This window comes from Apis florea, unplaced genomic scaffold (genome assembly GCF_048593485.1).
Source record: "Apis florea isolate Af1SG1 unplaced genomic scaffold, ASM4859348v1 contig_3081_pilon, whole genome shotgun sequence".
NCBI classification, from domain to species: Eukaryota; Metazoa; Arthropoda; class Insecta; order Hymenoptera; family Apidae; genus Apis; species Apis florea.
Window position 1 is genome coordinate 2,250,416 of NW_028256703.1, and position 69,844 is coordinate 2,320,259.

General features: G+C 38.1%; 8 protein-coding genes and 1 long non-coding RNA gene across 12 annotated transcripts in view; 5 read left to right on the top strand and 4 right to left on the bottom strand.

Annotated features, from left to right (window-relative positions):
• Positions 1–1,020: 1,020 nt before the first annotated feature.
• Vps11 (vacuolar protein sorting 11) lies at positions 1,021–6,378 on the top strand. 3 transcript variants are annotated; one of them, XM_003694322.4, is made up of 16 exons: positions 1,021–1,182; positions 1,288–1,356; positions 1,445–1,618; positions 1,690–1,886; positions 1,972–2,230; positions 2,314–2,468; positions 2,562–2,795; positions 2,964–3,264; positions 3,340–3,528; positions 3,587–3,709; positions 3,808–3,935; positions 4,013–4,225; positions 4,304–4,476; positions 4,564–4,861; positions 4,932–5,242; positions 5,401–6,378. In XM_003694322.4, the coding sequence occupies exons 1-16, from the start codon at positions 1,168–1,170 to the stop codon at positions 5,820–5,822; spliced, it is 3,261 nt and encodes a 1,086-aa protein (XP_003694370.1). In that variant the 5' UTR covers positions 1,021–1,167; the 3' UTR covers positions 5,823–6,378. The 3 variants fall into 3 exon arrangements, with proteins under 3 accessions (XP_003694370.1, XP_012342931.1, XP_086765070.1); XM_012487477.3 differs by having other exon boundaries at positions 4,932–5,224; XM_086908944.1 differs by having other exon boundaries at positions 1,042–1,182; positions 1,259–1,356.
• LOC100865704 (uncharacterized) lies at positions 6,148–8,058 on the bottom strand. Its single transcript, XM_031916986.2, has 2 exons — positions 6,880–8,058; positions 6,148–6,815 (listed from the first exon to the last, which is right to left on the bottom strand). The coding sequence occupies exons 1-2, from the start codon at positions 7,750–7,752 to the stop codon at positions 6,525–6,527; spliced, it is 1,164 nt and encodes a 387-aa protein (XP_031772846.1). The 5' UTR covers positions 7,753–8,058; the 3' UTR covers positions 6,148–6,524.
• LOC100865828 (activating signal cointegrator 1 complex subunit 2-like) lies at positions 8,032–12,839 on the top strand. The gene is made up of 14 exons (XM_086908945.1): positions 8,032–8,168; positions 8,306–8,383; positions 8,590–8,750; positions 8,853–9,231; positions 9,318–9,520; positions 9,629–9,814; positions 9,969–10,124; positions 10,233–10,323; positions 10,406–10,573; positions 10,635–10,766; positions 10,852–10,991; positions 11,139–11,259; positions 11,387–11,576; positions 11,682–12,839. Exons 1-14 carry the CDS (start codon positions 8,127–8,129, stop codon positions 11,819–11,821), a joined length of 2,187 nt encoding a protein of 728 aa, XP_086765071.1. The 5' UTR covers positions 8,032–8,126; the 3' UTR covers positions 11,822–12,839.
• Positions 11,020–13,216, bottom strand: LOC100869387 (bridging integrator 3 homolog). The gene is made up of 4 exons (XM_003694324.4): positions 13,009–13,216; positions 12,818–12,925; positions 12,574–12,748; positions 11,020–12,509 (listed from the first exon to the last, which is right to left on the bottom strand). The coding sequence occupies exons 1-4, from the start codon at positions 13,014–13,016 to the stop codon at positions 12,000–12,002; spliced, it is 801 nt and encodes a 266-aa protein (XP_003694372.2). The 5' UTR covers positions 13,017–13,216; the 3' UTR covers positions 11,020–11,999.
• LOC100865951 (trehalose transporter 1-like protein) lies at positions 13,155–26,175 on the top strand. 2 transcript variants are annotated; one of them, XM_031916967.2, is made up of 10 exons: positions 13,155–13,293; positions 16,937–17,168; positions 17,265–17,435; positions 17,513–19,541; positions 19,753–19,823; positions 20,174–20,320; positions 20,845–20,901; positions 23,738–23,873; positions 24,061–24,380; positions 24,534–26,175. In XM_031916967.2, the coding sequence occupies exons 6-10, from the start codon at positions 20,264–20,266 to the stop codon at positions 25,521–25,523; spliced, it is 1,560 nt and encodes a 519-aa protein (XP_031772827.1). In that variant the 5' UTR covers positions 13,155–13,293; positions 16,937–17,168; positions 17,265–17,435; positions 17,513–19,541; positions 19,753–19,823; positions 20,174–20,263; the 3' UTR covers positions 25,524–26,175. The 2 variants fall into 2 exon arrangements, with proteins under 2 accessions (XP_031772827.1, XP_086765072.1); XM_086908946.1 differs by lacking the exons at positions 13,155–13,293; positions 16,937–17,168; positions 17,265–17,435; positions 19,753–19,823 and having other exon boundaries at positions 19,134–19,541.
• On the bottom strand, positions 13,510–14,468 carry RpII18 (RNA polymerase II subunit RpII18). The gene is made up of 3 exons (XM_003694325.4): positions 14,215–14,468; positions 13,854–14,006; positions 13,510–13,788 (listed from the first exon to the last, which is right to left on the bottom strand). Exons 1-3 carry the CDS (start codon positions 14,241–14,243, stop codon positions 13,578–13,580), a joined length of 393 nt encoding a protein of 130 aa, XP_003694373.1. The 5' UTR covers positions 14,244–14,468; the 3' UTR covers positions 13,510–13,577.
• A 2,249-nt stretch (positions 26,176–28,424) lies between the features above and the next one.
• On the bottom strand, positions 28,425–32,455 carry LOC100871047 (cytochrome P450 307a1). The gene is made up of 3 exons (XM_086908947.1): positions 32,056–32,455; positions 29,123–29,914; positions 28,425–28,994 (listed from the first exon to the last, which is right to left on the bottom strand). The coding sequence occupies exons 1-3, from the start codon at positions 32,453–32,455 to the stop codon at positions 28,666–28,668; spliced, it is 1,521 nt and encodes a 506-aa protein (XP_086765073.1). The 3' UTR covers positions 28,425–28,665.
• LOC147657518 (uncharacterized) lies at positions 31,040–32,554 on the top strand. Its single transcript, XR_015292276.1, has 2 exons — positions 31,040–31,141; positions 32,058–32,554. It is a non-coding gene; the product is annotated as an uncharacterized LOC147657518 (long non-coding RNA).
• A 31,180-nt stretch (positions 32,555–63,734) lies between these two features.
• The window catches only part of LOC100866074 (defective transmitter release), an 8,497-nt gene continuing 2,387 nt past the window's right edge, over positions 63,735–69,844 (top strand). The window contains 12 exon segments of the mRNA XM_086908948.1: positions 63,735–64,037; positions 64,356–66,133; positions 66,237–66,328; positions 66,725–66,946; positions 67,009–67,151; positions 67,520–67,683; positions 67,863–67,948; positions 68,437–68,564; positions 68,700–68,903; positions 69,036–69,273; positions 69,354–69,767; positions 69,770–69,844. The exon segment at positions 69,770–69,844 is cut by the window's right edge and continues 1,113 nt beyond it. Of these exon segments, the coding sequence (XP_086765074.1) occupies positions 63,921–64,037; positions 64,356–66,133; positions 66,237–66,328; positions 66,725–66,946; positions 67,009–67,151; positions 67,520–67,683; positions 67,863–67,948; positions 68,437–68,564; positions 68,700–68,903; positions 69,036–69,273; positions 69,354–69,767; positions 69,770–69,844 (3,661 nt within the window). The 5' untranslated portion in view covers positions 63,735–63,920.

Consider the following 69,844-nt stretch of genomic DNA (forward strand, 5'->3'; position numbering starts at 1 on the left):
GAAACGGATTCTTTTCGATGACCCAAAGGTTTCCTTCGTAATCTTTGTAAAAATTGATGAACGAAACTTCTGAGAAACGATTTTTTGTACGAATTTCGTACGAATGAAGTCTCGTTGGTTGCAATGAATCCTATTCGAGGACGAAGAATGACGATCTGCGATAAAATTAATGAAATTTAAAGGGACTAAAAAGGAATGTGGGACGGTAGATGCGTCTTTCTTGGTCCTTCGATTGGTTGAAGTAAAATATCACAAAAATGGAAATGGTGTTGTATTCATAATCGATTTTCAAAACTTTTCGTGACCATTTTTTCTTGATTCCCCCTGTCTCACGCAGGCAAACCTTGTAAAACTAATCCCCGATCCTACTCCTCATCATCGACACTAATTGTTCGTCCTTTTTAACAAATATAACAAAACTTACGTCTTACTAATCGAGATTAGCGATGCGGAAAGCCCCAGTAGTTCATTCGAATTTTTGAAAGTAAGTAAAATTAGAAAGTTAAAATACTTGAAAAAGTCGAAAAACCTGCTGCGGCATTCTGTATTTGCAAAGTGTTTCATAATTCCTCACCAAATGACTTTTGCTTGAAAATGTCTTTAGATATATGTATTTTTATCCCAATTTTACAAGAGAGAACAATAATATTAATGTCAAGATAATAAAGAAAGGTAATTTCTTCAGAAATCTTTATTTTCTTTTTATTTTGTTGATAATGATAAATGATAAATCTATTCTAAATTATAGGATTAATAACTATAGTAATAAATAATAATGATAATAACAAATAATAATGAACGAATGAAAATAATAAATAAAGAAAAAATTTTAAATCACGCTATAAAAATTGAATTTAGTACTTGAAAAGTTTATATAGATGGCGTATGATTCTGAATTATATTAGAGCGACATCTCTGAGAAATTACGACCAATCAATATACGATTATCAATCGATATAGTAGAAGGTATATGGAGTTTATATTGCGCGTGCGTATAAAATATGTCATAATCAGCTGATTAAATCAGATGAAAAGATGGCTGGCATGCAGCTGACTACTCTCGGTGTCAGATAACTGTCAAAAGAAATAGCTTCTATCCATAGATTTTCGTTTACTATATCAATAAAATTTTGCTTCAGATGTGTAAATAGATAATTGTAGTACAACATGGCATTTCTCGAGGTTCATTTAATAATCTATTGAGATATTTTGTATAATATTTTTTTCTGTGATTTATACTTAACCTCACTCTCTGTAGTTCAAAACAAAAAATCAATTATTTTTCAGTGGAGACGCTTCAATTTCTTCGATCTTAAAAAAGAAGTTGACGGTGGAAAAGTAGCCACGGCACTTGGTGTGAGTTATTTTCAATTCAAATGCAATTTTTTCCGACATTACTTTCGAATATAGGTTAAGATATCGTGCTCGATGTTTTGTTAATCAGGATGCTCAAGTAACAGCAGCTACGAGCGGTAATGGAACTTTAGTGTTCGGAGATAATACAGGCAATGTGCATTTAGTCAATAGGACTTACGACGTTATCACATTTCGCGCTTATGATCTTACATTAACATTAGCTCAGCAAGTTCAACATTCCACTTTTCTATTCACCATTGGTGTTAGTATTATTTTGTTACTATTACAGATTTATTACAAAGATATTTGTTATTAAAAAGTGTACTTATATAGGAAGATGAACCAGGTTGTAATCCTACTATAAAGGTATGGAACTTAGCTAAACCAGATAAACAAGGCAATCCAACGTGTGTCCGTATAAGTAGAGCTATACCAAGTTACAGAGGAGTTCCTGCAACTGCTTTGTGTGTGCATACTAGTCTTACATTAATGGCTGTTGGTTTTGGAGATGGTTCTATTATGCTTTATAGGTAAATTTATGAAATAAATACCAATTTTTTTTTTATTTTCTTTTAATTTTCTAATAATTTTTAATATATAGTTTTTGATTCTTAGGGGTGATTTAACTAGAGAAAGAAGAAACAAGATAAAAGTTTTAAAAGTTACCAATGTTTCCATTACTGGTTTAGCAATAAGATCTAGTGGCAAACAAAATCATTTATTTGTTGCCACAACAAATAGTGTTTTTTTATATAATATTACTGTTAAGGATAAAGAATTTAAATCCCCCTTAGACACTATGGGTTGCGCTAGAAAATGTAGTGTTCTTGCAGAATCCATGCAAGATAGTCATTTCATGATTGGTCGTAATGATGTAATAATATTTAAAAAATTTCATTATAAAATATAGGATATAAAAAATATTCTCTTATTAATAATTTTATTTTATTTTATTAGGCAATTTATTGTTACACACCAGATGGTAGAGGTCCTTGTTATGCAGTAGAGGGTCAAAAAATTATGTTAGAATGGTTCAGAAGTTATCTAGTTATTATAGCAAAAGAAGCTGCTAATGTTCCAAGAACAACAACTACCATTTCTGCGAAACCAAGGCAAGAATATTTCACATGTTTATAATTTTTATATAATTTTTATATAATATTTTAAATAGGAATTAATTCTCAAACTATTGTATTTATTTGTAGTACTATAGAACCAATACCTCCAGGTGTAGATAAACATATGATCACAGTTCTCGATATACAAAATAAATTTATTGTATTTTCTGCATCAATGTTGTCTGTACAAGCTGTTCTATCAGAATGGGGTGGATTTTTTATACTCAGTGGTGACAATAAACTTTATAACTTGGATGAAAAAGATTTGCAATCGAAATTAGCATTACTTTTCAAAAAAAATTTATATGATGTATCTATAAGGTATCTATAAGGCAATGAAATGTTTAATCAAATTTATAGAAAACATTTTTTATTAAAATTATATTTATAATTAAACTTATTAAATAATTATATTTATAATTAAAATTATAAAAAATTATAAAAAATATTATTTCAATAATAATTCAAGATTACAATTTCAATATTTAGAATAGCTAAAAATCAACAATATGATGCTGAAGGACTTGTTGATATATTTCGACAATATGGCGATCACTTATATTCAAAAGGAGATCATAATGGAGCAATAGAACAATATATTAAAACTATTGGAAAATTAGAACCATCGTATGTAATTAGAAAATTTTTAGATTCTCAACATATAGATAATCTAACAACTTACTTACAAGCTTTACATAAAAATGGACAAGCAACAGAAGATCATACCACTTTATTATTAAATTGTTACACGAAACTTAATCATACAGATAAATTAAAAGAATTTATTATGGTAAATAATTATCGATTTGAATATAATATTAATCTTGAAACGATTATCTTATTATATATTGTATTATATTTCTAGACAAAAGATAGGGAGGTTGATTTTGATGTTGAAATTGCAATAAAAGTTTGTCGCCAAGCATCACCGGAAGATGCCTTATTACTTGCGCAAAAACATGGTCGTCATGAATGTTATCTACGTATTCAAATAGAAGATAAACAGGAATATAAGAAGGCATTAGAATATATAGCAACATTAGAATTTGAAGAAGTGCGTTTCATGATATAAAAAATTTAATTCGTTTTATTAATTTTAATCAATTTTTTAGGCAGAATCTAACATGAAAAAATATGGTAATATTCTCATAGAAAATGTACCAGATGAATCAACTCAATTTTTAAAAGCTTTATGTACTAATTATAGGCCTTCCAATAAACCACTTGTAGATCAGGTAAAATTAAATGATCAAGAAAATAGATCAATAATATAGACTAATAATATAAATATAATAAAGACTACTAACTATTTCTAATAATTTATTTGATTCAGGAAACATTGTATGGTAACATATGTCAAGATATTGATAAAGCTAATCCAGAAGATTTTATTCATTTGTTTTTAAATAATTCAGAACGTCTTGTAGAATTCTTAGAACATCTAGTGAAAACTCATAGCAAGTTAGTATATTAATTCAGATATTAAAAGAAAAAATCAACTTTGTCTATTCTAAATTACATATTTTTTTAATACATAGATGGAGTACTTTAGTGTACAATACATTAGTAGAGCATTATCTCCATGTATGGTCGGCTTTGAATGATGATGTGACAAAAGTACAATATGAACAAAAAATTGTTCGACTTTTACAAAATTCGGAAGCCTGTTATGATAAAGATCAAATATTAATTTTATGCTATCAACATAATTTCAAACGCGGTTTACTTTTTCTTTACGAAGAAAATAAATTGTAAGTTGAAATAATTTATATAATCTATGTTACAATTCGAAATTTTATTTTATGATTTATATATTATATTATACATAGATATCAGGAAATATTACGATTTCATTTACGTGAAGGAGATAACGAGCAAATCTTAGCTACGTGCAAACGGTTTGGACATCAAGATCCAAATTTATGGGTTCAAGCTTTGTGGAGTGTTGCAAGAAGTAAAGAAGCACCAGCTAAGCTTCTCGCAGATATATTAGCATACATAGGTATATGTAAAATTCAATTGTTTTAATCGTGTATAATATATCATATAATATATCATAATATTTTTTTTTAAAAAAAATTATATACAGCCCAAGAAAGATTATTATCACCATTGATGGTTATTGATGCAATTTCTACTTCACTTTCCTGTACCTTGGGAGATATAAGAACTTATTTAAATAGCGTATTATTAACAGAACATAAACAAACTCAAGCAGATATGGAATTGACTGAAAAATATCGAACAGATACTCAAAAAATTCGAGAACAAATAGAATCAATTAAAAGTAGTACTATAATCTTTCAAGGATCACGTTGTAGTGCTTGTCATCATCAATTAGAACTTCCCTCGGTACATTTTATGTGTCAGCATTCATATCATCAACAGTAAGTATAGAATATTAAATATAATAATATTTAAGCATTCTAATATATCTTTATTTTATTTTCATTATAGTTGTTTTCAAAGTTTTTCGGAAAACGAAAATGAATGCCCAGCTTGTTTACCAAATAATAAAAAATTGTTGGATATTATAAAAGCGCAAGAACAATCGAAAGATCTTCACGAAACATTTCATAGTCTATTAGATCGAGCAGAAGATCCATTTTCATTAGTTGCTGACTATTTCGGTCGCGGAGTCTTTAAAAAATTAATGGTGATCACTGATAATGATAAATCATTGTCTACATTTGAGGAATCAAAATTGAATTATGGACCAGGTGCAGAAGCTAGAATCAGATTAACAGAAGGTAAAACCACAACATTAGGTAAATAAAATTTTACTAAACTAAAAAATTATATTATTTTATATTTGTAAAATATATACAAAATAGTATTTATATTATTATACTATACTATTATATATATTATAAAATAGTATTTAATATAATATAATAGTTTTAATATAAATTAAATATTATTTTAGGAAAAACTGAAATTCGTCGTCCTTATGATAATTTTTCTACAGTAACGGATGATCGATTGCGATCATTTCCAAAATCAGATCTTTATTCTTCATCCTTAGAAGCAAATATCTCTGGTACGGCCAGTGACATATCTACCCCACGAGCAAATTCAAGAAAAGCTTCTCCAATACCTATACGAGAAGCTCGCATTTTAAATAGTACAACACCAAAATCATCACCAATTCAGAAATCTTACATACCACCGAAAACACCAATTGTGCCATCCAATCCATTTGGAACAGATGATTATGACGAATCAAAAAATCCGTTTTCCGAAGACAAAGATGATGACACTAATCCTTTTAAAGATAACGACGATACAAATCCATTTAATGATGACGATGATGATTATAACAAAAACTTAAATCCTTTTGGTAGATAAATTGCATTTATTATATTCATCTGTTTCAATCATTAAATTTATGAATCATTGAATAAATAAGAAAATCATGAAAAAAAATATTGTAAATGTTACTGTCACGTATGAAAGTGTAAATTCATATTAGTTTTTATCAATATAATTAAAGGACAGTAATTCTTATTAGAGAATCTACAATCTAAGTATATCATGAATTTTTTATTATTTTTTCATTTTATATATTATATATAATATTATTATACATCGTATAATAATGATATTTTTGGTGCTTCATGAAAATTGTAAAATGAAATGTTATAATCATATAAAAAGACATATGAAACATATATATGTAGGTATATTAAATAATTTATTGTATATATTCATTTGTGTATATCACATTTAAATTTTAACATATATATTCTACAAAATGTCTATTATTATCTTATTCATTGATATGAATTATGAAAAATACTTTACATTTTACAAAAAAATATATCTATTAAAATGAGTGTTTTCCAAGTAGTAATTAATAAATAAGTTATACATAAAACAAATAAAAGCATAATTAATCTAATTATACATGATTTAAAGTATGTTTCCATTCATATATTTGATCACTTATTCTAAAAGCATTCCAATAATCAATAATTTCTGAAGATCGTGATTTTACAGAAACAGGAGTACAATATTCATCAATAGATGTAGGTGTAAAAATTAATCTAATTATATATGATTTAAAGTATGTTTCCATTCATATATTTGATCACTTATTCTAAAAGCATTCCAATAATCAATAGTTTCTGAAGATCGTGGTTTTACAGAAACAGGAGTACAATATTCATCAATAGATGTAGGTGTAAAAAAATCAGAAAGTATTGGCACAATATCTTTTTGCCTTGGTTCTGGATCTTTACTACGAGTTAATCTACTTGGCAATTGATTTTCATCTATAGATAAATCCACTAAATTTTTATAAATTACTTCATCAAGGGGAAAATCTAAAGCAGTAGAAACCTAGAATAGAAAATATAAGAAAATAATTCTTATTATAATTGTAAGCTATTATTTTTTTCACTACCTTTCCACTTATAAGATTTTTATATGAAGCTGGTAAATGTTCAATATCAGGTATAACTTTTTGTTTTTTTAATTCATTTAATTTACTAATTGTAGACATAATTGAATTATATTCTGGTTTTGCTAATTCTTTTCCAGAAATAAGTGGTTTTACAATGTTTTCATCAATTTCTAAAAATTTTAAATTATCTGGTATCTTATCTATTCCTGGATTAATAGAAGGTTTTATTTTGGAACCAATTATATCTCTTATTACAGTTTTTTTAACAGGAGTCTTAATATTAGATTCAACTTTTTTATATTTATAACATGGCATAACACCAACAATAGGTTTTGAATTTTTTTTAGTTGTAACTGAAACAGATTTTTTATTCGTAGCATTTAGCTTCTTTGTATTAGTACCAGAAGAATAAAGTTTATTTTTATGTTTCAAAATATCTAAATTTGGAGATTTTATAGTTACACTCTTAACTCTTTTTTTATCAATTGTCGTTTTATTTTCTTTTTCTTTTGTACTTTTCATGCAATTTTTTTTTGAAATATTAGCTTCTTTAGTTTTCTCATATTTCTCTGATTTAAGTGTTTTGTTTTTATTTTCATTTTGTTCAATAGAAGTAGTTGAAATTATTATATTATCACTTAAAGATTTAATAGAAGTTTTGGGCATATCAACTTCCTTAAAATTTTCTTTAATATTTTGAATGTTACTAGCATCGTTCAAGGGAACGTGATTATAATCAACGTTCGTATTTTTATTTTCATTATTACCAGATTTTTCATTTAATTTCATTAATTTAATAGGTTTATCCACTTTTACAATACTTATAATTTTCGGTTTATTCGATTTTTTAATATTTTTTTCATCAGTAGACATTTTAACATATATTTTATAATATAAAATTTTAAATTATTAAATTTGTCAAAAGAGATATAAAAGAGCACTAGAGCATACAAATAGTCAAAACATAACCTCAAGACAAAGAAGTTTTAAATAGTATTAAATAATTGATAGGATAGATTTAGTAATACTAATTCATAACAAAAACATAACGTTCATTTTCTGAGATTTTCCGATATTTTAATTTTTTTGCGATATTCAACTGAAAGGTTTACTAAAGATAGGTTACTTGACGAAAAGACAATCGTACTAACCGCGTGCATTGTTACGATTGTAACTTGTTAAAAAAAATAACTTATTGTAATTGCAACTGTTTAATAATTATAGTATTTATAATATTAATAGTATTTATGACAGGAAATATATCGTACGAAAATATGGACTCTTACGAGGTAATTTATTCATTATTATTCATAATGTTCAATTGTAAAAGCAATTGTTCATTAGGTTAGGTTAGAACAATGATTTATAAATATAATATTCTTATTTACTTAACAAAATATGTATAACATTTTTATTTATTTAACAGAATCCTGAATCTTTGCCATTGGAAAATTTAAAATTAAAGGTTAAAACTAATGGTGTTATAGAAACTATAGATGCTTTGGTATGTATGTAAATAACATTGTTTGTAAATATATATGTTATCGTATATATTATATTTTTATTATAAATAATATTATTTTTAATTTGTTTTAATTTATTTTTATTTAAATTTTGTTATATATTAAAATGTTAAAAATTTTTAAATATCCTTATGTGATCAAGGAATTTACAATAAATATAAAATTTGTTTTTCTTAAAACTTTTTAGAGTAAAAAATGGAAAAATAACCACTATTTCTTGCATTATGAGGCTCCTAATATATATAATGATGATGGAATTGAAATTGAAGGAGCAAAAGAACGTTGGATAGAAATTGTTAATTATATGATTAATGATTTAAAATGGCTACTTAGTCTTCCATTCTATAGGTAAGCATAATTAAAAAAATATTGATATGTTGAAAGTTGAAATATATATATATATATATATATTTATTAGTATTATATTTTTATTATATATTCTTTATATAGGTTTTGGTCAAACATTATATTCAATCCCTCAATATTAAATACATTAGTATCTTTTCTTCAAGAAGCACCACCATTTTATGCTTTAGAAAATTTCCCTCCAGATATGTTACAACTTTTAGAAATATTAAGTCATTATGTACTTATAATTTTTACACGACTGATTACAAATAAGGAAAATTCAAAAGAATATATGGGCCGTCCTTTTTTTGGAAATTTATTATATGAGAATTATATATTTACAATTCCAATTATTTTTGATCTTTGCCAATTTTATGGTCGAGAAAATCCAAAAATAATGGAAAAAATTTTAAACTGTTTATTTATATTAGAACCACGGTATAATAATGATCTTCAAAAAACTATTCCTTGCCTTATAGAGGTGATATAATAATAATACAGTTTATAAAATAATTAATCTTTTCTTAAAATAGTATTTAAAATATTAAATTTAGATTATTGATTCAGGCACTTGAAGAAGTTGAAAGAAAGTTTGGTCATTGTTCTACTCATACTAATGCAGCAATATCAACAGATTCTACAAAATTTACATTATTTAATTTGGAAGATATGATATTATACATTTTAGATATATCTTCAACTATCGAAATATTTTTGAAAAATTATCCTTCTGCAGCAAATGTATTTCATAGAGAGGATTTTATGAAAAAGTAAGTAATTAAACTGTATAATATAAAATATTCTTATATAATTTTTTTTATCTTTTTTTAAATTATCTCTAATAATTTATTCTATTATTGTTTTTTAATATTTATTAGACTTGTTTCAACATATGAAAATACAATTCCTGAAATGTATAAATTATTAGATGACTTGGCATATAATGATGAAAATATGCCGAAATATATGGAATTAAAACATCGTTTAGATGTAATAAGAATTGAAATTTTAAATCTTTTTCATATTATTATATATGAACCAATATTAAATATCCAAGAAAATGTGTAAGTGCATAATTTTATTGGTCAAAAAATCTCTCTCTCTCTCTCTCTCTCTCTCTCTCTCTCTCTCTCTCTCTCTCTCTCTCTCTCTCTCTCTCTCTCTCTCTCTTGCTCATATTATATTTTTTATGTAATATAATTATAACATTATATCTAGAAATACTATAAAAGAAGAAGAAATTAAGAAACAAGTGGATGAATATCTTGATTTATTAAGTTCTGTAATTTCTGAAAAAGAATTCGTTACAGATTATGACCAATTTTATCCTATTAAATCAGATTTGAATATATTATCAACTCTTTGTTCCGATCCGTATCCTTTTTTTTTTAGTGTAAATATGATTATAATGATTATAAAAATAATATATTATAAAATTTTTCTGTAATATTATTATAATATTTTTCTTTAACAAATATTCAGTGACCAAATAAATTATAATTATATAGTACAATCAGTCAATGCAATTACTGGTAAATCCAATGATTTATTAAATATTTTTTCTAATATAAGTGTAAGTATACAGTATACAGTAATTTATATAAAATATATAAAATATATTTTGTTAATATTTTTATAAAATATTTTTTTTATAGGAAGCTGTAGCTGGACCTAGTGGTATTTCAAGTCAAACAGCCATATCTGAAAATATAAATTCTTCAAATAAAAAACAAAAACCTATAACAAAAAATTTTGTTGAATTAGCTTCCCTTGTTAGTGAGGTCAAAGATATATTACATGATTTGGATGAATATTTCATTGAGGTAATTGTCTTATTATAAAAAAATTATTATGAAAATATATCTAATGAGATTGATTTTATAGATAAGTTTGAAGTATTATGATTATAATACAGAAGCATTAATAAATGCAATTTTAGAAGAATCTTTACCCACAGAATTAAAAGAGTTAAAAGACTTAAGGCATTCACAAATGTCTGCTTCACCAATTTGCACAGTAAGAATATTTTATTATTATATTATAAAAAAAAATTAATAACATTAAGTAATGTATATAACACATGATCTTATAATTCTTTTAGGAAACTTTAAATAATGAAAATTTAGATTGTAATTTTGAAACGTTGAACATACTTGATAATTATAATAATGATAATAATGATAATAATGATATTAAAACTCAAGAAATTATAAATATATCTAAAGATTATATAATCAAAAAGTAAGGATTTAAGGATAATTATTATGAATTTTATATAATCCATAAAAAAATATTTATTTGTAAATAACGTATAATTATATTCGATAACATTTATAAAATTATATTACTTTAAACAACTTAATATAACTAAAACGAAATTTCTTACAGTTATGATCTTGTCACAGATGTTTATGATGACGAGTATGATGATACATATGACAATCGCGATGTACGCGGTAATACTCAAGATGATACTACTGAAATAGATAGGCCTTTTACTATACCAAGAGTTTGTATTTATATAGATATATATATATTTTAATAATATTAATATAATATAATATATCATAATATATCATAATATATTATAATTTATTACATAAAAATTAATAACAATGAATAAATAACAATTTTAGATTCTTCGGGACAGACAAAAAGTTGAAACTGTAAGTGAATCAGTATCAGATGATGATGATGATGATGATGACGATGATGTAAGGAATAATCAAAATGGAAAAGACTTTGTACAAAATCCAGAAGAATTACGTGCTAAAGCGGAGCAACGAAGGCAAATGCGAGATAGTAGATTTGCACCAAATGTGATTGGTATAATTTGTTTATAATCTAATAAAATTAAATTTAAATGTAATGTATATAATCATTTGTATTTATTAATATAATATTAAAATAATATCTTTTATTTATATGTAGGTAATCCTAAAGGTCATGGGCAAAAAAAAGATGTTTTATATAACAGGCAGCAGAAAAATGTTAGAAAAGCAAAACATGCTAATCATAATCGTCGTTCTGGTGCTCAGTTTAAACGAAATCAAGGAATGATTCCATCATAAATTTAATTATATTTTTACAATTTGAATTGTAAATACTGCCATGTAATAAATACAAATGATACGTTCATATCTATACACACACACACACACACACACACACACACACACATACACACATATATATATATTTAAATTCTCGTAATTTTTGTAAAATATTCGTTTGAAAAATTCTTAATTTTTAATGATCTTTAACAATTGTAAGACCTCTTATTCTATTTATTTGATTGGCCATAGCTTGTTGGTATTCGTTTTCAGGTATCATAGCGCTAGATGGTGATTCTAAAGCATTTGATACTGGCATTAAATGTGTGAATAAGTGTGTTGTGCTTCCGTAATAATCTAATTGTATCATAATTAGGGCATGTATGCTAGGTTTAATGTATTCTAATCTTTTGTCTAAAAACATTGGTAATTCTACAAGTAATTGAGCATGTACAGTTTTTAATTCCTTAGCAGCTGTTTCTTCAGCCCTACGTTCTCTTTCTAATTTCGCGATATGATTAGCAGTTTTATCTTTTTTTTCTTGTAATTTTTTGACACGATTATAAGAATATTTCCAAGTAGTTACCAATTCTTCACGTTTAGTTATTGCTGCAGCTATTAAAATGAATTCATCTCGTAATTTTTTTAAAGGTTCTATAAAAGTTTTTTGACATAGAATTGCCATTTCTTGCACAGTTTTTCCAATCTATTAAAAATACAAAATTTTTAAAATGCTTTTATAGTGAAATAAGAATAATCTATAAATTTACCTGTGTTGTGACAGAATGATAATTTTCCACAACTTTTCTGAATTCATCATTAAGATGTGCTAAACCACAAGTTGTTAAGTTTAATGTTAATCTTTGATCCGCTCGATCTAAATTTATTACAGCTTCTATATATCTTTTCATTTCCTTTGTCAATTTCCTAATTCTATCTTCAATACTAAAAAAACAAGATTTCGAATATAAACAATAGCAATAACAATAAGATATTAAAAATAAATATACATACTAAATGAGTTTTTGAACTGCAATATCTAATTCTCTGTCTTCTGAATGAGATAATAGAGGTGGTGCAGGTGTAGGCCTTTGTGTCAAATGATTTTTCCTTAAAGGATTCCTAAATAATATATTATAATATTATTTAGAAATACTGTTAACTATAAGGTTAACAAATAATTATAATCAATGATAGTTACTTACCACGTCATATTATTATTACAATTTAAAAAATTTTATAACATTATGCTTTACTGGTAAAAATCGTTATATGAAAATAAATTAATATGATTATTAGTTAGGGAAATATCGCAATAACGTATATCGTATTTCAGAATTTTATTACTATTATCTGAAATCGAATAGATAAGATTCAAGATAAAACGATTTACGTGGTTTCATATTTTACTATAATTAGTTTAGTAATCTTTTTAATAAATATTTGAACATATTTCTAATAAAAATGTAATAAAAGAATATTTAACATTCGTAAGTTTAAAATTTTTATTAAGTTATTATTTAAATTAATATATTTTCTAACCTTTCTAACCTTTTTAATTTAAGCCTATTGCAAATATATATATAATTTGTAAATTGCATTTTTTTTCCTTTTTTTAAATGCATGTTATTAAAAATTATATAATGTTCACAAATAGAATGTTTATATGACTGTTAAAATATATAAGGATAAATAATGGATATAGATGTAATAAATTTTGAAATTTTATTAAAAATAATCTTAAATTTACAATTTTAAATGTATGAATTAAAACTTAATGATCTATTATAATTAATTCATCTATACCCCAATCTTCATAACTATTATCAGGTAAATAACGTCTAATTATAATTGGAATTTTTCTTTGTTTCAATTCTTTCATTGCAATTTGTAATGGATCAGTTTCTCCTTCTAATTCTACCATTACAGGAGCACACATAGCTATTTGTAATGCTCGAGTCCCTAATACTCTTGCTCTTTCATATCTACAAACATAAGAAAAATATTTTCATTTTTTTTAAGATCGAAAATTTTTATGTTATATATTTACTTTGTCATATATCTTGTTGTAATTCTTTTAGATCTTTGTACTCCTCCAGTAGCTTCTCCAGCTGCTAATAATTCTATATTTTCTCCATCTTCTTCTTGTGGTTCTAATTCAATGTTATCATCATCATCCACATCATCAAAATCATCTGCTACCCTTTAAATAATAAAAATATAATAATTTCAATGTCATCATATATGTCATCATATAAAAAGTAAATTAATTTTATATATTATTAAATATATTATTTTTCATTATATATTTAACGTTATTAAAATAAGCAAATTCAATAACGTAAATGGACAAATATATAACAAAAAAAGAATATTTACTATCATGTTTAATAAATATACATATTACTTACTCATCTCCATCAAAATCATCATCTGCCATATTTTATTTTTAATTAAAAAAATATTATATATACGTATTATACAAGCAAAGTAGAAAATCTTATATACTTATTTAATATTTTTTTCAGCATGTCAGAATTAACAATCGATATATACCAATGTTATACAAAACATAAGAAAATACTAGAAAGGACAAAGAAAGTAGTGACATCTTTAACGCTAACAAATATATTAAAAATATCACTATTTTCGTGTTAAACTTACTAGAATGAAAATGAAAAATCAAAAAGGTTATTGATACTTGATCGGAATATAAAATAAATTGAAAATATAAAAAACAAAAGAATATAAAAATTACATAAAAAGAATACAAAAAAATTCTTGAGAGCATTTTTATGATAAGCTAGACAATAATAAAATGAGAATAGAAATAAAAATTTGGGAATCAGCGCCATTTCTAAAATATATATAATAGAGTAATTAATTTTATTTTATAAATGAAACACACATAGATAAAGAAAGTAAGTAGCAGAAGATAAAGTAAGATCATTAGTGCCATCTTATACGGAAAACACAAGCATTTCTTCATAAATAAAATAAAGTAGAATAAAAATTATTAGTGCCATTTTGAATGTTTAATGTCTGAATCTTTCTAAAAGCATTCAAAAAATGGCATTAGCTTTCAATTCTTATCTTAGTTTGCGTTTGTTTTATCTAAAGAATGTCTTTATCAATCAAGAGATGGCGTTTACTATCAAATCTTATATTATTTCTCATAGTTTTTATCTACGTTCCATCCGCGTTACTCTGGAGATGGCGCAAAGCATACAATTTTTCATCTATCTTTATCCTTTTCCTACTATTTGCTTTCCTTGTTTATATTTATTTTACAAATTTATGCGCTCAAGAAATGTTGGCAAGATTTAATTAATTTTACTATCTTATATCATAAGTATATATATTCTATATATTTACATATATGATAGGAGAATATATATTTTTTGAATATATGTATTATATAATAAATCAATTTTTTTACATCAATTTTGTATACATCGGGGATCATATATTTTTATATATTTATATAGTTATATATTTTATATATAAATTCGATTTTGCAGAATGAAACGAGTATATCAAATTCCATAATTAATATTAAGTAAAATAATGAAAAAAATGTTTTTTTTTAAATGCAAAAGATAGCGCTAGTAGTCAATTCTTATTTTATCCCTGTCTTTTTTCCACACTATATACTTTCTTTGTCTATACCTGTTTCATTTATAGCACTCTAGAGATGGCGCTAATTCCCAAATTTTTATTCTATTCGTATTTTTATCTCTTTATCCGCTATCCTTGTCTAGCATCACGAATTGATTCTCAAGAATCTTGTTGCTCATTCTATTGGAGAATAATTAATTTATATAATATATACAATATATAATTTAATATATAATTAATATATAAATATTAAAAAATATTAATTAAATATAAAAATTTTTACAATTTATTAGATTTTTATTATTTTCGAAATAGTGCTTCCATTTTTCATTTTTGATTGAGAAAGAAAAAAAATTAATGCATAATCAATTTTATAATTTTATTTTATTTAAATTAAATATAAATTAGATATTAAGAATGCGCATGAATCATTTGTCGAAGATATTTGTTATTAGAAATTTATTACGAAATAAAATGATGATAGGAAAACCATTTTATTATATATAAGAAATAAATTTGTTAACATTCTTTTATAATATGAAGATTTTTTGAAACAAAAAATTTGCAAAATAACATAATTTTCACGATATTTTTTTATTAATCAAATTTTCTTCACATTCTAAAATGTTGAATTATTTAAAATTAACATAAGATTAATAGGAAAGTTTTTAATATTTCATTTTTCAAAATGATACGTGTTTTTACGAAGGAAAATTTCAAAATATTATATTAAAGATTATTGAAATAACGATCGAGTTCTGGTCGCGAGTTACACTACGACGAGGAACACGTGGCGAATGATTTGCACGTTCAAAGTTTCAAAGTACTATTTGATTACGAACACCTATACTTAGATCGATAAAACACGATGCGTGCAAAAAATACCAAGGGCACAGGTGTAGTGTTACCATTCCTCTTTGTTTTCCGTCTACAAAAAAAGAAATAGAAGCAAATGAAATCGAAATCTCTCGATCGTGTTCACGCATTAAATCGAGAACAGAAAAATTCTCACACGTCAACAACAATATTCCGATGTCCCGATTCTCAAAGATCAGGATAATTTTTTTCAATCGATCAAACTGATCAAAAAGAAATTCCCTTCGTTATTATTATTATTATTATTTCCTTTATCCTTCTTCTCCGAAACTAGATAATTTTTCTCCATCCATTCGACTGATAAAATTCGACATACTTTTCCATTCAAATTAAACAAAATGTTTCGACGCTTCGACGATCGTACGAAAGACGAAATGAAACAAACGAATTCTCGTCCCCCCTCCAATCCTATCTTTTCGAAAATTCTTACAACACGACAACGAAATCAAATAGGAATGATGAAATGTATAGACGGCGTTATTATGGATGAAAGGGAAAAAAAAAAAAAAAAAAAAAAAACTAGGGCGAAATTTTCCTCGGTTTATCCACGTGCGAAACACGGGATAATATTCGCGGATGCAGCAAAGCAGAGCGTTTTTTAGAAACCGAGCGTCTTATTTTTCGATTTCCTGTCAAAAGCGGAGCATGCTGACGCGGAGGAAGATCGACACTGGCGAACACTGACCTCCCTCTACTACTTGCCTTGTGTCCTTGGCCTTGAAACGAGAACGTGTTTCGGGAGATGAAATCCAACCGCACAGGTGGAACGATAATTGCTCGGCCGTCATAGCGAACGTAAGCCTCGGCTTTACTTTCGCTCCGTTACGGAATCGGAGAAGTTACAGATGAAGAGGAGAGTCACGAGTGTTAGGTAACCATTCTTTTTTTTTTTTTATCCCCATCTTTGCTCGAGAGAACGGGGAAAAATCGATGGATGATTTAAAGCGAGACTTTAAATTGATCGTAGCTCTGGAGAAGAAAGAGGTAGGTTTAGAATTTTTCCTTGGAAAATTTGTCAAGAAGTGAGAAATGAGCGATTCGATGCATCAACTCGTGCAAAGAAAGAAAAATATCCAATTTATGCCTCTGAACGAGAAGAACTGCTTGTTTACAGACTCAATTAATTTCAATTGAGTCGGTGAGTTATCTTTCTTCGTTTCTGTGCGAAACCCATGATACATGGTTGGTTACATTGTTTTTTTCTTTTTTTTAAAGATCTCGTAAGAAAAATGCATCTTACCAATCTTAAACCCCGAGGATTAATTTGAAACTAGATTAATTTCCTGTATGAATCGGATGGGAAGTTTTCGCGTGTCGTGTCGCGGATTAATAATTAATCCTATTGCACAGATGCAACTTGGCCGAGAAAAGGAATATGAATACATACAAGAGTTAACGAATAATAGATCGTTTTAACCCACTTTCAATCGTCACCGTCTCTGATCCACGAAAAGCCTAACTAAGACAATAATCGGTTTGACCTATGGCATCGATTCCCAACGCTTGTTCGATTAAACGCAATAATTATTGTTGTCGTCCCACCATCCGTTTCCGCTTCGATGACTTTGAAAAATCTTTTCCCCCTATACACCTTCGCATTGTCTTTCTCAACTTAGACTCACATACGTATGCGACGTATGTATGTATACATTACGTATGTACGATGGAAAATTCTGATATTAAAATCAGTGGTTAACTTCGTTTTCATCGAAGTTTATTTATTATTCAAAAAAAAAAAAAAAAAGAAAAAAGGAAAAAACGTCTATTCAAATTCTATCTATTTATGAAAACCTATTTGGAAAAACGTAAAAGTCATCATAAGCTTAAAAAAAAAGAAAAGAAAAGGAGAATACGAAACTTGAATCCTAATCCTATTGTTAAAAAAAAACACTAATACAATATAATTCGAATTATCCAACGTAACTCGGCGACATGACAATTCTCCGAACTTCTATTTTCGTCTTCGAATGAACGAAGCAAAAAATGAAAAATGAAAAAAAAACTTGTAGAAATCGAGATCTTCTTCATCGTCGTAAATATCACGTTAAATAAAAACCTCGAGAGTGAAGTTAAAAATTGAGCCGGGAGGAAGGTCGAGAAAGGAGAGAAAAGAAGAAGAAGAAGGGAGCGGCGGGCACCCACAGCTGCTGCTCCGACTCCTGTTACCGCGTCATCGAGTGACGCCCGACCGATTGCACGCGATACGCTCTGCCCGATGAAATCACCTTGCGCAATCGCTTTTTTTTTCTCCGTGAGAATTGGCAGGTCCTTATGTGTATATATATGTATAAAACGTCATTTCGTTCGCGTGGCGACAGAAGAAGCGATACACCGCGGATGTGAATGGTGAGAGTCGACCGATCTGGAATCACGAAGGAAGCCGCGTCTCGGCCGGTGTACACACGGTCACCAGATAAAACCGGACTTGCACTCGGTGAATAACGAGTCTCCGCGTGGCTGTCCTCTCGGCTGCAACAACCACGGCCACACTGTTCTACACGGCACCGTTTCACGCGCTTTCCTCTCGAGAGGGCAACCAGAGAGGAAGAAGGAGAAGAATTATTGGATAGACGAGAGGAAAGATCGCGAGGTGTTTTTCGAATATTTCGAACCGAGAGGGAAAGATCGTGGTATCCGTAGAAGGATAGGAGAGCGTTGGAAAAAATCGCATGGCCGAGGTGAAAGGGATATAGATTGATGACCGAATCGAGAGGAAAGGAAGTTTGCAAGTTTGGTTGGCGAAGTTTGGTCGAGAGGAAAGCGAGTTGGAGGAGAAGGGAGAAGAAAGAGGGAAGGCGAGGTATCTTGAGAGAGAGATATCTCGTGATATTTTTGTATTATTGTTCCAGTCGATCTGGAATGATCGTTTGGGGAACGAGTTTGGAACGAAGGAGAGGAGGATAAAGGGGGATCTCGTGTGTATTATTTTTATATAGATGGTCGAAGTTGGAATGGTCGCTCGTGGAAGATCGTTACAGATCGCGCACCTTGCGTAATTCTCGTTCGAGATGAATCTGTGCGAAGTGGAATTGGGAAATAAAAATTTGTTCAACTGGAGCCAAGAGAACAGCGTGCTGTGGAAAAAGGTCTTGTTGGTTTACCTAAGTGATTTCTGGCTGATGACATTCTTCTTGGGAATGTGGGAAATATACACGTGGGGTGATTACATGCTCGAAGAATTCGACGATGATTATGAACCATTAGATGCTTTGTAACTCGTGAGAAAAGTCACTTCTTCGCAGAGGTAAATAAACTTAATCTCCTAAACGTTTGAGAAAGAAAAATTTTTTGCCACATTTCTTGCCTTTTGTCCTCGAATTGTTTGCTAAAAGAATCGCGATTGTTAATTGAGTAATCACGTAATCGTATCTTCGCGCGAATTAATCTCTTGACATCTCTAGATCATAAGATGCGATAAGCACGGATTATTATACTAATTAAATATTCTTACGTAGAGCATGGATTTCAAGAATGTGTTCGAAGGTTTTGAACCATTTGGAACCGTATAGAAAATTGGCTACACATGGTAAGAATATATATGCGTATGTGTGTGCGTGTGTGTGTGATCTGTTTAAGAGAACGTTATGATTGAGAAATGGTAGTTCAGTTGGTGGTGAATAATCGAGTAGAGCTGTTTGTGAGATCATCGTACGAAGATCGCATGTACACACAGCCATAAAAATTATCGCCGAGTTGTTGTTGCCATTTTTCATTCGAGTAATCGTTCCATCTTAATCCGTTCACGAATTCTTAATTACTTTCATTCGTTCATCTTGTTGCATCATGTTGCTATTGTTCGATCATCGGGTGTTGACAACAAGCCTTTGAAACGGAAAGGAAAATTCAAAGTTTTAAAACGAAAATTTCTATTTGCAGAACAATGATGAATCGAAGGACCGAATAGGAAGAAAATCGTAAAAATCGATAGTGAAAAAAAAAAAAGAAGAAGAAAAATATCGGAAGAAGATGAAAATGAGCGTTGCAAACGGAATAAATGGGCATGTGGAAGAATATTTGGATAAGGTAATTTATTATCTGAAAAATATTTTTTTTGTATAATTTTGCTTTTCCGCCTTATCGGATATGTTTAGATAAATTTTTAATAATTGAACGCTGTTCGACTCGAAGGTGCTAATTTTTAAACAATCGAAATTTAATATTTAAAGTTTTCGAGAGAAATTATATCGAGTAATTCGTGTTTCTAAATTTTATTAAGTAGATATTGATTCACTGATCGTTCGAAAGGATAATTAATTAATAAAATTAATTAATGAATTTAATCTTCTACTTATAACTATTTTACGATATGAAATGCTTATCGAGAAACGAGACTTATTCCATTACGTAATCTAGTTACATGTTATCACTTTCAAACGCTAAAAAGAAAGAAAAAAAAAAAAAGAAAAAAAGCAAATAAGAAATCAAGATTCGTGGCTTAGGATGTATTATTTATTAGAATTATTACTTACATAAATCTTTAATACGAATACAAATAACACTCAAAAAAAAATGCAGCAAAATATTCTGAATAATAAATCTCCTTTTAGATCGAAGTGAATGCGGAGGAGGAAAAGAGAAGAGAGAAGAAAGGCGTCACGTATCAGGTAGTTTTTTTTTTTCTTCTTTTTCTTTGGATAAAGTTTCTAAACAAACAATTTAAAGAAGCGAATCAATGTTATTTTTTCATCGACTATGAATTCTAAATAAACGATGATGTCTGAATCAGAATTGCAAATATTATTTTGCACAAAGAAATCTTACGTAATAAACGGCTTCGTGATAATACTGTAATGACTTTGAACAATTATGATATTAACTAAAATATGGAAGGAAAATAAAAAACATTTGTTATTGTCGAATACGAGTTAATCATTGTAAAAACGAAATTTCTATCGAAGATACTTAAAGATGTTTTATTGAAACTTTATTTTTGCTAAAGATAAAAGTTTTTCGTTCAAACGAGCATAAAAAAAAAATAATAATCATGACGATAATTATGACAACAAGAAAATTATTCTAAATCTAATTTTTTTTCTTTTCTTTTTTTTTTTTTGCAATGTTAATATCAACTAAACGTTTATATCAATTTCACTTTCAGAAAAAAATCATGCGTTACTGTTATTATTACGACATAACTTGTTTTGTCAATCTCTTAAAATGTTTTGCTGCAATTAATTTAATCAAATGTTTAAACGATATACAATAAGATATAAATAAGATTCAGAATTCATTTGCCAATTGAATACAAATACTAGTAACGATTTTGGAATTGAATTGAAATAATAAAAATTGGAAAATATTATTTTTAAACAAACGAGATAAAATATCATTTGTTTAATGATATCGAGCTATATATTTCTTATCTATTTATATCGAGCTGAACTAAAATTCTTGGAAAATTTACGATTATTTGTTCTTACTTAATAGTAATCATTTGCGAATTGCAAGCGGTGAATAAGTAATGTAATTGATCCATTGGTCGTCCTCCTAAAAAATTAATAAAATCGTATCGAGTTCAATTATTTACGATTGATATGTTTATACCGCAACAATATTCATCGAGTCTACTATTATACTGTTTATTATATCATTCATTGTAATTGAAAGATTCAATGTATTATTGATTTAATAAAAATTTATTAATAAGTTATAATTATTTTCTCAATTGGTGTTTTGACATGTTGACTGATTTACATTTGTTGGGATATTATAGCAGACTTTTTCTAGATCTCTGCTCTCTTCGAATAATCGAAACAAAAATGTTGTGACTGAAGAAATTAAAAGAAAAAGAAAAAAATACGAATCGATGTTCTTTAACATTGTATCAGATGCGAAAACAGTGTTTTAATTCCTCTATCGGATCGAATTACGAATATTCGCGAACAGAAGAGAAATATCGAAAGAAATATAAAAAATCTAGAGATCTATTCTATGCAAAAAAAAAAAAAAAATTCCAAACTTGTTATTTGCGCAACGAATTAAACAAAATACTTGATAACTATCCACAAATTAGTAAAACCTTTTTGCCTTTTGTTTGTTATAAAAAATAGATTCGCTTTTTCTCGATCGAAGTTGTTCGTAATTATCCGTTGATCTCGTAAAAGATATAAGTAAAATATAATTATCATATTTTTAACTCGTATATCATATTGCAATAATATTTTCGAGTTATTTTTCTATGATGAAAAATTGCTGTTAACAAACATTTGATATTGATAACGAAAACGAAATAAAAATACAAATACTACAAATATAATTTCAACTACGAACAATATAAAGAATCGTAATTATTTGAATGTATGCAATTATAAGAATGTAAAGATAGTTTACAATTATATAAATATGCTAAACAACTAGTGCAGATATACAAAATAACTTAGCATACTTAGCAAAGATATACAGTGTATTAGAGAGAGAGAGAGTTTTGCGTAACTCGAAATATTATCGTTTAACGCTGCTGCTTTACGTAAACTTGTTGGTGACATTTCAAGGCTTGATTTAATTATTCCTCCGGATGTCTTGCTCGTCTTCTCTGTGAACCTTCATCCCAAACCGGTTTCGATATTGGTCATATAAGAGCAGTCTCGGCGATAGTAGGGTTGTTTGGGAAAAAAATCCCCTCGATTGACTGGCATTTATTCAACTTTGCTTCTCGACACGCTCGTTATGCCCTCTTTCATATTTTATCTATTTCACAATCGCATAAAATCGCGGGGGAATATGCTATGCTAGAACCATAGATCCATTTCTTCGATCTTTCGTAATCTTTCTTTTTTTTTTTTTTCACGTAAGATAATTTTTGAAATTCTAGCGAATCGATTTTACCGATCGATCGAGAATTATCGACCCTAGAATTCAGAAAATGTCAATTTTGGTTTTGAAATAAAAAAATGGAAATGTTTGTCTTGTCGATAACAAGTTTTATCGAGAAAAAAAAAGAAAAAACTTGAATCATCTTCACTTTTTTTTATCAGTCAGAATTATCTATCAGAATCCATTAATCCTTCTAATCGGCATTACTCAAAGAAACAGCTAACAGATTATTAACGTAATAATCATTTGAATTGATAATCATGATATTTAATGATGTCATCGTTCATCGATTATCGATAGATTATGATTAACAATTAAAACTAATAAATTCTTTTATAGCATGATATATATATATATATATGATAATTATGCAGTTAATCGGGTATTAATTAAAATTTATAATACGCGATTACGGAATGGGAAACGGATTTTTTCATCGCGAATCAAATGCAAAAGATTTATGTAACACGAACCTAAGTTATAGGATAACTTCGTTAAGATCAAAAGATTAATTAACTCGTTTCGAACGTTTATTCCTTTTTTTTTTTTTTCTTTTTCGAATTAACTTGCAATTAAAATCTCTCGCAATACATATGAAATATATATTCTAAAAATATTCGTTTGCAGATAATGATGGTTCTCTGCGTGAACTCTTCGATTCTGGGTCCATCCATGGCTTTTGGTTACAGCGCAGTGGCATTGGAACCGATGATGGCACCTAGTAGCGACGTGAGAATCGACAAAGTTCAAGCGAATTGGATCGGTTGGTATCATTTTTATTTTTTCTCCATCTCGATTGATAATACTAATCCGATATTCTTAACTTAAGATATTCAAAGAGAGATGAGAAATTAAGAATTTAATTTTATTATATCGTAAGTTTTCTTAGGATTTAATTAAATTGGACACGTTTGAAATTAAAAAAAAATTCAATCGTTGGAAATCCACAGCCACAGCTACAGCACTGGGCATCCCGCTCGGTTGCATTGTCTCTGGTTACACTATGAGGCGGGGAAGAAAGTTGAGCCTGTTGATAACGTCGATCGTGTCCATCGTTGGATGGCTGCTCATTTATCTCGCCGGAACGTACGAGCAGATTCTTGTGGGCAGAATTATTTCCGGAATCGCGACCGGAATGGCCTCGGTCCCAGCCACCGTTTACAGCGCGGAGATCGCTTCTCCAAAATGGCGATCGACCATGGTCACGTGGACCAGCATAACCATCGCTATTGGCGTTTTGATCGTCTACATTTTTGGCTACACGTTGAAGGTAAATATATCGCCCCTCTCTCGAGCAAACTTTCATCTCGATCTCTCTAAAATAAAATAAATTTTCCAAAATGTACACTCGATCTATCCACGAATTCGCCTTTGAAAAAGTTAGAGGAAATTCGACACACGATTCGATCTTTCTTTTCTAAAGGACAACTGGCGTACGGTGGCTCTGCTCTGCGCCCTGTTTCCCCTGGTCTCGGCCGCACTGACCTTGGCCATCGTCCCAGAAACCCCGATCTGGTTGCGAGACAGAGGTCGTCTAGACGAGGCGTTACACGTGTTGAAGAAATTCCGCGGCGTCCCCAACGACGCGCCGCCCCCGCAACACTTGTATCAAGAGCTGAACCCACGTCCCGCCCAGCGACCGAATCAAAACTTCGTGAAACACTTGCTGAAGAGGAACGCCGTTCTGCCGTTCGCCGTTATGCTCGGCTACTTCTTCTTCCAACAATTCTCTGGCATCTTCGTCATCGTCTATTATGCCGTTGATATAGTGGAGAGCGCCGGTGTCACCATAGATCCCAATTTGGGAGCGGTGCTGATAGGATTGACCAGGTTGCTCGGCAGCGTGTTGGTCGCGTGCGCGTCGGGCAAATTCGGCAGAAGGAAGCCGTCGATCGTTTCCGGATGCTCGATGACCATTTTCATGGGGATTTTGTCGGTCTATTTATCGATCGAGGGCAGAGGGTATCGCGTGAACGACAACGGCCTCGTCCCAGCCATATGCATACTTATGTACATTCTCGGCAGCACTCTCGGCTTCTTGGTTATCCCTTTCGCCATGGTGGGCGAGGTGTATCCCACGAAGGTGAAGGAGGCGTTGACGGGGTTGACCACGTGTATCAATTACATTTTCAGCTCGATCACGGTGAAAATTTATCCGGACATGGAAGCCGGTATGGGCAGGCAAGGTGTGTTCGTGTTTTTCACCGTGATGTCGTTGTTGGGCACGTTGTTCGTTACGTTCTTCCTGCCTGAGACGAAAGGGAAAACGTTAAGGGAAATCGAGGATATGTTTTCGAAAAAGAAGAAGAAGAAAGAGGAGGAGGAGGAGGAGGAGGAGGAGGGAATTGTTAATTGGCGGGAGGAGAAAGAAAAAATGATAGATCTGAAAAATCCTGTATCCGAAGAAGCGTAGTTTCGTCGTTCTTCGGATAGAGATATCAATGCAAAGGAAATACTCCTAATTTTTTTAAACGTTTAACAATTTTTCTTTTTTTTAGAATCTAATGAAGGACTCGATTGCGAAACTTTTTTCCAATCGTTCCTTAATTAAATCGTTCTATGATAATTTAACCCTTTAAATATTACACGTTAAACACGTTATATCTACCGCTATGTGTTCATTTTATCATTTTAGTTTAAGAAATTCTTTCGATTAATGATAATATTTTTATACCGTATATATACGATTATAATGTGTAACATCACGTTTACATTCGATTATAAATAATCAAGAAGAAATATTAACTCGTTAATCTCATTTGAGAATAATAATAACAATTTATTAAGCATTTTAATCCTTTCGTTTTGTATTTTATACATAGCTTGATCTTATTGCGAAGTGTTGCAACGTTGTTATCATATTGTTGATCACTCGATACAGTTTCTAAATAAATAAATTGTGATAACGGCTCAAATGAACGATAAGAGATGTCAAGGCTGTTCGATACGGTCATTATTTTTCGATTGATGCACGGCTATTGTATTTTCATTGGGTGAATTTTTCAAGACGGAAAAAAAAAAAAAAAAAAAAAAAAGAAATAAAGCAAAAATGATTCAAAAAGGAATGATGAAACACAAAGAAAGAACAATCTTATTTGTCGCTTTTTATTATTAAAATCTTAAATAATAAATTAACAAATGTCGTAACAATCACGATAATTAAATAACAAAACATAAAATAACGTACGGACGTGGAAGCGCGAAATGTCGGGTGATTGAGATTTGTGATGACACAAAGAAGGGGGCACGGGATGAAAACTCTAACTACTGATAATAGTGATGATAATAGTAGCAAGCGCGAAAAAAATATAATAATAATAATAACGATGTAGTAATAATAATAATAATAACGATCTAATAATAGTAATAATAATATAACATAATAATAATAATAATAATAATAATATAACATAATAATAATAATAGTAAGAATCGATACTTAATAGCGTATACTTAAATAAATTATTACATAACGCGAATGTGGCTCGCGGAAGAACGATTTTTCTCTTTTAAAAAAAATCACTTAATCAGTCGTTTTTTTTTTTTTTTATAATCGATATAATTTCTCGTCCTACTCGAGACTCTACCATTTTATCCACCCCTTACGAGCGACCATTTGCATCACAACGTTATAACATTTCAAATATGTATTTCTCGTCTCGTAATTTCGAAAGAAGGTGGACGATGGATCTATTTGTTTCGCTAAAGAATAAGGAAAGAACGAGAAGATAGAATCAGAAAAGAAAGATGAGAAGGAAAGAAGAAGAGAAATTAAACAAATTTAACATGTTGTACGCTTCGGTGCGATATTCTCATTTCCTTCGAAAAGAAAGAAAGAAAGAAAGAAAGAAAGAAAGAAAGAAAGAAAGAAAGAAAGGAAGAAAGGAAAGAAAGAAATAAAAAAAGAAGAAAGAAAAAAAACAAACGAACCGATCGAATGCTATATATCTCGTTCGAACGTTGCTCCAACATTGGAAACTCAAAATATTCATAACTGGTCCATGATTAAGCCACGATCGTTTGGAAGAAGAAGAAAAAAAAAAAAAAAACAAGACTAGAACCGTGACTAGTTACAGCTAATAAATACAGCTTAACGTAATAATAATTTCATTTCACTACTTTGGTATCCGCTCTAAAATAAAAAATATATCGGATCTCTGTAATAAAAAAAAAAAAACACCGAAAAAAAAAAGTTGAACAAGACAGAAATGAAGCTGATCTCACCACGGTTCTGAAACTGTGTATGTCAATCAAACAGACTCGTATTCGATGCTTACAACTCCAAAACCGCGTGGAAATTCATATGTGGATCAAATATTGGATCAACGTCGATGCGGATATCGGTATGCGAGTATTCGGTGTATACTATATCGCGAAAAAACGTATATATCGGATCGAGTTGGGGAATTTCACCCTTTTTTTGGGGGGCCGCGAGACGTTCCGTCCTCTCCTCTTAATCGTCTCGTCTTCGGCGTGCTTACCGCTTCTCACGTTCTCGGGTCTCGTCTTTCGAACGAGCGAGGTTATCAGACGACAGTCGGTGTGTACGTGATCGTTCGATCAAACAGGCGACGAATTTCGCGAATCTCGGCTGATTTTTGATCCAGATGAATCATCGGCCGATTTATCGTGTTCCCTCGAAATCGATCGATAACGCTATCGCTCGTGATTTAGCGTGAGAAAAATTTAAAAAAAAAAAAGAAAAAAAAAGGATCATCGAGGTTACGAGAGAAAACGATCTCGATATCTCACGACCATTTACGACCGGCATCCGATAACGCGTAAACGATTGACCGTGTAATCCTGCCATTGAAAGATTTCATCCTTTCTTTTTTTTTTTTTTTTTTCATTTTTCCATTTCCATTAAAGACTAAGCACGTAAGCACGATGATTCTAATAAGAAAGAAACAAGAAGATGACCTCGTAAGGTTACGATTTACCTAAGCTGCTCCCTCTTTCTCTTTCTCTCTCTGACAATGTTTCTCTCGCAGCAGCATCCCGTCAGCGCGGAGTTCTCGGTCCTCTTCTTTTCAGTCCAAGTTTTCTCTCCTGATATCGCGGATGATCGTCTACGAACCGTTTCAGGAAAAAGGGGGGGGAGGCGCATGGGGGCGGTGGAGTGTTCCACTCGTCGGCGGACGATCAACAATTTTACTATCTTAACCATCTAGTAATGTCAGTAAAGCTCTCGTTGCTGACGAAGGCCGAATCCTCGTTTCCTTTTTTTTTTTTTTTTTTTTTTTCCTTTACCCTTAACATCATTAAGGTTATTCGACCTTCTTATAAAGCTTTGTCTAAAAAAAAGAAGAAGAAGAAAAAAAAAACAAATCAGAAGCCTCTCTTCAGCTGATCTCTCTTCGCTGCTCCTGAACTTCCTTCCCTGTTGATGTTCTCTCAAGAATCGTTCATTCATCCAACGATCCATCCGTATCGGTTGCCTTCTATCGTTCCAGTTCCCTCTCTCTCTCTCTCTCTCTTCGAAGCTTCGTCGAAGCAACCCTTGAAATCCCTCGCGGGTCAGCCCCTATTCTCCAGGGCTTACAACGTTACACGCCCTACCGCCGCTCGAATCGAAATTTGTAGGTCATCTCGGGCAGGGCCAGGTTTCCAATTGGGATCGTGTAATCCTCCTTTTGCACAGGCGCTATCGTGAAGTTCTTCAAGATGCTGGCCAAGATGGCGAAACTCACGTATTGGACCAGTTTGTAGCCCATGCAGGATCTACGGCCACCGCCGAAAGGCAGAAAATGGTCGGGCTTCAACAGTCTTCCGTTCTGCACGAATCTGTCCGGTATGAATTCCTCTGGGCTGGTCCACAGATCGGTGGACATGTTCAGATCGTAATTGTTCAGGAAGATGAACGTGTCCTTCTTGATTCTGAAACCTGAAGAGGAAGAAGATGAATCGATATCGATAAATTTCTTTTTTCTTTTTGAATTGGTTACGAATCAAAGCAAACAATGTAATAAAATGAATAATATAATAGAGGAGGTATTATTACTACCGGCTTACCTGCGATAGAACTGTCCTGATTAGCAACGTGAGGAACAATGGGGCTGGCGATTATCCTGATGGTTTCCAGGATGATGGCTTCGACGTAGGGCAAGGATCTTCTGTTCTCCAATCCTACGAAGTTCCCGGCGAGGGCAAGAGCGTCGATCTCCTCCTGGGCGAGTCTCTGAATCTCGGGCCTCGTGGCGAGGAAGCCTAAAACTTTGACCAGGAGATTTCCAATAGCCGTGTGCCCGCCGATGATGTCCTCCATGACGAAGAGAGCCGTGTTCCACGACATTTGGGGCTCTGTCCCGCTCTTCACGTGATTGATCAGACAATCAACGTAATCTTTCTCGGGCACCACGTCGTTCCAACTGTTCAATCTGTCCGCGATGATGTTCTTGATCACGAATTTTCGGATCTCGTGGCTCCAGTGCGCCATTCTTGCCATGTTTCTGTGATGAAGCGGCATAAGGAACGGCAGGAAGTCGGCCGCGTATCCCTGATTCACCTCGAAGAACACCTTGTCGAAATTCTCGACCATGTTTCGGAAACCCTCGTGCTCCAGATGAAAGTTCTTCGAGCAAAGATAGGTGATGAAGATGTTGGCGCAGGAATGGAGGATCAACGGTTTCGCGTGAACGCTCGTGCCCGACAACGAGTCCAGATGGTTCACCATAAACTCCATTTCATCGCCAATTATACCGTTCAGCTCGTTGAAACGCGCGGAGAAGGCGCGGGGAAAGGTGTGCGCGCGAAGCATCTCCCTTCGGGCCTTCTGCACATCTGACCAGTTGCAAAATGCCAGGGCTGTAAAATTAAATAACCATTTTTTTTTTTACAATGTAAACGGATTTAAATTTCTCATTAATAACAGGTTGATAAAAAAGGAATATTTCGTTCGGATATAATCCGTCGTTTGGAAATTTCCACGAATGGAAATGGCGATTTCCATTCGTCGACACCTGACAGGGACGAATCGATAACGGATATATCGATCGCGAACAGGATTCGATAAAGATGACCACGTTAAACTTGACCTTTCGACGGCACGTCGTGACGCACGTCGATGCGTTTCGAAATATCGTCGAGTGGCGAAAAAAAAAAAAGAAGAAGAAAAGAAAAGAGAAAAAGAGAAAAAGAAAAGGACGGGAAAAAAAGAAAGAAGAGAAAGAAAAGAAGAGGAAAAATTCCGTTGACGCGATATATATATATATATATATATATATATATATATATATACTGTTGCTCCTCTCCCTTTCCGTGGTGTCGCGCTTCACGCTTTTCGCTTCCTCTTTCTCTCTTTCTTGTACGGCGAGGGGGACGCGTACGCGGAAATGCAAGCATCGGCAGATGCCGATCAAGCGGACTCGGCAGAAAATCGATTCATCGGCCCGGCTGGCGCGAGCCACCGACCACTCGATTTGAAATCGAAGCGGTCGCGGGGCAGACCAGAACAGGAAGTGACCTGGTTTCTCGTGGTAGGACATGCCGCTCGACTCGCCTCCTCGAGCACAAGGAATCCAGGATTTTCAGATTTTACGATCAACTGTCATCCTCGCGCCAAACCCAATATCTCCGTAGTCCTCGTTGTAATCGTATTTCAATTCTCGATTCTTAAAAATCTTTCTCCCGCACGAATAATTATTCCCGATTTTTCTTCACTTCTCGATACACCGTTTCACGCTCGAATTCTTCTTACGATTCATCTGAGATCTGTCTGATCGCGACGTTTAACAGATATATAAATATGAAAAAAAAAAAGGAAGAAGAATTATTACAACGTATAAACACGTACGAGTTTTTTTTTTTTCTCTTAAAAAGCCGATTAAAATATCTCTTCAATTTTTTCCACGAGCCAGGAACGAGAAACGTTTCTCTGCCGAGATGTTGTGCGCAAAATCGGCGGTGAGAACGGGAGGAGGAGGAGGAGGAGGAGGAGGAAGCGAAAGAGAGAGAGAAGGAAAATGGTGCTTACTCGGTAGTATCGGAATCGCCTCCGGTGGATCAGCCTTGATCCTGTTTGCCGGCTGCCAGGTGAGCAAGGAACGCGTGAAAGTGGTACCGTGACCTTTCCGGCTTGCACTTGGTACCGCTTCGGCGTTGACCTTAGCACGAGTTTCGGCGTTCCGTGGATCGCAACGAAAGCACGAGCCACGCGAAAAAATAAACGGGCTGCGATTGTATGGGCCGGCCGGCTCACGTGTCGCGTACGATGGCAAGGTCGTTAGCATGGGGAACGAGTTTTCAGCAGCCGTGACGACGAGGTGTCGACGAATTCAATTTTCACACTGACTCACACGCGTCGAAATTCTTTTTTCTTTTCTTTTTTCTTTTTTTCCTCCCTCCCCCCTTCTCCTTCCTTTCGGAAGGAGTTGAAAACGGAGTTGTAAATAAATCTCTCCTCCAATAATTCTCTCTCGAGGATAATAATTCGAAATATATATATATATATATATATAAATATATATATATATATATTTTTTTTTTTTTACGAGAGAAGATTTCTCGTGAGGAGATTCTTTTTTCTTTCTTTCTTTCTTTTTTTTCTTTTTTTTTTTATTTCTTCCTTTTTCTTTTCGTCACGGCGAGAGTTACGTAATCGTTGGAGACACGTCGAGAGTTTTTGAATAATAATTAAAAGTATCGAACGAGGCAATTTGCATGGTGAACGAGTCGTCGAGTAGGTAGGGACGAGATGTCCGATTAATTCCGAGCGATGGAAGATTTACTTTTTATTTTTATTTCTTATTTTTTTTTTTATTATTATTTCTTTTTTTTTTTTTTTTTTTTTTTCGTTTCGACTCGAACCGATGGAAAATCAATCCTTCGCGTTTCGTTTCGACCGTCGTTGTTTCGTCGTTAATTTAAATTTAATCTCTAATCTTCGGAAAAGTTTGCCGCGACGAAACGATTAAAATTTAAAAATTAAAAGAGAGAAATTTTCTTACAGTTCTCCTTGTTTCCGCCGAAGAGCAGATGATATCTGGTAAAGTTGGGCCTGGAATCGAAATGGTGTCCCTTGATGGTGAGCACTTCTCTGATGTTCTCCAGCCCATTGACGACCACGCAGGGCACGGATCCCATCCTGAGCTTGATCACCTGGCAGTCGAAGTCCCTAACAAGGTCAGCGAAAGCTTTGTAGGGTACGTCGTAGCGTCCCAGGATATGAAGAGAGCCAAGAATCGGCCACGGTTTCGGTCCAGGTGGTTCCGGCAGGGCGTGTTGGTCGTCGCCCAGCACGACGTTCTTCGTCGTCTTCTTGGACCTTAGGTGATCCAACAGGATGAGGGCGAGTGCCAGGAACGTGATTGCGATTAGGAAGCACGTGGTGGCTGTCAAAGGGATCATCTTCGATGACGCTTTCCACGACGCTTTCTCGACGAGGACCTCCTTCGTCGATGCACTCACTGTTACGATTCTCACAAAAAAATTGGGGCGGATCTTTTACTTTTTCTTTCTCTTTCTTTTCCTTTTTTTTCGCGGCAACAGTACCGACCTGGGGTACTTTTGGATCGCGACAAGGTGACCACCCTACTAATTCTCTGTGACCGAAAATCGGTCTGGTTTCACCACGTGCCGATTTACCAAATGTCGCGAGCGTTCGTTGTCAGAATCGTGTCGTTGTTGTGATCGTCAGCTCGGTCGACGGGCAGAGAGAGAGAGAGAGGAGGGGGAGGGAGAGATAGGGAGAGAGAGAGAGAGAGAGAAAAGTTGTAGGTAAAAAGTAGACGGCTGTGGCGTGGAAAAGTGGCGGTGGAAAAAAAAAAAAAAAGAAAAAAAAGAATTCGATGTCACCCCGGCGATGATGATCCGTGATCGATGATCCCCGGATCACGAACGATCCACGAACGAGAACGTGGAACGAGAGGCTAGGCTATTGAGACTGTGTGGTGGATTCGCGATCGATCGATCCGTGGCCGGTCCCGGTAAACGAAAAAATGATGCGTGCCCGTGTCTGGTATCGGTAGATCGGTTCGTTGGTCCGTCTGTGAACGGTCTGCCGATCTGGCTCGGTCTGTGGGGATAGGATGGTTGGTCGGCTATCTTATATAGCGGCGTAATGTAGTCAGCACATTTGCGTCGCCACACACCCCATACATATGGATTCGTGTTGAGACGAAAGGGGGAGGAGAGGTTGGTCTCTCTGTCGTGCTCTCTGTCGTAAGTGTATATAACACACAACCCGGTGTGTTGCTGGTGCTGCTGGTGCTGCTACTGCTGGTAGAGAGACGAATTTCAAGAAAGCACCGAGAGAGCCGACTCTCCAACTCTTGGAGGCGTTCGTGTGTGGAACGGGAGAGCCCGAAGAAGAAGAAGGGCTGGAAGAAGGTGGAGGGAGCGGAACGGAAGGATGATAGAAGGTATGGAGGGGAAGGGAGGGAGATCCAGAAGGAGGTGAAGGGGCTGGGGGAGGGCGGCGGGGGGATCTCCTCTGACACAGAGGTGGATACACAGAGGGGAGGTGCGGGGAGGGGGTGGGGGCACGGACGCGTCGCGGAGTGGGGTCCAAGTAGGGCCCAGGCTGGGCCAGACCGGGCAACGAAGGGACGCTTCTTGCCCTTGACTTCTCTTCTTAAGGTGCCATCGGGTTTTCTGGCAGCAAGGTGGTGCGCCTCCAGTCCAACGAGCACACCTCGTCGAGACCGGCTACGCTCCCATCCACGCCACACCGCACCTCCGCTTTATTCCGTTCTTATTTCGATGTACCTGACGTTTATCGATTCGGCACCTCACACCTCCGCGCTTCGCCCATCCTCCCCACCCCGGCCCCTTCCTCCACATCCCGCCCGATCCACGCCTTCTTCCACCACAGCCCCAAGTTCCGAAAAGTTTTTCCATTTCGCGTCATCGCCCCTCATCCGATTCGAGGGCTGTTCGAGGGCTGTTAAACGAGCCTTCTCGCTCGTTCTTGTATCTTATCGATTTTTCTACGACGATCGCCATGATTCTTCCGCTTCTTTCGAAACGTTGCGATTTCTTTTACACGGTTTTTATACGTTTCATTTAAATTTAGAAGGGAGCAGATTTGGGGACTGTTGCCCACTGCGTCCATCTCGTTTCCCTAACATTTGGGAAAGAGGGACGGAGAAAGATCGATGGAGAAGACTTTTCGAGTTTCTCGAAAATTGATTTCGAGAAATTCGTGATTGCACGGCCGAAAAATTTTGCTTTCGTTCCGTTCGAATGCTGTTTACGTCTGCAAATTTTGTCATCGACGAAATTTTTCGTTGGATCTCCGATCCAAGAAAATCGATCGATTCACGAATCTTATTTTTACTTAAGGACTCGAGGAATGAAAGTTGCGCGATTTTGCGACGCGAGCGGACGAACGACGTTCGTCGATTCGATCGAGGAAGAAAAACGAGAAAAAAAGATTCTTTTTGATGTTAAAAAATAGAATCGTCATGTTTTCCCTTCTGTGAATAAATTGCGAGAAAAGAATTCAGGAAACGTTTAATTGTTCGTTAATAAAATATATTTGTTCGTTCGAACGAAACGTGGTGTTTCGATTATTTTTCTAACAACGAAAAAATTGGAAATGAAGGAATAAAGAAAAATGAAACGATAGATTTCGTCAGTCCTAGATAATAAATGGAAGAAATATCTGTATATCTCGGAATAAAAATTGGATCTCGAATAGATGGAACATTTTAATAATCTCTTCTATCGTCCTTTAGAAGAAAAAATTCACAATTCAAAATATTTGACCAACGTATACGTCAACGTATAGTAGGTCAATTCAGTAGAATCGAATTTAAGTCAGACGCAATTATTTTTTACGTTGGATCTGATCCACTTTATCGCTCGGCAACTTTCTTCGAAGCTTCTTCCGAATTGTCAAATAACTTTCGCAAACTTATGAAATCGTATGGCGTAGATTTCGTTAACGGCATTGGAAAAAAAAAAATAGTCAAAAATCACCAACGACGAATAATCAAGAGCACGGAAAACAAAGTTGTCGAAACAAGATTGGCCGACGAGACATCTTATATTTCACTTGCATGATGCTCTCCTTCGAACTTTATCCCTTCGAATAGAATTAATCAATTACATAACCCAATCCCATACGATGTTTCGAAACAATAACAACAAAAATTTCATAACGCGACTAATTGCGTGATTAATAAAAAAAATTCCCTCCTGATTGGACAAAGCGAAGAAAAAAGAAAGAAAGAAAAAGAAAAGAGAGGAAAAGAAAAGGCAAAACCGGCGAAGAGAAGAGATCTCACGACGCGCTCGAATATAATTCCATATACATCCCTGAACGGGAAGGTATAGCCCTGAAAGCTCGGATAAGAGAAGGACGACCACGTTATCTGTGACGAAGAGGAAGCACGCGACGAAGAGTACACGCTTCGAATTTGTTTCGAATCGATGAATAAAACATGAGGTAGTGGTGTGCCGGCTATATGTGCGACTTCCCCCATCCCGGCCCCGCCGCTCGGCCCTCCCCACCCCTTTCCAGCCAGCCTTTTTTTCCCCCCTCGCGGCGGTGCGCGACAGTAGGAGATTGCTTCATCCGTATCGAGAGGCATTATCGAGCGTCGATTTCTGGGAAGCTAGCGGTACCGGCCTCTCTGCCCGCCAGCTCGAAATCGGCTTAGAGAGGAGGCGCATAACGGGAAAGCTCTCCTCGGCTCTCCTCCGCGAGCCAAAGCTCCTCTTTCCTCCCCCCTTTTCTTCCACCCCTGCGCCAATTTTTCATTTCGCTTTCGATCGAACCACGCGCCGCCAACTCTTCGACCAGAGTCGCGCACGCGAAGAGATTTGATTTTTCCCCCTTTTTTTCGTTCTTTTTTTTTTTTCTCAGAACAATCTCTTTATTTATCGATCGACGTTTATCGATCGATCGAGATTTCCCAGAGATCGTATTTGCAAATGTACGAAGATGGCGGTGGTTACATAGAGTTTGGAGGAAGAGATATTATATTCCTCGTTTGATCTAATTGGGGATATTTTTACGAAAAGGGTCCGAACGAGGGCTGGGACGGGATGGGTGAAAAAGGCCCTCGTCGGTTGCACGCGAAATAAGATCGGTCGGCAGCTATCGTCTATCGAAATACCTCGAGTCACGCGACGAGTGAATTCCGATTCTCGTGGATCCTTTGAGATTTTTTTACCTCGATCACCTATATATATATATATAACAAATTTAATAATTCTCGAGATAATTTGAAACAGTGTTCGAATCCGCTTCGAAATTCGAGACGAATATTGATTGGGGAAAAATGACGTAAGGGGAGGAATATCGAGACGATCGATCCACGTGGCCGGTTCGAATTAAAGAAGAAGAAGAAGAAAAAAAAAAGGAATCCGGCGGCCGTGTTTTCTCGATCTCGATCCCACGCGAGCGAGCGAGCGAAGCGAAGCGCCTTGGGCTCGCGGAATTTCAAGATCGCGGCGCGTCCGCGAAAAGCGAATCGGCGAGGCGCGAGAGCGCGAGAGGTGAGACGGATCGATCCGTTGGACGGATATCGGGAACCGGCCAGACGCTCGAGACGAAGGTCCCGCCAAAATCAAGGCTTCGTTCAACAACAATGGAACGATACCGGATGTCTTGGATCGTTTTAATACCTCGCCATTCGTATTCGCAGGACGGGCAGGTTTTATTTTTTTTTTTTTTTGCATAGATCGAAATTGCGCGGATTATCCTAACAACTTTTCGATCAACTCAGTGCGCTTCGATCTCTGTTCTGCTTCTTCTTCTTCTTCTTCTTTTCGATCGATTTTCCCGGCCCTTTCTCTCCTCTTCTTCTGTGAAATTAAGTTTACGCAACGCGAGCGTTTTTTTTTGTTTTGTTAATTAAATTCGGAGAGAGTTGTTGTTGGGGATTAATTTTCGTGTGGCGTGGAAAAGCGTGGCGAAACGGATCGTTAAAAATTGGCGTCGATTGTTTTTTAGCGAGAAGAGTGAATCGGAAGAAAGTGAGAGAGGCGAGGCGGTTCGGTGACACACTTTTCTCGAAGACCAACAACGCTCGAATCGCAGCAACGCGGCTGAAATATTATTATTGTTCGCGGATGACGGATAACAAATATGTTTTTGTCGTCGAGGGAAACACTTTCCCATTGTGTGTTGCAATTATTTGAACATGTCTTCTTTGCGTAGACGGAATAAGAAAAGGAAGAAAAACTATTCGAGATGGAAAAGTTAAGAGTTTTTATTTTTGGAAGATTACAAACTGATGGGATCGTCGACGTTGCCACAGATAGATCTCAGGAGATACAAAAGCTGCTTGATATTCTCGTATTCGTTGAAGGCGAGCAGTGCCAAAAATCAAGGTTGGATTAGCGATGAATAAAATCGACAGACGGTGAGATCCTCCGCCTCGCATTAGATCACGGGGCTGCCCTTGTCCTTCCTCCAAGGCTTTCGAGACGGCAGAAATTAGCTTCCAACCATTTCAATACATTGTGAAGTATAATGATAAGCCGAGAGATACGTTAAATTAAAAAAAAAAAAAAAAAGAAAAGAAAAGAAAAAAACCACCTTGTGATATCCATCCTCCTCGACACGATCATCAAATTCACTCGAAATATATATCCTCTCGATTTCCTCTACAAAATTATCATCATTATCTCACGATATTATTACAATTCTTCATCATCATCGAGATCGAAAAAAACAAGAGAATAAAAAAAAATCGTTTATGAAATTCGAAAATTCGAAATTAAAATATTGCGAGATCATCGTCTCGAGTAATCCAGTATTCATAGTCATGGAATGGACGGCTGAATCAATGAAGAATCTAGTCAATAAAGAATCTAGAAAGATCGAGCCGGCCGAAAAGCTCAGGAATATTCCACTGTCCTGGATAGAAGTTGGTTCCGGCTATGGTGTTGCGAGTTATGTAAGAAATTATTGAAAATGTAACGGCCTGATCCCCCCTCTCTCTCTCTCTCTCTCTCTCTCTCCTCCTTATCCCTTCTCTTCTGCATCGGGAAAGAGCGCGTCCCGGTGACGTTGATCTGCATGTAGCGGTCGTGCATTACGCTCTAACGGTCAAGTGGCGGCCTATACATAAGTGCATACATCTCGTCTGTTTATTATAAACACCCGTATATAACACCTCGACAATTCGTATTTCGTCCGTGATCTTTCTGCTCTACGCAGAAATGAAAATGGAAATGTACGTGTTGCACACAATCGCGTATAATTCGCGACAATACGAAATTTATTCCCGTCAAAGAAAATGTTCGACTCGTAACGAACAAGCGTTCTTACTTTCGTATTTGTTCATCAAAGAATCCTTTGCGCGACTTTCCTTCTAAACGATACGTCAATCGTGATACATGTGAAAAAGGCAATACAAATTTACGCATTACAATAAAATTGCGAGTTTATCAATTGTTAAAAAGAGGATTTATCAAAGGATAATATATACTGGTAAATATTCGAATGGGAGATCCGTCAATTCGTTATTATCTGGTGGAAAAATGGAGGGAGAGAAGATGTGGAAGAATATAATAACAGAGAGTTTGTAACGGCGGCTTGCAAAAATTCGCGACAGATACATTTATGAGGCTGGCACCACGACTCATCCGCCGCGGTTTTATGCGGATATACGCGCGAGCCACGCTAACGTCGATCGAAGGTAAAAGTTTTTTCTGTCTCGCTGCCTGGGATACAGGAAGTGTTCCGTTCCACGTTTCGCGTGGAATTGGGACGTTGCGTAACGACGTAGGCGCCGCCTGGTGATCACCGCCATCGAATCATTAGGAGGATCTTATGGAAAAGATCCTTGTCGAAAAGATGCAAAGATCGAGCGCACGTTCGATATACCCTTTCCCGTTGAAATTGTTGCAATCTACGCCTTCTTTCGAGCGACTGCGACTCCTTTGATGAGTCATATCCTTGAAAATGAAGAAAAAAAAAAGAAAGAAAGAGAGAAAAAAAAAGAAGAAAGAACAAACTGCAAGGGAGCGACTTTGACTATTATGTTTAATTAAATTCATTATGAAAAAAAAGGAGTATAATTCTCACGAGACAGGATCCAGTGTTATTTTTTTTTCTTTTTTTTTTCTTCTTTTTTTTCTTTTTTTTTTTTTCGTATTTTTCATATTTATCTATAGAACCTTAAAGAACTTTCTCATACATAGTGATAACTCGAAAAACACGTTTTTCGAGTTGTGTCGGTTTAATGGCAAGGGGGTAGGAGATACTTATATCTGTGCGAACGATAGTCTATTTTTTTTTCCCCTCCTCTCCTCCCCCTCCTCTCTCCTTCCCTTTTCTTTTCTCATTTTTCTTCGATGATCGATGATGATTAGAATCGAGATCGTCGAGAACGAGGACGAACATATATATATATTTTTTTAAAGAATTATTTTTTTCTTTTCTTTTTCGAGCAAAAGTCAATCTCGAGAATCGTCTCGTCTTCTCGTCGTCTCGCTTGACACCTCGACTCTAGAATCGAAAATTTGCATCGGTCGTAACGGAAATTCTCGTCGCAGCGAGAGGAGGAGGAGGAGGAGGAGAAGGCTTTGACAAGGGAATCGATAAAATTGAGAGCAAGAAAAAGTGACAACGGTAAAAAGTAGTCCGTGCATCTTTCCCCTCTCTGTATTATATACGCGTTATCCATCATCATCCCCTCCTCGTCAGATATCCACCAGCGTTTTCGCTACAGCGTTCTCGTCTCGAAGCCGCTTTCAAACCCCGCCCTGCCCGATCCACGATGACACTTTATCGCTCGAGGTAAAAACCCCTCTTTCGAAGGAACCGACGTTGATTCGGGGATGGAGAAGCCGTCCGTGCCGGTTATCTCAAAATGTAACAACTCGTTATTTCAGCGAAAAGTTGATTACACCCGGCCATGCACGAGAAGATGCACGAATAATCGAAGGTAAACGAAATATTCGCGAATCAAATTTTTCATCCAAAAATGTTCAACTCCAAATCGTATTCCAAAGAATATCGGTTAAATACGTTATCATTAATTAAGTCGATTTAAATTCACTTTGGTTTCGTCGTGTCACTCGTCGTTCTCTACGTGTTTCCTCGCATCGATGGAAAACAGCACGTAGACCGTATGGAGAGAGAAAGAGAGAGGAGGAGGGAGAGAGAGAGAGAGAGAGAGAGAGAGAGAGAGAGAGAGAGAGAGGGAGGGAGGGAGGGAGAGCATAGGCGCTGTTGCACCTGCGTCACCCACCACGTGGGGTGCCACGGTACCCCGGCCCCGATTACGACACTCTTCCGTGTCGATTTATCTCGAAGCCGGCCGGCCGGCTGCCCAAGAGAGCGACAGAAACAACGAGTGGCTGGGAAACCGGTTTTCGGGGCCTCATTCGTTTGAATGTCGCGCCGTATAATTTCACCCGGGGGACGAACTTTCCCGACCAGCGTCCAATTACTCCACGCCGCCTCGATAAAAGGGAAATTAGCTTGGGTCAGTTTGGTGGTACCATTCGAAACAGCTTCTATCGAAAATCGAAAGTACCCCCCTCGCCCCCCTCCCCCCTCCCTCCCTCCCTCCACACCCGCCCAATCGTCTTCCTCCATTACTCGTTCGCGAATCCTTCCCCTTCGGAAGAAGAAGAAGAAGAGGAGAGGATAGAAAAAATTTTTCTTCTCTTCTCCTTCTTCTTCTTCTTCTTCTTCTTCTTTTTCTCGAGAAGAAAAGAAGAAAATTGGCGCGTAGTAGATCGGATCCGTGTGTGTAATTTTGACGAATAAGCGAAGAGGCGAGCGAGACGCGCAAGACACCCGTGTCGATAACTCGTTTTCTAAGCCAGCTGCTCTTCACAACGCCGGACAAGTTCACGTGGATTTGCGTCAAGGTAGGCAAGTCTGGCTCCGGAACCTAGGGCAAGAAAGCAGTAGCCCCGTGGCTCGTCTATCGACCAATCCGAGGTCACGACCAGCTAGCGTACTTGGACTAAGCTAGTCGGCCGTTTTACTATCCACCACGGGCCTCGACAAGAAGCGGACTTAGGCTAAAGGAGTTCAGGTTGGACGGGCTTCGTCCGTACGCTCGAAACTCGCTGCCCACCAATGGCCAATGGTGTAGCCCCGTTGCCGAGCCACTTCAACAACCACCAACTTTGATGGATAGCGTATGATCCCGTTTTCAAGGTAATCATGGCCCTTTTTGTAGAACCAAGGTCGGGTAAAAATAGCGACCGCTTTAGCCTGGTGTTAAGATAAGCAAGCCACCGGTGTGTCGTAAGACCGATTTTCGACGCCCGAGGATATCGTCTTCGGGCTCACCGCGATCCCTCTACTTCTCTCAAGGCTCACTCGTCACTCTCTTTCCAATCGTGGTGGCCACCGCGCGGCATATATATACATATGTATATATATTTGCATCCGTGCTTTCTTCTTATTTCGAAATAAACCGAAATAAAACCGAGTAATTAGCGTAGGGACGAGCGAGTACCCACGTTCTACCCTACGTGTTGCGTTTCTTTTTCTCTTTTTCTTTTTTTTTTTTACACGCGATTTTATTTAAATCGAACAGGTAGATTCACGGCCCCCTCTCTTTGTTGGTTTTATTATTCGCTCGATCGTAAAAACGGATTATCGTTTTTTCTGTATTATTATTATTATTTTTTTTTATCGATATAATGTTCGTGTCGGGAGTATTATCCAGTCCCCGCTTTTTTGTACAAAAAATAGTAGTAAAAAGTAAAGATTCTTCCATCCCATCAGTAAAACCGGAGAAGAGGAAGATTTTTTTTTTTTTTTTTTTTTTTTAAATCTCTTTGCAAGATTCAAAGCCTCGAAATAATATATTTCGAGCGCAAAGTGGACAATCGGATCCGACTCGTTTTCACGATGCTCGAAAAAATGCTCGAAGGAAGAAAGGAAGGGAGAAAAGGATGGAAAAGGATGAGAGATTTGTGTATTCGGTGATTTCGATTCCGTGAATTTGGATTTCAAATCGCCACGCCACGGGTGCATCTGCCTAAGTTTCGGAGGGGTCTTCTAGCCGCGTTGCATCCGAAGAAACGTATGGCATAATTTCGAGCCGAGATGGAGTCCCGCGACCGGACACCACCAGAGCTACATCGAACTTGCAAAAATTCGTCAATCGATGAATGTTTCATAAAAAAAAAAAAAAAAGTAGAAGAAAAAGAGGAGGAAAAGAAAACGGAATGAAAAAAATTATCGCCGCATCGTTCGCCCGGTCTCTTATCCGATGGCCGGTCGCTCTGAACGCTCGAAATGAAAGGGGTGGGGAGGGCTTAAGACGGCGGATTAATTTTTCGAAGTGCGCGGCGCCTCGAAGTCCTCTCCCCTCCCCGAGCGAAGTAATAATTTTTCTGAAAAGGGACGATCGATTCACTTTCTCTCCCAACCGTATACAAGATTTTACGAGAAATCAGTTACGAATTTATTCGCGTTCGATGACGAATGTTGGACGAATCTCTCTCGGTGAGAGGAGGGGAAGAGAGATAAATTTAGAAACGATCCCGAAAAAACAGAAGCGCAAGAGGATAGGAAGCGACCTCGTTAAACCGATAACTGTTGTTCGGGTTTTTTTCGCGAAAAAGCCGAGCCTCGAACTCGTTCTCTGGCTCCGATGTAAACGTTTCCCTGCTTAACCCGTATTCCAATTACATGTGACGCGTAATCAGCGCGACTCGCAGGTTGAACTGCATCCCGGGGAAAAAAATCGCGGCACCCAGATACCACGCCTTATTCGAGAATCGAGTTAACGAGTTGGCCGCGGATATGCTATAATCAGGACTATGCTATAAACCCAAGGCAAATATATACATGTGTACGTATATACTGTGCCGTGCCACGATTAAATTATGCATTAGGTAAGTGTTACTCGGGAGAAAACTCAATTAAGCGCTCGCGCGTTCCGCTTTTGCGCTATCACTTTTCCTCCGAAGAAAGCGATTTCGTTTCTTCCTCGATTTTTCCATCGATCGATCGTCAAAAATCCTTGTATCGCCTCACGCCTCACCTCCGGATCGACCGAAAATTCCCGACTTTTCGTGCGAAAGATCGAGGAAGGAAGAAAAGGAATATACGAAGTATGGTTATTATTCGACATATCGTCCTAAACGGACGATCCCTCTCACGTATTCGTCCCCTCACCGCGCTCGAATCGATCGATCGAGGAAGAAACGCCGAAATCCCTACGATTGAACGCCGGATATCATAGTAGAATCGAAGGACGCTTTCGACCAATGCGATTTGCTATAAAGATAGAAATCGCCGATATGCGACAGAGCGTCGAAAAAACGATCGAAAAAAAGCGGCTAGGAGGATCTAGTAGGTTCACGCCTACGACGGAATCAAAATGCACATAAATCCACGAGATCCTGATGCGAGGGAGGCGAACTCGATCTGAAACAAGAGGAAGGATCGAGTCGTTCCAAAGATCCGGAAATCTGCGTACTATGCTTCGAAATCTCGATCGATCTGACCTGGCTCTGACCTGGTAAAAAAAAAAAAAAAAAAAAAAGAAGAAAGAAAGAAAGAAAGAAAGAAAGAGAGAGAGAGAGAGAGAGAAAAGCGGATCAGGCACGTGGACGAAATGTTTCCATTTGGGGATCCTGTGGCTTACTTTCAAAGGATCTTTGCGATTCCGATTTTGCGCGTGCTGCTCGAGAAGAATCCGAGGGGAAATAGGCTGGTTTATTCATGAGTGGCCCGTCAGCCTAACGGGGAAGAGAATTCTTTCAACCATTTCGCCAGTTCAGGATGTTTCTTCGCGCGCAAGAATCGACCTGTCGTCGGGGAACGATTTTTAATTCTCTTTCTTTCTTTTTTTTTTCCCCCCTTATAATTTTTATCGATCGGTCCTCGCGAAATTTTCGACGAAAATCGGGGATGGAGAAAATTTGCGGGGATTAGATCCCGCAGCAAAGCGTGATGAAGCCGATCAGCGCGCGGATAGAACGGACGTCGATCGCCTTAAGGAGGGAGGACTTTTATTTTCCCTGTCGAGGGGATTCTTGAGGCAGCGATGTGTTTAGAAGGCTGGGTGTATCTGCTAGCTCGCTGACTAGGAATCCGGTCTCTAAGCAGTGGTGCTAGCGCTAGAGAAGTACTAAAACCTGTAAGCACGGCTACCAGACCCTACGATAATCTACACACAAAGTCACGTATCGACTTCTTCCACGCTCGCGCGCACACACGGACGATTCTAAGCAGCTCGACGATTCGTGACTTCGAGCAAAATCGACGCTCAAGTTTCCCTGTCGTGTGGATGATGGAATCTTGCCTGGACAGTATCTGGCAAAACTTTCAACGTTCCCAGCCAATGGGATATCTCGATACTTCGTTACGGGCGCAAGCGCGAGTTTCTTCTTTGTAAATGAAGAAAAACCCGTAGCAGAGATTCAACTCGAACGATGGAGAAGAATTGGAGGATGATGGTAAGCGGCGTGGAGAAGTATTCCGTACAGATTTCGTGGAATTTCTTTTTCCTTCGTAGTTCGATACGAAACTATTTCTTCGAATAGGCAGCCTCGTCCAGAATTTAGAGATGGAAAGAAAGGGAAATGTCGGTTATGGAGATGGAGAACGAGGTTCAACGAACCGCAATTAGCCCAATTCTGGGCCCATCGGATGTTAAGGTATTTCTACGACGTCGATCACTTACCAAATATCCCCTCTCTCTTTAACCGTCTCGTTATCCTTTCTAGCTACAGTGCACGCGTAGAATCGAAGCAACGGCACGATGAACCAACGCGTGAACCCACCGCATTCGTAATCTCTCTTTCCACGGAGTTTTAATGGTCGATTCGTGTTCCAACTACGAATCAGCTTTGATCAAAACAAATGCGCGTGATGCGCCTCGTCCACCGATTCGAGGAGGATCGACGATAATATTCGAAATCGTTTCGTAAATTGTTCCTCGATTTTTCTTTTCCCCCTTCTTCTCCTCCCTTCGTCCAAAGAACAAGAAGAAGAAGAAGAAGAAGAAGAAGAAGAAGAAGAAGAAGAGGAAGGCAACGGTTTCACGAGATTTCCAAGAATCGATCGATAGAAGCAAATTCCTCGCGCCGGAATTCCACGCCAGAGACGAGGCGTTCTCTCTTTCTCTTTCTCTATTTCCCCATTTTGAGCACCTCTGAGAACGCGCCGCGTAGATTTCCGCGAGATTTTCACGCGAGCAAGGGGAGCATTGGTAGTACAGCGGCGTCACTGGTGGCGCGGTACACTTTCATAGACGAACCGTTCTGTGACCGTTTTACGGCCACATCTTTCTTCGCCATAGCTCCACGGCGAATATCTTCGAACGCCACGAACTTCGAATCGAAATACCGATTACGTCATTCGTGAGATTCCTTCGATGAATCAGTGGCGGGTTCCCTTTCCAGCCGAAATGTTTCAACCAAGAAGAATCCAAGTCGAGATTATTGTCGCATTATCTTCCCCCTCGGAAAACGAACATGGAGGATTTTGATTATTTTTTTTTTTCCTTTCTTCTTCTTCTTCTCGAAGAGAGAGAGAGAGAGAGAGAGAGAGATGGTTCGGTTGGAGAAACGTTGGGGGGGGGGGAGGGGGAATGGACGTTCCGGTTAATGGGGAACGGGATCGTGGTCACGGCGTCGTGACCCCAATAATCGAGAGCCATGGAAATTTTGCGAATCGAGACGGATGGAAATATTCGGCTGGGAATATCCGAGGCAGCGCAACATTTGCAACGTTATCAACCGAGATATCTGTATCGGTCGAAGCGTTCCTTTTTGGTCGGATGTGCGATCGGAGCCGAACCGAGGAGAGCGCTTCCGGGGTAATGGCCGGCGGCCAATGGTAACGAGAATGCTGGCCTTGACATTCACCGGGCTCCTGCACGGCCATCGAAGGAAACAAATTAACGACTACCCAGAACCAACCGCGTCCCGGATTATTTATGGGCCAGCCGTTGCCGGAGAACCGGGACCAATTTGCTCTTTCGTTCGAATTGTTCGATGACAACTGATTCCGACCTGTTGAATAAATCATTCTCATCCGAGGACTTGGCGGAAAAAAACAACAACGAAAAAGAAGAAGAAGAAGAAAAAAAAACGGACGAAAAATGGACGAGGAAACAGGGCCTCGGTAACGTGAGAAAACTTAACTTTTCGCTAATTATCTTTATCATTATTTTAAACGCTGCCCTGTGTTGAAATTGCAACGCGTGCAAGTAAGCCATGGAATGGAATTCGGGCCTGTAAAATATTCCATTTCCACTATTCTCGTTTCCTTTTCGCGAGATTCGTCTGTTGGCGTCTGTTTGGAGACGGGCCTTGGATTATTATTTCTCTCTTTCCCCGCACCTTTTCTGTATCCGTGCCAGAGGTATGCACGTTTAATACGAACGTACACGCCCATACGTTTTTGCGCGATAAGTGAATGAAACTGAGCGCAAAAAGAACTAATGAGATGCGGGAGATGATGTTGGCCTTGACCGACCAGGAAGGAAGGGTAGGGATGAACGAGTCCCGATCGTCTGGGTCAGGTAGTACTTTAGAAACTTCCTTGCTCAAGTTTTACGCGGGGATCAAGTAGTGCGATAATGTAGTATTTTCGTTTAGCCATTTCGTCTCTATTTACGTTTTTCCACCTCTTTTCATCGTCTTTTCTTTTCTTTTCTTTTCTTTTCTTTCGTATTCGTTCAATCTCAATCGTCGAACCTTGCCATGCCACGATTCAGAAATTTCTCGAGAATTTCTCTTTCCGATCTTCATCCGAGAAATATCGAAAATTGTGGATAATAAATAAATAAATCTAAACGTAAAAAAAAAAACTGATATTTGCATTTAAAACTATTTATGCAAATTTGACAATAAATGGGAAGAAAAAAAAAAAGAATCATTAAATCTTAATGGGTTGCGAATCTACATCGTTCTCTCGCACTCGTATTATTACGAAACTATCGGAATGAAATTCTAAAATTCTAAAAACTCGTTGGAAAAGAAGAAAAATTTTTGGATGGATTTTTCAACACGACCCGATTCTCTATAATTGTACGATAGATATATATTTTATCCGTCTATCTCCAGTTCTTGGGGAAAGAAACGGGGAGGAGATGGGCCAGTGGACAACACTTTCGAAAACAACATGTCAGAAGGATCAACCAGTGCATTGGCGTTTCGCGGAATAGAACGGTAATCCGTGGCCATGTACCGTTCCGTGATTCGTCAAACAAAACGTCCGCGAACGTTTCACACAGAAGAACATAGACGATTCGCCTTTCGTTCATTAATTATCAACGGTCGTCCATCCGATCTTGCGTGTTAAAACAATTTTTCTCTCCAATCGAATTCTTCTTCATCAACCATGATCGTCGGAGGAACGGTCAATCCTCTCGGATTCTTGGAAATTGTCAACGATCCCTCAGACTATCCTCTTCTATTCCAATGCTAATTCTTCTTTTTTCAATAATCAAACAGTGTCTTAGCTTGAAAGCAACTCGTGAAAAAATATATTCCGTCAAAATTTCTGACGTTCCACGAAACCGAGTTTGTTCCAAGTTTGAGTTTGACGATTCGGACGGATTCTTTTCTTTTCTTTCTTTAATTTTTTCCTTCGACGGGGGAACGCGTTTTCAGGGTCGGATTATTATCGCGTTTCGCGATAAACATGGACTTGGTGGAGGATCGTTATTTCGTTCCACGGATGGAACGGAAAGTAGTAAAAGCCGACGGTCCGAGTTCGTTGGACCCCAGGTCGATCTGACGTAATTTGCTTCCTGGTCGTCCACGGGTGGATTTCCTCTCTGTTGAGCGCGCGTGTTCGAGGCACGAACGACGCTCGTGTTGGTACGAATTTCACCGAAACCTGTTATGCCACCGGAGACGGAGACGGGTTTACGATTGCAGTGGCATCTTCTGTGTGTATCTCGACACATCATCGTCCACTTTTGCTCCTTCGATTTGTACCGTGACACCAATCGCGTCCTGCCCTCTCTTTATCTCCTCCTCTCGTCTTTTTATCCCCCTTTCTTCAAACCTGGATTTCACCCTTTTTCGTTCCTCCTATTTTTTTCTTTTTTTTTTTTTCCTTCTTACGATATAATAAATATTCCAGATCCGCCCTTCGAGTCGACGGAGCAGCAAGTCGAGTGTGTACGAGAAACCCAATCGAACGCTTCACACGAACCTAAATGTATCGTTGTATTATTAGAAATTCTTTCTGGCAAGGAATACGCGGGGAGGGAAATAATGGATGCGCATCACGAATTTTCGGGGGGTGGCTCTCCTTTCGGGAAGCCGTGCATCTTCGAAATCGGAGTTGTAAACGCTTAGTTTATATCGTGGACAACATGTCGATCACGTTTGACCGACTGTTCTGTTACGTGGAACGATGACGTCACGACGTGTCTGTCTCGTTCGTTGAACAAAGACAGGAGGAGGAACGAGGCAGGAATGATAATTATTCCCTCGAACGAGCTTCGTTTCTGTGCGGGGAGAATACTGGTGCAGGATGGAAAGAAGAAAAGAAAATTCTTTCCTCTTCTTCAAGTGGAAACTTCGACCCGATATCTTCTTCCCCCTCTTTACAAGTTTGCAAGTTTCGAAGTTTATTGCGAGGCCCCTGAATCAAGGGAAATAAAGACTCGTTTCTAAGCCGGCATCCGGCTGTACATCGTTTTCATCTGTTTTCACATCGTTGGAAGCCGGTCATCGATGATATATCTGCCCAATAAGAGAACACGCTTCGCGCCCCTCGGCAAGTATTATGCAGGCGCCGCGCCGTTCAAAGCGAATGGAGAAGCTCTGCTAGCCCATTGACAGCCTTTTCCTGCCGCTGCTAACTTCCAATGGGTAATTCATGATCAGTGATAGCGGCCTTACCCCATATATATATATATATATATATTCTTTGCCCAACACTTCCATTGCAGGAAAAGTAACGTAAAAATTATCCGTGAAAATAATAATTTATTAATGGCGGGTTATATTTGTCGCGGCTCTCGCGCAACATAGTTGTCTACCAGCTGTAGCTACAGCTTACTACTACTGTTATGATTCTGTGCTCGCGAAAAATAGTACGTGATTATTATATTTTTATCGGAATGGGATAAATACACGTGTCATTTGTATATTCGACGAAAATAAAATATATATATATATATATTTTTTATATATAAGAATGATAAAAGATGAAAAGGAACGATTCGATGATCTGTCGATCGAGGAGGAAGAAACGAAAAAAGAAAAAGAAAAAAAAAGGAAAGAAAAAAGACGAATTATCGAAAAAGGCTCGATACGATTCCAATCTATGTTGATGCCGGATTGAAGCATGATCTGGGGTCAGTCCATGCATAATGAAATAGCTGTTGGAGAAGTTACACACGATGTTATGCCGACTGCTAGTACGTGGTCGAGACAGGTTCACGTGCATCCATGTTCTTACTAGACTAAAGTGACAAGTGTCGTTTCTTTCTATCTGCGGGACGACAAAATCGACTGTGGGGAATGTGGATACGCGTATTATCATCCTGTTTTCCAATGTGAAATTCTTCGACAAGGAAACGATAATAAGATTATCCCTACCTTTTCTTCTCTTTCCTCTCGATCGAAGATTAATCATCCTACTCCAGATTTGCAAATGACATTTTCGAAACACCGATCGTTTCATTTTCGGGATCGTTTTTTCCTACGAATATAAATTCTTCTCTATAAGGAGAAGATGAAACGTTCTTCTATCAATTTTCCATATATTCCATATAATTTAAAATCTTTTAGATACAAATTCTTTCTACTTTGTTAATTGATCGTTTCAATTACCTACAAATATTATACCAAACATCGAAATACCTTAATTTTGTCTTTGGCATAGATAGGAGAAGATGAAACATTTTTCTATCAATTTTCCATATATTCTAATTTGTTAGGTTAATAAAAATCTGCTAGATTTCTTAATAAATCCCTACTTTGCGATTGATCGTTGCAACTCGTAGATTTATTGTTACACCAATCAATTTTCAAACAACGAAACACCTATTTGACCTTCGATACGACGGGATTGTAACATTTTTCTATCAATTCTTCATATAATTTCAAATCTTTTGGATATAAATTCTCTCTATTCTTTTAATTAATCATTCCAATTGCTAGATTTACAATTGTTACATCAAACGTCGAAACACCGATTGTCTTTGGCATAAGGAGAATTGAAACATTTTTCTATCAATCTATTATTAATTGATCGTTCCAACTGCTTACAAATGTTACATCAATTTACTATCAATTTTCCACATGTTCCGATTTAAAAATCTTCTCAGATTCCTCTTCGCTTTCGTCGATCGATCGTTCCAGCCGCTTACAAATCTTACATCAAACACCTTAATTTTCCCTTTAACACAAATAAGGAGAAGATGAAAATATTTTTCTATCAATTTTCCACGTGTTCCGATTTAAAAATCTTCTCAGATTCCTCTTCGCTTTCGTCGATCGATCGTTCCGCTTACAAATCTTACATCAAACACCTTAATTTTCCCTTTAACACAAATAAGGAGAAGATGAAAACATTTTTCTATCAATTTTCCACGTGTTCCGATTTAAAAATCTTCTCAGATTCCTCAATAAATTCTCCCTACTTTGGTCGATCGATCGTTGCAACCGGTAGATTTACGATTACGTTACTTTAGCGATCGATTCTCGAGCAACGAAACACCGACTCGATGCTCGGTGTGACGGGATCGTAACATTTTTCCACCAGGTTGCACGGTAGTAGCACGTAGCACACCGGAAAGAAGAAGAAGAAGAAGAATGCAGTTTCTTCCTAGCAACCGCATCGGACCCGGCTCTCGGGATTCCTCTTCCTTTTCTGCGCCTCGCAATGGGAGGATCGGATACCGCGTCCTTGAATACGGAATGACTGGAGCAGCCCTGGGAAGGGCAAGTGTTTATTTTGTAACAATCTCGGGTGGACTCGGTCTCTCGGTCGCGGCTGCATTTTTATGCGTCTGCATTAGCCTTAATCGCTATATTATGAGCATCAGGTGGTCCGATGGATTTCAAGGGTGACCGTTTCACGTTTTTTATCCGTCCACCGATCTCTCTTTGTCTACTATGTACAGAAGAGAGAGAGAGAGAGAGAGGGAGGGAGGGAGAGGAAGAGAAAGAGAGAGAGAGAGAGAGAGAGCGACCGACTGCACTGGCTGCCCACTTGCAACCGGTGGCATTCTCGTTTGCCTCTTCTCCCACACCCTTGACCTAGCCAGCCAGACGCGTTTGAATATTCAGAAGGCGAACACTTTGTCGTGCTCGAATTGGTCGGTTTGTCAGCTACCGACCGGCATGCGTGTTCTTTTTTTTTTTTTTTTTTTTTTTTTTTTCCTTTTTCGTTTCTTCTTCGTTGTTACACGACCCGATCGCGAAGTAGCGAAGGAAGGCCGTGTGAAATGAAAAACGTGGACGTGGAAATTTGCCGGCCCGAAACACGGATTTCTCGACCGATTTCCCTTTTTATCATTCATTTCGCCAACAGGGATTTTTTCTCGGGAATTTTAGGAGATGGATCGGAGAAGATTGGACGGATCATCGAGATGACAGAGGATTCGTCTACGCGGAATATGGAACGACGTAACGAGAATGAGAAACACTCTAAAATGAAGTAACCTAGTTAGTCTAGAGGGTGAACAACTCGAACAGTTGTGGTCACTTGTGGGACACTCCAGACCAGATACCAGTTGAAATAAAATATCTCCAGATTGTCTAAAATATCACCGCTTAAACTGTTTGAAAATAATCCAACTTCGACATGTAACGCGTGATCGATCGATCGGATCCGAGAGACCGATCTCCTCTCCGCCAATATTATTGGATTAATAGAACGTGTCAGGTCGTGGCGGCAAACTGGGTCTCGGGGTCTCGGTTTCGCGCATAACCGAGGCGATCTAAGTCGCGCCGCCTTAGCCACCACGTCACCGGAGAACGCGGTGCACCAGGTGAAAGTTTCAGCTTGCGGAAAATGCGTGGTGATCGCGGTTGCGCGAGACCTGGCGCCGATTGCAAGAGAGCTCGAAATTGCGATTAGCAGCCTTTCGTCTCCCTTCTTCTCTCAGATTCGACGGATTTGTTTCTCTACGTTGGAGGGATACTTTCATACTTCGTTCTCCCTTTCTCGAGATTAATTTCGAGAAGCGAGATCGACAGACACGTTCGATTCGTTGAAAACGGTTTGCGGCACTTGTTAATTGGCCGACCGATTCGCAAAGGAATGTCGAGATCGGTGTTGGTAATGGGCCTACTACTCAACCCAGAGTTTGTTACTCTTTTCTCGTGGCAGTGGTTTAATGGTAGCGTTATTTCCCGTGTAATTTATGTTGAAATAGATTTTTTTCTCCTTCTCTCTCTCTCTCTGTTTATCTCGAAAGTTGTACATTACGTGGCCGTAATTGGAAGCGATGGATACGGCGAATAATTTTCGATACGTTCGATTTCGGTAAAATCGATATTTTCGAACGTTTAAGAACGGCTCGTTTTGCCATGCGCTCGGAGGCTGCGTGGAGGCTGCGTGGTAACGACTGACCGAATACGCACAAGCGGCGAGGACTGAATGCGATTTGCAATCGGGCTGAGAGTTTAGTAGGTGACTCCGTTCGCCTGCGATTCTTCTACCGAACGCTGCGTTTATAGTGGGATTATCATTTAAATTAATCGCTGATCTGATTCAGCAGAGGGTTTTACTCTGTGACCACGGTTTAATTCATGGATGCAGGATGATCTCTCCCGACGCGACGATACTTGGACCACTTGCGTCCAAGCAAAGTATAAGCTGAGATATATCAAATTGATTAATTCCTCCCCGTCATTATTTTTGGGCCGAAATAATAGAATTTTTTCCTGATCAGCGACTTGATTGATTGTTTGTTTACATATACGGGTTGGCTACGATTTTCGAGCGGATCGATATAAGATCGGAACGAATAATGAAATTGGATAAAAATCCGGTAAACACTTGATGTAGGTCACACGGTGTTCGAGGCAGCCGCAAAATAACTGGACGAGAGATGCGATTTAAAAAAGTGGAACGTGCGTGGATTAGATCGAGCACGCCTCGTCGTGACACTTTCTCCTTCGTTTCTCGATTACGATCGATAATTTACTTCCTTAGAAAGCTCTTCCACGCGAGTCGAAGGGACCTCTCGCAGGCGAGAATATTTTTTTTTTTTACTTCTTGTTCCTCTTTTCCACCCGTCGATCTACGATTCAAACTGCGCTTTTAAACCGCGAGATCCTTGCGACCGCAAAAGCCCGCGAGATGTGTGGCCAAGATGTGTGTGTGTGTGTGTGTGTGTGTGTGTGCGTTACTTTCTCTTTCACCTCGCCATCGTGAACGCCGATTGGTCAAACTTAATGTTCTTTTCATCGCTTCCTGAAAAACGAGAAAGTTTTCCTCGCTTCTCTCCCCCCCCCCCCCCCCGATTACCTTCCTTTCGCATCGATCCAATCACGCCAAAGAGATTCGACACTTTTCTTATTTATTTATTTATTTATTTATTTACGAATCCTTGGACTTGAGAGTCTTTTTTTCTCTCGACACTTCCAATCCGCATTTCTTTCTGATCCCACGCAGATTCAACAGTAATCGATCCCTTGTAATGTATGAAAATGATCATTTTCTTGAGAGAAGAGAGAAAAAGAAAGAAATATCTTAATTACTTTCCAATCGAAGAGATCTCAACACGAGAGGCTATCTCAACACCATCATGATAACTTTCAGTCGAAAACTTTTCTACTTTTATATATATTGCTTCCAACATGCAATGCAAATCGTGTATTTCTTCGTACGTGCATATTATATATATGTGTGTGTGTGCCAATTTGTGCGTGGGGGGGGAGGACAGAGATCTTGCACAGGCGAACACGCACCCATGGCGTCGTGAGCACGTGGTCCAAACACTCACGTGCTGCACACGGACTCAACTTCGCGCTGATTCTAAATTTTCTTCGCTCGACGAGAGGCCTAAGTCCAATCATCCCTGGTGTCCTCTTTCGCCTGCCTTTTGTTTCGCAGTTTTACGCACGCAAAAGAAAAAGAAAAAGGAAAGGAAAAAAAATTACACTTATTTACATTATATGATATAAATCGAGAGAGCATTTCTTTATTTTTTAATCGTAACAAGAATATTTCCATCTCGTCGTCGTTTCGATAGAAAAAAAAATTTGACAAAGGAAGTTTCTTGGAAACGAAGGATCAGATGTAGAAAATTAGATCCAGGATGGTGTACGTCTCGTGAAATATCGCAAGGTGAATGAAGATCTCACGTTTGTGAGAATTGTTTTCTTTCTTTCTTGTTGCGCAGCGTAGAAGGGAAGAGTGACGTGTTAAATCTGAAACTATTCTACGTAATTCCGCGAGATAGCAGAGGCTGAGTCGTACAGTTTTCACGGATGCTGAACGGTTTCGCGGAGCCGGGGGAGAGATGAATTCGTATTCAACGGCATCAAGATTCGTACACGTAGACGATGATATAACATCGACGCAACGTATATCAAAATACCGCTTTTTATAAACGACACTTTCTTCCATTCAAAGGAATTCCTCCTCGAAGATTTCCTCTACGTTCGCATTATTCGAAACAATTCGCGATTTCTTCCACCGATCGTTCTTTTTTTCTTCTTTTTTCATCGCGGGAATAGAAAAATCAGCGTTATCGCGTAAATTCCATTTTCTTCTGCAATTTTCGAATGAGAAAAAACGTGTTTTTTTCTTTCTTTCTTTCTTTTTTTTTTTTTTACATCGACGTTTGGATAAGGAGATGACAAGAGAGATGGAGAAAGGTGATTATCGCGTTCGATAATCGTTCACGTGAGAAAAATTCGAGAGACGATGTTACTGGTATCGTATGCGATCGGTCGAAATGAAAACGGGGAAGGTTTATGTCACCAATGCCGCGTAATGAGGCTGCGTTATGCCGAAAGGACAGCATTTGCGTCTACTTGAATACGCGATCGCTCGTTTGTCGTATGCAGATGGGGAATTTTCAGGTCGAAAAATCGACCGTGATACGGTACGGTGATCTAAGGATCTGGATTTCACGAAATATATGACTGGCGGGTCGCCGTGATCTTGCCTCGCGATATCCCAAGTTTCACGAACAATTCAATCGGCCTCGTTGCCGCGAAAGATGATCGAAACTGTGTTTACTCGAACCACTAACAAAATGAAACTATTATTTGTCATTTTCTTGCGATAAAATTCGTGACACAGTATAATTTTCATATATTTTATACACATTGTGTATTTTCAACGAAATTTTTTTTTTCCCTCCGTTCTTCGCAAAATATTATTATCTTATCGACCAAGATTTTGATAAGATTTATTACCAGGATGATCATGATCGATACGAGTAACAATTTTCAAAAATATGATATTTACTCGTTCGAAATTACCATCCATTCGATTACCATTCGAAAAGAGAGCCTTCCTAAAGTGTTCTTCGTTCCATTAGGTTGCCGATAACCTTGTTGTTTACGTTCCCATTTCTGTGGGAAGAGGGAGGAGGAGAGGCACGCTCATCAAATGGTGCTCCCATTTTCCAAAAAGAAAGAAAGAAGGAAAGAAAGGGAAAAAAGGAAAAAGAATTCACGGTTTTCAAGAACTTACGATCGTGGAATTCAACGTAAAAGGGCATTACCGATACAGAAGGAGTGAACGATAAGGATCACGGAGGCCTAAGAATAGCGGTACTTTCTTTTTGCTCCACTGACATCGACTCGTTCGCCAGTGTTCGTGAATTGCGACATAGATTTTGTTTTGGTTCCATGAAAATCGCGGTTCCGTATTTCTTTCTTTTTTTTTTTTTTTTCTTTTTTTTCTCGATCAAAACAAAACTCGAATATCGTTTCGATTCGTTCGAGAGACGAGCGTTTATTCCATTCTCGAGCGGAATCGTGGTAGCAATCGTAAATTTAATTTATCGTTTAAAGTAAAAAGTAAAAATTGAAAATCGTTGTGCACTTATATAGGGTTACCCTTACTCCTCGAGTTAACGAATGGTCGTACGATAAGATTCTAAATTTTTGTCGAATCGTTCCAAAAAAAAAAAGAAAAAAAATGAGAGCTTCATAAAAAGTTATCGATTTCGAGGCACAGCCTTGTTCAAAATCTTCTCTATTATAGCGAGTATACATAAGCTCGTTGCTTATTGTGGATGCTCGAGTTGTTTAGGGGAAATACTCGTGATTTTTATTAATTTTCCTTTCTTTCCCTCCCGAAAATCTTGTAAAGTCTTGTCTACGATTGTTTGATTAACGAAAAATTATTAAAAGACGAGATTCGGGAGGATAAAATTCACGATATTGTAATTTTCTGGGGGCAACATGAAATTTTAAAAAGCATCGAACGGCAAAACACCGTAACATATCATGGAGCTCTCTGAGGTTCCGCTATCGCGTGGAAAGGGAATGAAGAATAACGGGAAATTCCGAGACAATGACGAAAGTTGAAATTTGGGGGGGAAGAGAAGCAAGAAGGTTCGGTTGCTCGCGTTATGCTAATCCATTTGCCTTCGGCAAATCATCCGATCGATTTTATTTTCGTGACCTGGATCTCCGTGAATCATGATTGATGTCAGACCGCCGAAATCCCTGCGAAAGAAAAAAAAGGGGGGGGGGGAATCTTCTTGAAAACACCTTGCAACAAACGTTTAAACACGTTCTACGAAGATGACGATACGAATTTCAAAGTTTAATATCAACGACGCGAAAATCAGACCGAATTTCTCAAATTGAGAAATAAAATTCTGTTTGAAATTCATCGAAAACCGATATCGTTGGTATTATATCGACACCAATATTTATCTTATTTTATACACGTAATATAAACTTTCGTTAAGTAATCGAATTGCACGAATTCATACATTTGACAGAAACGATATATATATATAATATCAAAAAAGTGTTTAGGCATTAATGAGAATGGAAATATAGCCAAAGGATAAGATGAACGTGAAAGTCGGGCGAGTTTTATTGATAAAATTTTCTCGAAAATTCAGCAAAAAAAAAAAAAAAGAGAGAGAGAAAAAAGAAAAAGAAAAACGATATCGTTGGTGAAGGAAAGACACGAGGAAGCAAGCCACGAGCACCGGTCGAGTGTTAAATTTCCGCTCGAATTTTCTAGCGGCCGGTTATTTAAATAAACGCGTTTTGCGCAGGGTTTGATAGCGGAATTTGAGCGCGGCGCAAGTGATCCACACTGAGAAAACGTGCGTCCCTCGTATAAACACACGGGTCGCGAAGAAAGAGAAATGGCAGGAGAAAAGCCGTGGTAGGGGCAGACAAGCAGGTGGTGGGGCACCCGCAAAGGTGATTCACGTGTTTCCTTTTTACGTATCTGATATTTAAATGCTACGCGCACCGTTAAAATCGTCTGAACCCCTTAAATAATAAACTAGAACCGATCAGTCAGTTTCCTGCCCCTGATTTCACGGGGGAAGGAGGGGACGGTTAATAGTTGGAAACTTTTCGAGCATCCGCTGCATACTGAAGATTTTTCACTCGTATAGAAACGGAAAGTGAGAAATCAGCCTGGAGGAGGAAGGGGGAAAAAAAGAAAAATGAAACTATCGCCTGTCTCACAAATTGTGAAAGTAATCGGAATCGTTCGAGACGAAAATGACTGTTTTGATCAAAATTTTGAAGAATGCAGGGATTGAGGACGAAGGATGATTCCTTGAAATTTCAATTTTAGTTAGACTCGTTAACGTTTCTCTATGCTTAAATAAATTAATTTTGAAAATTGACGAGGAGGGATAATTGCTCTGAGAAATCGCTGTATTTTCTCATTTTCCACGAGTATTGTATGGAAGAAATAATCGCAATTATCGTGCAAACACGCTCAAGTTTCCGCAACATTGCATACGTGCAGGAAGGAAGGAAGGAAGGAAGGAAGGAAGGAGAGGTGGCGAGCAGAGACTGGGAGAGGAAAGGAAGGGGCAGAAGCGTGAGACGGAGCGGTGGCAAAAGGTGATCCACGTGTTGTCGCAGATTTTTCTCCGCGATCGACTTTCAAATCTGCCCACTCGATGCGCCGTAGAATTTCGTCAACACGTCGATTAGAATGCGAAACGGAACGGGCCACCGATTTATTATTGGCCGTTTCCGCGCCATCTCACGACACCTCAACTTTCCAAAATCCCGCTGTTTACCATGCAAAGTATTATCCGAATTGCGAAATCGGCTCGACTCTGCCCGTGCACTCGACTCTCTTGCGTAGTGACCCTTATTCGCTTAAGTAAGCAAGCAAGCTCTTGTTTATCGGGAAACGAGAGATTTTCGATCCATCGTTCGATATCGCCGAATTGAACGAGGAGAAACAGGGAAGAGAAGGATTGGAAGTAAACCGATACGAAACGATCGGCTATACTATTATTTGCTGAGCATAACGATACGCGTTTTTCGAGAGGAATAGAAAAATGCATTCCATTCGAGCGCCAGGGTTGAGAGCTGGAATATTACGGATACCACCAGTCATCGAACGCTTTCCCCGAGTCATCGGTTTAACATTCCGAAGCTATATACAATTGACACTATGTTTCTACGTTGTAGAAGGGGGGAGGGGGGGGGAGAGGAGAAGCGAGAGAATTGAATTAGAGGAGGGACAAATGAAGAAGAACACAACGTGTGTATAATAGATACGAGGAGGATAATGGTATGCGATGGGATACGATTCGAATAAAATTCAGAAATTCTTCCTTCCTTCTAAGGGCGAGGTCACCGTGACGAGCTTATCGTCGTCTTCCAAGTTGGTGGGGGTCCACGCAGGAAGTGAAAATGTTATTCAAATTTATGGAAAACTTGGATGCGATTTATGCTTGGCCCATATCACATGGTGTAAAGAAAATTTATAATTACAACAATAAGGTCGATCGAAAGTCTGCCAACATTTCTTGCCATTCGTGAATTTTCCGATAACGATAGCAGGAATTTTCTTCTTCTTTTTATAATCGAGTATACCAGTATATCGAATTCTTTCATCTTTAATCTCGCCATCTTCTCAAACATTATGCTACAACGAACGAAGAAGAGAAGATCGTGCTTGCTTCGATCGGCTCTCCGATCACGCATCTCGATCGATACCTTTCTTCTTCCTGCTGAGCATCGTAATGGCCAAGCAACTTCTTTCCGTAACTTGCGACAAAGTTGCTCGCAGTCGCGTATAAACCCTTCTGTTTACGATTAATTTTCTCTTCGATCGATTTTCTCCACCACACCATTTTCCCTTTTTCGAGCGAAATCTCTTTCTACTCCGAATGAATCCAGCGTAAAAAAAAAAAATATATATATCCTAGAAAAATTGGCGAAATTTGTGGAATTTTTATTCGCGAATTCGTTCGAATTTTTCGCGCGAAAATTTCTTTAAATACGTTTCGAATTGGTGTTACCCTTCGCTCAACAAAGTTGACGAATTTTCATCAGGACGACACGTTGTCATAGGTCGGCTGGATAGTTCATTATACTTGCTGATGCCTCGATCCGATACGCGCGCGCGTGAATGTTCGATAATTTATACCAAATTGCGCCATGCCCTTAGAATGATGACAGGGTTACGTTGTCATAGGTCAGCTGACAGACTGATTATACTTGCTAATTGTCCTTTCTCGTCATTCCGTTTCGACGGAACCTTGCGATATAGTTGTCTTCGATACACGTGGACGCCTTCGAGAGCTTTTTCCATTCCCCCCTTCCCCCCTCCCCCCTGTTTTCGGCTCGCTCGATCGTTAAAACGTGGTTGCATCAGATCGGGGGGACATCCCTTTCGGCTTGCCACCTTGCGCGCCGATCCAATCGCTTCGTTGTTTCCTTTCTTCCTTTCTTCCTTTTTTCTTTCCTCGCAAAATCCAAACGCATCCCTCGTAATCTTCTCGATTTCTCCTATATTTGTACGTTTAATCGCGACTTATCCTCGCTGTTGTAATATCGTAAAAATTGGATCAATATCGGTTTTCGAACGCAGTTAATCGCAGTCGACAGAAATCAGACCGAGCGAAAGTAATTACATTATAAAGTATGACGTACGATCTGTCAGCTGAGAGTAGTTACAGCAGTATTTTAAACCATCACGCGACGCGATGCCTTCCTTCTCTATGGTCTCTTTAAATCCGACCGGGATTACAATCGTGGTGGAGAATCGTTCGATAGCGGATTCAAACGCGATATTCAAATACGATTCTCCTCCATACTCCTAGATCCTTAATTCTCGAGGCGGAGGTGTAGAGGCGGCCACCCACGGCTGTTTTGCTTTTCAAAAATCACGCGGCGCGCGAGCGAGGCCTCTCCGCCAGATATGGAGAAAGAAAACGGAAGCCGTCAATTACATAATGCATTCGGATCGTACGAGTTCGATCGGATCTCTCTCTCTCTCTCTCTCTCTCTCTCTGCCTGTTGGTACACAAAACGGGGATGTCGATGCGCGTGATGGGCGATCCTCGAGGTCATGGTCACGACGTGTCTCGCAGAGACACGTCAAATTTAGTCGGAAAAAAAAAAAAAAAAAAAAAAAACGTTCAGCCTCGACGTTCCTTTTTCGATCCTTCTTTTTTTTTTCTTTTTTTTTTTTTTCGATAAGCATTCTCGAAACGGATTAATTTTTCAAACATTATTAATCGATTTTCTTCCTTCGTCCTTTTTTTTTTTTTTCTTCACACGCATATCAACGAAATTATTATCTTATTTGTTTCGTTGGTGAATTTTCAAAAATCTTTCAAATTCGAATCCTCTTGAAACGCTTTTTATCGCGATCTCGATCGATTGCCGCAATAAACGGAACGAGAAATCAGAGGGGAGGGGGAATCGGATGATGGATCCGCCAAAGAGATTGATCTTCGAAATCAAGGTCGTCAACGATACCCATCGAAAAGTAAATTTAACCACGGCCGAACGTATATATTTTTATTCGCCTCTTGAAATTCTAATCTCTCTCTCTACTAGGCTTTTTAATCCTCTTACCTCCTCGCCCTCCCCACCCGTCGATGCTTCAATAATTCAACAGCAGCCTCGCGTGTCCAATCTTCCGCCGTTATTCCGCGCCACTAATCATCTTTCTTCTACGAAGGCCTCTTCTCTCTCGTCGACCACACTCTCCTCTGAGGAGGAAACGTTGTTCCTGGAACAGGAGGATCGCGACAGGACGCGCGCTGTTTCCTGGTGGTTTTTTTCTCCCCCCCTTCTCTCTCTCTCTCTCTCTCTCTTCCTCATCGCGCGGATTCCTTTCTTCTTTTCCTTTTCTTTTCCCACACGGAAACACGCGCCGGAAGCGACGCAACATCGGGGGGAGGGGAGAGGAGAAAAGCGGGAAAGGAAAGGTGGCAGCTGTGAACTCGGTTCAGAAGTGCGAGACGCTTGATCGTCGAGGTCATGGTCACGCGCCGGCTCATGAAAGCCGATAGACGGGATTCAAAATTATTTTCCAGCCATTGAATCTTATCGGTGTTTATCGTTCCATATGCCTTCGCTCCATCCATGATGATAATTTTCTCGTCCATCGTGTTTTCGCGCACTTCTATTTGAATCGAAATCGATTCGAATTCGATTTTATATATATATATATATATATATATTATATAGTATATTGTTATGCAATATCGATGGAAAAAGGAAAAAATTTGATATCGCGTCGCTATCGCGAAAAAAGCGTCCTATTACGCGGCGTCAAGGTACACGTGTAACTTTCTTGTAATCTTCTCGGCTTTTCGTGTCAGCAAACGTGAAACGTTCCAGAAACATTATCTGCCATAAGTGCACAGTCATTTTAACGCGTGATCGGAATCCAGTGACGCGTTCCTTACTTCCGGGCGGACAAGATATGAAATATATATTTGTATTTCCTTCTCCTAAAAAAAAAAAAAAAAAAAAAAAAGGAAACGAAAAGGAACACGCTTCTACGATAAACATATATATATATATATATGTATATATTGGAAATAATTTTGAAACGTAATTATTTTCGAACAGAAGAGAAAAAGTGGATTAACCCGACGCGAGAAGATGAGTTTATCTCTCTATAATTAAGCATTTCGAAATACCTTTTTCGAAGACATCTATTCGAGATCGTGGTTCCATTTAGGCGTACGTGTAGAAAAATATAGTTTAAAATAATCGTATCGTGCGATTTGCGCAAACGATGTGTACACAGAAACGGAAGCTCGTTCTCCGGATAGGTGCCGAATAGATGTCACTGGTTCGTTCGCATACGATACGAACGCGACGAGTATCTAATTTCCACACGGTTTGAGATAGCGACTGGAGGCGGCGAAGAAAACTGCGCAGGAAGACGCGTCTCGAGGAAAAGGGAGGGAATGGTTCGAATATGGAGCTGTGGTGCAATTTCCCGTTTCCGTCGACCCTGTGCCGAGTTATCTACCTGTCGGCGCATCAACCGAATCTCGTATGCGCACACGGAATTCTCGATGCCTGGTCGATCTGCCAGTGTTGGAAAAGAAAAAGAAAAATAAAGAGCAAGTTTCATCGATTATTGATTTTCTTAATCCTCCATAATTCTCCGTTAAATTTTTTTACAAAGCATTTTTTATTATGCGATATCTAAAAGAAGCGACATTTGATCGAGCGGATGGATGGAAGAGAAGAGAGTGGGAATCGGAATGGACAAAGCGAATGGAGGAAGTAATTGGCGCGATGAGAAAAAGGCTGGGTAGAAAGGGAGGAGGAGGAGGAGGAGGAGGAGAAGTTGGGTCTGGCTGCGTAGAAAAACGTGTTTGGATAAGTAGAGGATCGGGAGAGGATCGGGTTCCAGGGGAAGGAAGAGGACGAAGAGGATTCGACTCTCAAGTGGAAGGCGATTTCCCGTTTCCATCGATCCCGATTCGTCGCGACGCCTGCGAATCGGCGTTCAGCCTTTTCCATTGAATTATGTTGATAGCATTCATTCTCGAATGATGATCGCCTCGCCGGCTGGAACGGAGAGGAGGCAACCGCCATCGAGGAGGCATTTCAGACGGAGGCGATAAAAACGGAACGAGGTGGCCGAGGAATAGATACGAGATCGAGATATCCTATATAAACTAGGGAGCAGATGACAAACGAATCGTGGCCCTTCGTCGATCTAGGGATTTTTTTCTTCTTCTTCTTCGTTGCACGCGCGCGACTCCCAGAAACGAGAGATATTCGGCGAAGAACGATATATTTTCTTCTGTCCGAGGAATTTCAAGGCAATTTTTCTTTTTTCGTTTCAGAATTTTTCGAAAGTCTCGAACAACGAGAAATATTCGCGAAATCAGCGAATGTTTCGATATTTTGTTTCGGAATTTTTCCTCGAGAATTTTCGAATAAGCAATTCGTTCGAGATATATCAATTTTTAATCTATAACGTTATTTCGTTTCTCATAGCGACGCTGTTTCGAAATTATGCAATCGTTTCCTAGATTCAACTCCTGGATCCGTCCTCTTCGCCTCTGACTTATAGATACGGCAAAGTTGCAACAAGGATGAACAACGGGTCAACTGTCAATGTATCGGCTACATTGTTGTAATACTGATACGCGCGATAATTTAGAAACCAAATTGCTATTTTCTACGATTGTCGCGTTGTCGATTCCTTTTCCTCGTACTCGTCTCTCTCTAGATTTATATATATATTTTTCCTCCTTCAACAATTCCGGCAAAAGTTTACCAAATCGCGCCTCGATCATCGATATCGATGACTTAACTCGCGCACATTCTCGGCGGAGAATGGTTTTTCAAACGATCTGAAATGCGAGAAAGGTTGCGAGAACGATATCGATCAAACGAAACCCGGGCAACGAGTGCTGTCAATGCGAGTTTCTTGTATTTTCGAGGAGTCATGTTAAAATAATCGCTTCCTCACAAATTTCTCACACAGCTTACCGAAGATTTAGCTTCTATACAGTGTTAGTGGTGAGTTAGATTAACAAAGGGGCGTGGTGAAATGCAAGAGGAGTGCGACTTTCAATCCTCTTTGATGGAGAAAAAAGTCTCGGCCGAGGCAAGGCTCGACACTGCAGCAAGTAGTATCACTTTGTCGGAGACAGAGATCAAAAAATCGGTTAGAATCCCGAATTTCGACGAAATCTATTCTCTATTAATCCTATATCATTATCGTTGGAAATTGGCGGATGAGAAAAAATTGACGAGTTTTTCTCGTTACACGAGAGAGGTTAGCTTCGATCGACACTATGGAGTGCATACGTTTTCACCAACGATACGATTTCAATCCTTAGAATTGAAGATCTCTCGAGAAACGATTAATTCTCTCGTTCGCCGAATTTCTCTTCGAAATTTCTCGAAAGAAAAGAAAAGAAAAGAAAAGAAAAAAAAAGAGAAAAAAGGAAATTAAAATAAATCCCTTTTCGTTTTTTCAAAGATACCGAAAGATTCGTCGGTGGATTTCGATGTCCTTTCCGCCTCGTCGTTGGACGTTCTCACGAAGATGGGCGTAGAAATACAGAAGAACGAGGGCACGTCGGAGGAACAGGCGGTCGCGACCGCGTCTACCCCAGAGCCGATACCGGAGGTGGACAACGACGACGACTCCAACTGGCTCTCGTATTTCGACTGCAACGCTATATTCGACGTCACCTACGAAAATCAATCTTACTACAACTCGACCAAAGCCGAGAAGGACAGCGACAGCGATTTGGACGACACGTTGACCTTCGACGACGCCGAGGAAGGCGAGGCCCTCGTCCTGGACGAGAACGACGCTTACCCCAATTCTTACCAACAATCGTTCGAGGAAACGTGCGAGAAAAAGGCGGACAACAATAATTTCCCCGTCTCCGACAAAGTTTCTATACTCGAGATAAATCGGGACGATTCGCGCGACGAGAATATTCATTCGATCGCGGGCGAGGGAACGAAGGGGGATAATCTCGATCTAATCGGGGTGGACAAAGGGATGGAAACTTCGGCCCGGATCGACTCGATGGAGATCGAGAAGATCGAGGGGTACGAGGTCGAAGCGAGGGAAAAGGACGAGAAGATGGTCGACGACAAGGAGACGATAATAGAATTGAAAGTGGAGAACAGAATGGACGATTTCTCGAGCGATTCCGAGGACGAATACGAAGGGAATCTGATCTACTCCTCGCCCAACGTGAACATCTCCGCCTATTTTAAATACAGGGACAGTATGAAGGAACCCAAGTACGAGGCGACCATAGATCAATTGAACGCCATGTACTCGAAGGAATCGAGCAAATCTGTGATTTTGGAGGAAATTGTCGAGGAGCCGTCTGCCGAGGCCGGGAAAAATCCATCTGCGACGAACAAGGACGAATGTCTTCAGGAAATAAAGGAGGAGGAGGAGGAGGAGGAGGAGGAAGCGGTGGGCAAATTTACGGGGAACACCGCAACACCCGTGGAACAAAGGAAAGAATCCAAGTTCGTGGAGTTGAATTCCCCGGAAGAGTACTTGGAGAAATTGGCAGAGATCACGGAATCGGATTGTCCGAAAACCGAGGAGGAGGCCCACGAAAAGTTGAAGAAGATCGCCGAGGGGAAGGCGGAGATAGAGAACAGGAAGAACGAGGCGCTGGAGGATCTGTCGGTGGAATTCGACAAGATCGAGAGACTGGTCGCGGAGACGAGGTCGGCCGAGCAGGAGTACAACAGCGGGTCCGACGAAAGTTTGGACGAGGTGGATGGGAAGGATATCGAGTTGCCTTTGACCAAGGATCAAGTAGCCGAGAGCTTTAAATTCAAAACTATTCAAAAGAGCGTCGAGGAGGAGGAGAAGCGTCGCGCGGAATTGTTGCAAGAATGCCTCCAAGTGATCCCAAAAATACCGGAAACGGAAGAATCGTCCGTGGACGAGGAGGCGATCGAGGTGGAGCGAGACGAGAATGTCGCGAAAGAGAAGGCGACGGAGGGTGACGACGCCTCGTCGGAGGAGGCCGCCTCGAAAGAAAAGGAGAAGAAGGAGGAGAAGGAAGAGGAAGAGGAGGAGCGCGACGAACGAAAGGAGAAGAGAACGGACGAGAGTTCGACGACGGAAACGACGAAGTCGACCGTGCAGGGAATCGTCCAAGACATTATCGACGAAACCGAGGATTCGCTGTTTTGGCAATTCAAGAAGGAACCGGAGAGGACTTACATCAAGGGGAAGGTGTACGATTTCGACGAGAAGAAACACGGCGTCAGGTACAGTTGCCTTGAACCTGTGCAATTCGTTGATTCATTTACATCGGCGTGTTCGTGATATAGTATTTTTATGTTTGGTAAAGTAAACGGTGTCTGGTTCCAGAATGACCGAGGAGTTTTTGAAAAAGCACTGCAAGCAGCATAAACTTTATCAAACACCGCATCTCAACGACGTACTTTATCTTCATTACAAAGGTTAATTTTACACACGAGCATCCATTCGTTTACGAATCTAACTAAAAAAAAAAAAAAAAAAAAAAGAAAAAGAAAAAGGAAAGAAAAGAAAAGAAAAGAAAAAGGGAAGGGATAAAAAAAAAACGTAACAAAATTTTTCACACGTTATTCGTAAATAGATATAAAATGAAAAAAATTCTATACACAATTGTATACACTGTTATAAAAATTTGCAATAAAAAACGCTGCCAAAGTACCACTTTATCGCATCGTTTTTGTAGCAATACGAAAGAGAGAGAGAAAAAAAAAGAAAGAGAGAAAGAAAGGAGGAGAAAGAGAAAGAGAGAGAAAGAAAAAGAAGAGATAGAAAAATATACCCCCAGTATTTTTCTCGCAATAGAAGATTTCCCTTTTCAGGTTTCTCTTTCATCGAGAACCTCGAGAAGTATACAGGCTTGAAGTGTTTGTGGCTGGAGAACAACGGGATCAGGGAGATCGCGAATCTGGAAAATCAGAGCGAGCTCAAGTGCTTGTTCCTTCACAATAATTTGATCAGCAAGATCGAGAATCTCGAGTACCTGACCAAGCTCGACACTCTGAACCTCTCTTACAACACTATACGAAGGATTGAGAATCTCGGTGACTCGAGTCGACGCTTGGTATCCTTGATGACCTTGACCTTGACGCGCCTCTGCTTTCAGATAGCCTCAAGTTCCTGAATACTCTAAACCTGTCGCACAACTACTTGCAAAGTACCGGTGACATTGAGCATCTCCGATCGCTGGACAGCCTCTCGGTACTGGATATTTCTCACAACAGGATAGACACCGACCAAGTCGTTAATGTGAGTCCGTTATGTTTTCCTTAAGCCTCTCTGGCGTCGCTTCGACGCCCGCTCGAAGCCTGATTTCTCACCCAGTGATGTAATTTCAGTGATGTTTTTTTTTTTCGAAAGTGGTGTGTCGCGCGTTTTGTAACCGAGCCTTGTCTTTGCATAATATTTTTCTTCTTCTTCTTCTTCTTCTTCTTCTTTAACACTGGAAATACATATTCCAGACCAACATAGAACCAATATAATTACCAGAGATAATAACATTTTCCACGAGATTCGTCCGTTCGTTCTCGTGCGACAAATTGTAAAGTAAAAATTTTGACAATTTTGTTGTTGTTATATTATTATTAAAAGGATTGGAAAGTTTTTATCTTCACCAGATATTGGGAGACATGAAAGAGTTGCGCGTGGTGTCCCTGATGGGCAATCCGATCCTGAAGGCGATCAAACTGTATCGCAAGACTATGATCTTGAAGTGTAAGAATCTCAAGTATCTAGACGACAGGCCGGTATTTCCAAGGGATCGTGCCTGCGCCGAGGCTTGGTAAGTCGTGGTCCACGTTTGGGCGGAGTGGATCGGTACCGCGGTTCAACGAGTAAAATTGGCCGCGTGTTGGCCGCGCGAGTGTGTGCGAAATGGAGCGAAATGCACGAAGGGAACACGTTTTGATATTTAGATAGTCGGTTTAATGTTACGAGCTAACGAAACTGTTACGAAGGCAGGATGCGAGGGGGGCCCGAGGAAGAAGCGGCCGAGAGGAAACGGTGGATCGAGGCGGAGCAGAAGAAAATCAATGATAGCGTGCTCGGTGAGTAAAAATCGAAAGGTAGATGATGTATAGGACTCGTTTGGCTCCACAACGAAACGCTCGCTCTCGATTTTTTCGCACCTTTTCATCTCCCCACGAAAGCTTGCTTTCCGAAGACCCTCAACACACTCTCCCCCGTTATTATTTCCTTTTTTCTGTTCTCGCAGCCTTACTTTATCACGCTCTGCAGAAAAGATCGGCACGAAAACCACCTCCGTGTGCCGCGAAAAGAAAAAGAAAAAAAAAAAAAAAAAATGACGCGTCAAAGTCTGTTTCGAAATCGATGTGAAGATCGTATAAACGCGTAATAATATATAAAATTGCTCACCGAATTTATCGAGTATGAAAATTGTACGAAATTTGTTCCGAAAGGGAAAAAAAGGTGATCGTGGAATATTTCAGAGAGCGCGTATAAGCGCGCCTATCTAATCTGTTACCCTGTTTCTGATTTCTATTTTCTCGTGGACCTCCGGTGCCGCCCTCGAAAGCCCTGATAAACAAAAGGAAGCAGTGCAAACCGGTCGAGACGTCCGAAAAGGAGGCGGAGGATAAGAAAAGGACGAAGGAGGACGAAGAAGTAGCCGCGACCACGGTTGTCTGCACGAGCGACGAACTGGTAAGAAACTAGTTTTGTCAAGGTCTGATACAGAATTCGTGCTTCGAATAATATCATCACCACCCATTCGGTCCCATCCACTATTTGATCATTCACCACGCGAAACCCCTTATGCCGGCCTGATCAACGTTCAAGCTCAATCTGGAGAAGAAGAAAAAGTTGGAGGTGTCCTCATCCTCCGACAACTCCTCCGCGTCCTCGTCGTCGGGCGAAGAGGAGGATGACGGACCGATCCAAAAAGGGACGGAGAAAAGTGACGGAAGGAGGCCAATGGCGGAGGAAGAAAGGAGAGATTCGTCCGATCGAGGCCAGGAAATTTTGTTACCCTGGAAAACTCAGGTATATATCTTTTCGATTTTCCATCCCATTCAAATTGATAAATATGAACATAATCTCAATTCTTACCAATCTTCTCCTTACGTTTTCGACGAGAATTCCATTTTCGTATCGTTCCAATTATTGCTTTCCAAGCTTCCTACTCGTAAGAGCGTTAAAAAGTTGGTGGAGGTGATAGAGGAGGATGACACGAAGGAGTTGGTGGATACGATAGAGCGGACAGGGAAGGTGATTTTAGAGGAACGAAACATCGATGATGATCCACCGGTCGATTCGAGGAAAGATCCGAACGATTACGAGATATTTGCAACGAGTACCACGAACGAGATTACTACTCCATCCTGCTATAAGTCAGAGAAACGACGAGATGACGGTAAATTAGAACACGAATATGTATGAAGAAGCGATACTTCTCCTCTCATTTCTTTGGTAATTCCATTCTTCCGTTTCCAGCCGAAGAGCAAGGAAAGTTTAAAAGTGTCTCGGTCTCTTGTAACATTTTGGACACGAAGAGCGATGAAAGGAAGAGGGAAGAGAATATGGCGAGCAACGAATGTCCGTCCAAGGATATCCTGGACAATTATCGAAGAAGGAATGATCCGCATCCTTTGAGCAGCCAGTTGAGCAGCATCAGAGAGGACATGAAGGAGTTTTGCGTCGAGATGGACAAATTCATGGAGGAGAACAAGATGGTGTTCAAAGAGAGCGATAAAACGAGAAAGGAGGAGGACGAGGGGAAAGATTCGGTCAAATGGTGGGACACGAAGGAGAGAAAGTTGAAGGTGAGAGAGATCTTGAAGCGGAGAGAGGAGGCGGAGAGATCGAGAAACGCGAAGAGGATCGAAATTGTTGAAGAGGTCGAGAAGAAGAAGAAGAAGAAGAAGAAGAAGTGGATAAAGGCGCGAAGGACGTTCCATCCTGCCAAGGTGTGTACGATCTATTAA

Coding starts and splice junctions, on each gene's coding strand:
- RpII18 (XM_003694325.4), bottom strand. CDS start 14,243: ATGGCAGATGATGATTTTGATGGAGATGA. Junction 14,007..14,214: donor GATGATTTTGATGGAGATGA/GTAAGTAATATG, acceptor TATTATTTAAAG/GGTAGCAGATGATTTTGATG. Junction 13,789..13,853: donor ACAACAAGATATATGACAAA/GTAAATATATAA, acceptor TTATGTTTGTAG/ATATGAAAGAGCAAGAGTAT.
- LOC100865828 (XM_086908945.1), top strand. CDS start 8,127: ATGACAGGAAATATATCGTACGAAAATATGGACTCTTACGAG. Junction 8,751..8,852: donor CTTAGTCTTCCATTCTATAG/GTAAGCATAATT, acceptor TTCTTTATATAG/GTTTTGGTCAAACATTATAT. Junction 9,232..9,317: donor CTATTCCTTGCCTTATAGAG/GTGATATAATAA, acceptor TTATTGATTCAG/GCACTTGAAGAAGTTGAAAG.
- LOC100871047 (XM_086908947.1), bottom strand. CDS start 32,455: ATGATCCCTTTGACAGCCACCACGTGCTTCCTAATCGCAATCACGTTC. Junction 29,915..32,055: donor CGGCGGAAACAAGGAGAACT/GTAAGAAAATTT, acceptor TTAATTTTACAG/CCCTGGCATTTTGCAACTGG. Junction 28,995..29,122: donor TCAGGACAGTTCTATCGCAG/GTAAGCCGGTAG, acceptor CTTCCTCTTCAG/GTTTCAGAATCAAGAAGGAC.
- LOC100869387 (XM_003694324.4), bottom strand. Junction 12,749..12,817: donor GCAGTTCAAAAACTCATTTA/GTATGTATATTT, acceptor TTGTTTTTTTAG/TATTGAAGATAGAATTAGGA. Junction 12,510..12,573: donor ATCATTCTGTCACAACACAG/GTAAATTTATAG, acceptor TATTTTTAATAG/ATTGGAAAAACTGTGCAAGA.
- Vps11 (XM_003694322.4), top strand. Junction 1,619..1,689: donor CTTTTCTATTCACCATTGGT/GTTAGTATTATT, acceptor GTACTTATATAG/GAAGATGAACCAGGTTGTAA. Junction 2,231..2,313: donor TCATGATTGGTCGTAATGAT/GTAATAATATTT, acceptor TTATTTTATTAG/GCAATTTATTGTTACACACC.
- LOC100865704 (XM_031916986.2), bottom strand. CDS start 7,752: ATGTCTACTGATGAAAAAAATATTAAAAAATCGAATAAACCGAAAATT. Junction 6,816..6,879: donor AAAATCTTATAAGTGGAAAG/GTAGTGAAAAAA, acceptor TTTCTATTCTAG/GTTTCTACTGCTTTAGATTT.
- LOC100865951 (XM_031916967.2), top strand. CDS start 20,264: ATGAAAATGAGCGTTGCAAACGGAATAAATGGGCATGTGGAAGAATAT. Junction 20,321..20,844: donor TGGAAGAATATTTGGATAAG/GTAATTTATTAT, acceptor ATCTCCTTTTAG/ATCGAAGTGAATGCGGAGGA. Junction 23,874..24,060: donor AGTTCAAGCGAATTGGATCG/GTTGGTATCATT, acceptor GGAAATCCACAG/CCACAGCTACAGCACTGGGC.